A 72,089-nucleotide genomic window follows, 5' to 3' on the forward strand; every position below is an offset into this window, starting at 1 on the left:
ATATTTAGGAAGGTTGGAGTCACTGAGCATTGTTCTTGCGAGTTCCACCAAGGATCTATTCTTTCTCTCTACGACACCATTTTGTTGTAGTGTTCGTGGTGCGGAGAAGTTGTGGGAAATTCCGTGCTTTTCGCAAAAAATTTCAAAGAATGTGTTTTGAAATTCTCCCCCGTGGTCACTTCTTATGGAGGTTATTGAGAGAGACTTCTCATTCTGAATTTGTTTTGCATATTTTTTGAAAGCCTTGAAAGCATCGCTTTTCTGCACAAGAAATAAAGTCCACGTATATCTAGAGAAGTCATCAACAATTACTAAACCGTAAACATTACCTCCGAAGCTTTTCGTTCTTGATGGACCAAAGAGATCCATGTGCAAGAGTTGAAGTGGCCTCGACGAAGATACAACATTCTTGGATTTGAAAGTTGTCTTGGTTTGCTTTCCCTTTTGGCATGCGTCACAAAGCTTATCCTTGATGAACTTAATCTTTGGAAGACCAACAACTAGATCATGCTTTATTAATTTGTTCATGTGCTCCATGTGTATATGAGCGAATCTTTTATGCCATAGCCAAGCCTCGTTGTTGTTTGTCATTAAGCACTTTACCTTCAAGGAAGAGTCATCAAAAGAAGTCATAAAAATATTATTAACCCTTTTACCTTTTAGCAAAATGTCATGGGTGACTTCATGCTCTATCACACATTCATCTTTTGAGAAATTGATCCGGAACCCTTTGTCACACAATTGACTTATGCTAAGAAGGTTGTGCTTTAGGCCTTCAACATAAAGGACATCTTTGATGATGGTAGAAGGAGGTGCTCCAATGGTTCCTACTCCAAGGATCTTTCCTTTAGTGTCATCACCGTATGTAACATATCCCTTGGCCTTTAAAGATAGATGTGAAAATTTGTCGATGTCGCCCGTCATATGCTTTGAACAACCGCTATCAAGATACCACTGATTCGAGGTTGTCTTCAAGCATACCTACAAAACAAAATCATGTTTTGTTAGGTACCCAAATTGCTTTGGGTCCTTGGTAGTTAGTACCCTTTTTAACCCACACATAATGCCCTTTTGGAACGCTAAAGTTTCGCACATAACAAGCATTAGGTGTGTGCCCTTTGATTCCACAATAAAAGCAAGTAGGTTGAAAATCACTTCTATATCTAGGAACATAATTCTTCTTCTTAGCAATCATTTTATTTTTATGACTTTGATGCATATTTTTAGAATTGTTCACTTTTTCTTTAACAACTTGTTCACTTGCTTTAACAAAAATGGTCTTATTTGTGCTTGGTTTAGAAAACTTAGAATATCCTAATCCACTTTTATCATTAGAATACCTCTGGTGCTTAAGAATTTCTTCCAAGCCAATTTGACCTTTTTCATATCTTTCTAAAACTCTTTTAAGTTGAACAATTTGAAAAGATAAAGATTCACAATTCTTACATGCAAGACTTTGTTTTTCATCCATCAACTTTTGTTTTCCACTTTCAATATATTTTTCCAAAGCAATATTTTTTCCTTCTAAGGATGAAATTTGTTTCTTTTGGGATGAAATACTTTTATACAATGTCTTGCATTCTATTAAGAGTTCATTTATAACATCTTGTGCGTCATTGTCATAAACTGAAAAATTGCTACTAACCTCATCGATTTCTTCATCGGAGTGATGTGAAGCCATAAGAGCCATGTTCGCACATTCATCGCTTTCCGATTCCGAAGATGAACTGATCTCATTATCGTCCCAAGCGACGTAAGCCTTTTTGTTTTTGAATTCCTTCTTGCCTTTGAATCCTCCTTTCTTTGCAAGTTTTGGGCAATCCGGCTTTATGCGACCTTGCTGTCCACATTCATAACACGTGACGTCTTGCATTGATGTGGATGCTTCCTTTTTCCTAAAATGGTTATTCTTTTTAGGATAAGAGGAATTTTTATTTTTATTAAAAAACTTACCAAGCTTCTTTACAAGAAGCATAAAGTTCTCATCTTCGGACGTCTCATCATCTTTGTCCTTTTTTGAATCAACCTTCAAGGCAATTCCCTTGGATTTCTTTTCTTGACTTTCGTGCTTCTCGAGCCTTCCAAGTTCTAATTCGTGTTCTTGAAGTTTTCCAAATAGAGACGCGGATGTCATCGTTGAGAGGCTCTTCTTTTCCGAAATAGCGGTCACTTTCGGTTGCCATTCTCTTGTCAAAGATCTTAGGACTTTCAGGTTGAGATCATCATTAGTGAAAGTTTTACCAAGAGCAATCAAGTGATTTGTTAGATGGACGAATCTCTTTTGTAAGGCAACTATAGATTCACCGGGCTGCATGCGGAACATCTCATATTCTTGACTTAGAGTGTTTAGCCTCGATCTCTTCACTTCGGTGGTTCCTTCATGTGTTTCAACCAAGGTGTCCTAAATCTCCTTTGCCGATTTACATTGAGATATACGGAAGAACTCGTCCATACTAAGAGCGCTTTGGAGTATGTTGATTGCCTTCTTCTCATTCAGAATCCTTTTCTTATCATCTTCGTCATAAGTGTTTTTCAACTTTGGGGTACCAACTCCATTCACCACATTCACCGGTTTGTGTGGACCTTCTTCAACTGCTTCCCATATACCTTCCCCTTGGGCTTCAAGATGTGCCTTCATTCTGATTTTCCAGAAATCGAAATATTCTCCGGAGAAGAGTGGGGGCTTGTTGCTACTTCCACCGTCTTTGAAAACCGGATTTATGCTTGCGGAAGCCATGCTGGATCTCTAGGAACAAGTTACCTATAACTTGCTCTGATGCCAATTGTAAGTTGTAAATGCGCCTAAGAGGGGGGGGGGGGGGGGCGAATTAGGTGGTTAAAAACTCTTCGAACTTGTTTCCGGTTTTTGGTTATTTTATGTTTAAGTGCGGAAAGGTAAATTGCGGAAAGTAAAAAGACACCGAAGATTATAGTGGTTCCCTTCACAATCCGAAGGTACATCCACTCCCCTTTCGACACGAAAGAGATTTCACTATAGTTTAGAATTATGGTACAGCCTATTCACACCAACGGTGATGCCTACTATCTAACCTATAGGTAAACAAGTGTATGAAGAACAATCCTCTTCAACACCAACCCTTGTGTCCAACAATCCTGGATCACAAGTCAAACAGAAATAAATCTTTTTGATGATTTTAACAAAGTGTAGTATTATCAATCTTCTCTTGATTGATCTTCTCCTTAGATAAATAATTCACTCAATGAAAAATATACAAGTGTTCAACAACAATGGAATGAGATGAAAATTTGATTATGAACACTTTTATGAAATATTGAAGAAAATATGAAAGAGTGATTATCTTAAGTTTGTATGAAAATTCTTGGAGGTGAAAATTCATTTTGAAAATTCAAGAATTTATATTGCCAAAACACCTTTTCAAAGAGGTATAAATTTCTCATAAAAAATGACGAAAAGGTACAAGTTTCTGAAAAATATTTTTCACTGAAACGAACAGTGTTAACCGGTTAACCAAAAGGGTTAACCGGTTAACGCGTATTAACGTTAACAGATAATTTCAAAAACTGGGCTGTTAACCGGTTAACCCATATGGTTAACCGGTTAACACTGTTGAAATGCAGAAAAATACTTTAAGAAAAATGTGTCTCTCATTTCAACATGTTAACAAAAGGTTATTTAAAAGTGCAAATGCAGATCATGATTGTTGAACACACGTATACTAATCTAAGAATGAATTAGATATACCTTAGAAGTAAATCAACAATCTTGCAAACGGTTGACTTGAAAAAGAAGCTTGATCAAAATATTTCTCATGCATATGTGGCTTGATTACTTTGATGCTTGAATGATCTTTGAAGCTCTTCTCTTTTTGCATTGATACATGTTGTCTTCATCAAAATACTTTTTGGATTGAAGCTTGCTTCTACACGAGTGGCCGTAGTAGGCCATTGGTTATGGAGGTTATGTCTGCTACGGCAAATAGCATGCCACTCGTTCTTGAGGTTATGTCTGCTACGACCAATAGTAGGTGCTACGGGTGGTCGTAGCATACCACTGTTTTTGTACTTTTCCTTTGAAACAAGGGTTTCAACTGCTTCTCTGCTATGACCCGTAGCATGCACTACGGGTGACCGTAACAACCCATTGTTTCTTGGGCCATACTTTCTGATTCTTCGCGATTCGTCATAGTTTTTAGCCAAAATCCTTCTTGAGTATTTATTTGATCTTGAAAATAGTAAAAACACACAACCCAAGCATAAAATGCGGAAAATGGAAACAAAATGATGAAAAACATTGAAGAGATTAAATGACATTAACGGTAAAAGAAGGTGTAAAAAACCACTTAAACTATATGAAAAATGCAAATAACTTGCCTACTTTTACCTGTTAACATGATAATAACTATAGCACAAATAGAGACTGATCGGGTGTGCTTGGCGAGATCGGACCCGTGACACTGCTTGATCGAGGGCGACACAACACCGGGCCAACCCCAGAGTTGCGAGTTTGAATCTAAATTTGAAGGCGTCCGCCGACCGACTTTCCATTGCGTTTAAAGTTGATGCCCCCATTCAACATGGATGTTTTCTAATGGGATCTCGACCAGATGCTCCCGTTAGAGTCATTCTAAGATGGCTCATAATCAACGTAACTTCTTCTTCGATGTCAGATAGGAGCTCAGTGTATCCAAATGGCGCAGCTCTGAGATTTTGGCTTCGTGAAACTTTGATTTCTTTGTCGAAGATCTCTTCGGAGCTTAGATTTGAGGATCAAATGTGAAATCATGGAAATTGTAGGAATCAGAACTCGATTCTCACAAATGGCACCACTATTCTATTACGGAACCATAAATGGTGATGATTATATAAACTATAGTGAAAGAGATTCTGATGCACTACTCTGATACGACATTGTGGATCGAATGTTGCGATCATAGTGCTCCTTGAACCAGAGAGATCGATCTTGATGTGGTTTCGTTAATCAATGTTTATATTTCTGATATGGTGAACTCAGGAGGGGTACCTTCATGATTAACACTTAAATGCCCAAGTCAGTTTAGGGTTCAAGATAGTGGAAGTGAAATTAGAGATTAGAGATTGTGTACCTTAGAAACCATTATGAATATATTTATGCCTTGGGTTTGGAAGAGTGTGCTAGATAATGAGCCTCATGTTATTGGGCCATTGGCCGACACAGAGTAGTAAGGCTCGAGTCTTTGGCCGGTGCAGAGCAGAGGGTCTCGGGTCTTTGGCCAATACAAAACATGATGTATGAAATGTATGCACAAAAAGTTTATGTCAAAAAGTTATGAAAACATAGAAAAAATAGATGAATTGTTTAAAAAGTAAGATGGGAAAAGGTGATTTTAATCATGAAAAAATTTGTTATCTAAAGTTTTTAAGATACGTTTAGAAACAATCACAATGTTTAAAGAAATGTTCATAATCAATTTGCAATGATTTGGAAAAGGTATGATGAACATGTGCAGTGAATAGGTTTTGAACTCATTCAAAATTTTTCCAAAAATTACAAAGGTAAATCGATTTACCTGATGTGTCAATCAATTTCCTTTCCTTCAACGTTAAATTTTTTGAAAATTCACTAGGTAAATCAATTTACATAAGGAGGTTAATCGATTGACCTTTGTTTATTTTCAAATTTTTGTTTGGTAGAGAGAGTGCAAATAAATTTCCATAAGAAGGTTAATCGATTTGCAAAAATTTTCCTAAGTTAAAATGCAACTGAAACAATTCATGCAAAGATGTTAGAAATTATTTAGGTGAAAATCTTCGAGTACCTAAAATATGTACACAAATGAAATGCCATTGGTACCTCAATCTTCATGATTCAATCCTTTGACTTTTAAAACTTATGCAATCTTGATTTTTGTTTTTAATCTTTTTCTTCTTTGATATTTCTTCATAGATAAGCTTTTGTCTTCATCAAAACTTATTTTAAGATAGATGAAGAACATCTTATTTACAGTAAGGGTAAATATATATTGTTACACATGTTAATAACTTTTTTGCGAAGTTCTTTATCTTTAATCTCACGTATGAATTTTGTGCAAAGTGTCTTAAGAAAGAAACTACAAGTTACTTTTGTCTCCTCTTCTACTAATGTGAAAGCTATTAGGAAAATGTTGGTGTTCCCATCCCATGCCACAACCATTAACAAAGTCCTTATATACTTACCATAAAACCATGTTCCATCAACTTGCACAATAGGTTTACGGTATGCAAAATTATAAGTACATGGTTGAAACACCCAAAAAATACAATGGAAGATCCGATTGTCACTGAGTTGCATCCATCGTCTGAAAACACAAGCAAGGTTTGTAGTTTTAAAATAGTACCAGGAAGATATGCTTTCATGGCCAACAACCACTATGGAAGGTCATTGTAAGATATCTCCCAATTTTCATACAGAGATGCAATTGCCTTGATCTTTGCAATCCATGTATTTTGTACGAGATTATGTACTTGTATTTTTCAAAAATATGGGCGATAACGATCTTCACTTTGTGTGAAGCATCGCGTTTAACAAGCTCTCCAGTGTTGTGACTAATCATGTCTTAATCGAGCTCTCGATGATCTTGTGACATAGAACGTGAAATGCAAGTGTGGGGTCCATCGATAGTACCGATCACCCACTTTGAGTTCCTCTTTCTTAGTGAAACTCTACATTTGAATTTGCATTCTAAATTCTTACATTTAATTACATTATATACGGTATCATTTTTTACACCAAATAATCAAGATAATTTTTTATATGCCATTGTTGAATGGCAAGAACGCATTTTTCCTTGTTTTCAAACTCCATTTCCATCTCTAATTCCCCACCATTTGGGTTTGGTGTGCAGTTCTCAAAAATAGAGTTAGGTTCAACAACTTCCAAACATATATTTTGCATATGAGTCGATGGGGTTTACAGAATAATAGGTTGAGGGTTTAGAGCCCAGGTCGGAACGCGATGAGTTCATCATTTCCATCATCATCAGCGTCACCAAATAGATCCTCAAATCAGACTACATCATCCTTATTTTCTTCACAGACTTCCTCATTTGGAATGAAAGGTTCATTACTTTGTGTTGGTTCTTCATCATTATGTTGACTCATTCTATACAAGTGTGACTACAACGACTGAGTCAGATATACTTGTTGTGACGATTGTACCTCATCATGAAAATATACATGTGTTCAGATAAGTAAATGTTTTGTGACACCGAAATATTAATCTGACTTTGTTTTTGTCTTCAATCTTTTTTGTTATGTAAAATAAATTATCATCGTCTTCATTAACTAATAGATACCTATAAATAATTTTGAGAACAACAACGTTGCAATTTTTTTATTCGATCTTTCAAATGACAAAAGTAAAATTTGCAACAAATATTAAATAATTTGGTATTTGTATTGTGAAATGAAAACTCATCAGTAATATCAGTGAAAATTAATATGTTATAGTGAATGATAGTCACTATATTTATCTCAGCCATTGAAAAAATTGTAGTAGATGAAAATGTATAGGTTTATGAGTTAAAAATATATGTGTATGATATACATATAAACTCCTCACATCCCAATCCTTCAAACATTCTATACCACCTTGTTTCAACAACAAGAAGCATTATATACCACCTCGTTCAACCGCAAACGCCTCACGTTCAACCCCTCAAACAAACTACTACCACTATCAACAATCACAACAACATACCTCAATTCGACCACCCCTTCAATACACTTCAATTCCTCAATCAAACTTCGACTACTTAAACCCCTAACCCCAACAACACAACTTTAACACTTCATTCTCTCAATACACTCCAACATGCAACCCTGAAAACTTTCATGTCTCTCCAATTGAACAAACTGGACCAAACACCCACAAGTAACCAACATACTCCTAAAATGAAATTGAGTTCACAAATGATGCTATTTTGAATTTTCCACCCCTTTATCATAGTTGATTTTGATAATATGGATACATCGGGAAATACATCACATCAAGACCAAGATTTATCATCTGACACAACATTGTCTCCTCTAAGACGTCAAATTGAAGAATCAGGCAAAGAGAAACGTAAGCAAAAACTTACCCCATATAAAACAGACAGTCATTATAATCCTTAATATGTATTTCATCTATAAATATAAATTTTTCCATTATTATTATAAGTACTTTTAATCTATATTTAATTTTTAAAATTAATTTATATTAAATATTTTAATAATACTAAATTAAATAATTAGATTAATTATTTTAAAAAATATATAGTTTACAAAATTAATAACTTAAAAAATTGTTTTATTACTAAAATATTTCTTTTATTATTATACTAATTAAAATAATTAACTTTAAATAGTAAAATAATAGTTAAAAAAATGTATAATCATCCATTGGACAAGAATCCATTGTCAAAGACAACCTTCGTCTAAAAGTAGAGGATTTGGGAACTTTGTTTTTAAACTAAAGCATATTGAAAATTTATTTATAAAACTGGGGCAGACAATTCCCATAATACATTTTACTATCTTGTTGGATACATGAACCAATAGTGTTTGAGGTGTTGTTGCGTAAGGAAGTCAGCCAAGTAGGTAATAGTGACCAGATAATTGAATGATGCCTTAACAATCATATATGTATAATGTATGATTATGATGTTTTTAAATGTTCTTTTCTTTCTGCATAAATATATTTTAGACACAATAAAAATTTATTAAATAATTAATATATCTGATATATAATAATAATAATAAATATTTATTTATTTATTTAATGATTTTAAAAAAATAATTTTATTATTTATAATAATAATTAGAGGGTGTAGTATTTATTTGAGGCGTTCCTTACTTATGATTGGAAATTCAATTAAAACATTAAATAGTGACAGATAAAAAAGACCACTTTATATTGTTTGAAGACCTTGCTTAAGTAAATGAAAGTTTCTCAATCAATTTTTACATGCAGTTATAGAGATTAATTTTCAAATCGAGTAGGGTTATAATAGATAGTAAATATTTTTCTCAAAAAATTTAACAATATTTCATATTTAGATAAGATTCGAATCCAAAATCTATAGTTAAAAACCTCAGTCAATGTTATTGTTTTTTCAATTCATTTTCTAATGTGCTAAAATAAAATAAAACATTAATAATATATTTTGACAAATTTAAATTTATAAAAGTAAACTGAAAAATTATCCAAGAAGAAGGATGCTTACATTTGGGGGGTCTACTTCATAAAAGACCACTATATTTTCTTGATGGCCTTGTTTAAGTTAACTAAATATTTTAAAAATCAACTCGATCATTGATCCGATAAAGTCATGGAGAATTATACGATTGAATAGATAAAATCAAATACATCAATCACATAATTCAATTTTAATAATTAATAGGTACGTATTACTAAATCACATTGAATTGAATGATTTAATTTTTAAAATTTTTTAAAATATTATAATAACAAATATTAAATATATCATAGAATAAATTAATTTTCATTTTTCAAAAAGTTATAATAACAAATATCAAATATATCATAGACTAAATTGATTTTCATTTTTCAAAAAGTTTTTTTTTCCATTTATTCTATGAACAAAGATAAAGATATTGTTGGTGCAAAGGTAGAATAAATGATGAACGAAAATATTCTATTAAGAGAATGGCGGCTAAAAACATGATAAAAGTTACAATGATTCCCACCCTATTTATAAGCTAAAACTAGGGTTACTAGAATATGATAAAATACTAAAATACCCTCTAACAAACTTAGGGGCTAAGAAAATAGTACAACTAATAAATATGAATTACTTCTAATATCATCCCTTAATTCATATTCCATCAAAACTTGTAACACCAATTCCATCCCTTAATCTGAGAAATTGATCAGTCTTGATAGCTTTCGTCAGAACATCTGCCAACTGTTTCTGAGTGCTGCAGTGTACAACTTCTAACACTCCCCTCTGAACTTGATGTCTCAGAAAATGATACTTGGTCTCAATGTGCTTGCTTCTCCCATGCAATACTGGGTTTCTGGCAAGATTGATTGCAGACTTGTTGTCAATCATCAGCTTCAGAGGTTTGTTTACTTTAATCTTCAGATCCTGCAGTAGATTCAGAATCCACACAGCTTGGCATGCAGTAACAGCACCTGCAATGTATTCAGCTTCACAAGTTGACAACGCCACAACAGGTTGCTTCTTGGAACACCAAGAAATGGGACCTCCCAGAAATCTGAATAAGTACCCAGACGTACTTCTTCTGTCAACTCTGTCTCCACACCAATCAAAATCTGAATAACTCAGAAGTTCTGACTCATCCTTTCTTCCAGAAGGAAATAATACTCCATACTTCAGAGTTCCCTTGATATACCTCAGAATCCTGACAGCAGCTTGGTAATGGGACCACTTAGGTTTACTCATGAACCTACTAACCATCCCAACTGAATAGCAAATATCAGGTCTGGTATTGCACAAATACCTCAGAGAACCAACCAACTGTTTGAAGGTTGTAGCGTCCACATCCTTTCCATCAGAGTCAGAATCCAGTTTCTGATTTGTATCAGAAGGTGTGACAGCAATCTTACAATTTTTCAGATTAAATCTCTTCAGAAGTTCTAATTCATACTTGAGCTGATGCAAAATAATACCTTTCTCAGAGTATCTAAACTCCATCCCTAGAAAGTATGTCATTTTGCCTAGATCAGTCATTTCGAATTCATTCATCAGAACTTTCTTGAACTTGGCAATCTCCTGTTCAGAACTTCTAGTCAGCAGTATATCATCAACATATAAACATACCAGAGTCATATTTCCTTCAGAAGTATGCTGAACATAGACACCGTACTCCATCTCACATTTCTGAAAGCCTTGCTTCTTGAAAAATGAATCAATTTTCTGATTCCAAGCTCTGGGCGCTTGTTTCAATCCATATAGAGCTTTGTATAATTTGTACACCATCCCTTCCTGATTCTTTTTCACAAATCCAGGAGGTTGTGACACGTAAACTTTTTCTTCTAATGGACCGTTCAGAAATGCAGATTTTACATCTAAATGCATCAGAGGCCAATTCCTGTTAGCAGCTATTGCAATCACCATTCTGATTGTTTCATGTCTTGCTACAGGTGCAAACACTTCAGAGTAATCCAGCCCAGGTTTCTGTAGAAATCCTCTGGCTACCAACCTTGCTTTATGTTTGCCAATTGAACCATCTGGCTTTAACTTCTGCTTGAAAACCCATCTGACGCTGATGACTTTCTTGTCTTTTGGAAGTTCTGTCAGCTTCCAAGTCTTGTTTCTCTCTATAGCATCAAGTTCTTTTTTCATGGCCTTCAGCCAGAGCTTCTGCTTAAGAGTCTCTTCTGTACTTATGGGTTCAGAGTCTACTAACATGACACACTGAATAACTTCTCCTTCAGAGTCTACTTCAGTGTCTTGCAGCATGTCAAATTATGCATATCTTCTGGGGATGTTTCTGATTCTTTGTGGTCTCTGAACTTGTTCAGAGTCTTGAGCTTCAGAGTTTCTAGCTTCAGATGGTTGACTTCCTCCAGAGCTTTGACCATCTTTAGGGGCTGGCATATTTCCAGAGTCTGAATTGCCACCAGAATCTGGATTACCATCAGAGTCTGGGTCATCAGAGTCTGGATCATCAGAGTCACCTTCATCTTCTGAGTCTTCTCCAGAGTCAGAATCACTATCAGAATCAGAATCAACGTCAGAGTTTACTCCAACTTCAGAAATTCTTAACTCTGACCTTTCTTCAGAAGTTCTAACATCAGAGTCAGATTGAGACTTATCCCAATTCCAAAATTCTGATTCCTTCACAATCACATCTCTGCTGAATTCAATTTTGTTGGTTTCTGGACAATAGAGCTTGTATGCACCTGTACTGTGGTACCCTATCAGAATCATCACTTTGCTTCTATCATCCAGCTTCTGTCTTCTGGCTTCTGGAACATGTTTATAGCAAACAGAACCAAACACCTTCAGATGACTAACACTTTGCTTATCTCCAGTCCACTTCTGTATTGGAACTATTTCCTTCAACTTCTTCGTAGGACATCGGTTAAGTACATACGTCGTAGTGGCAACAGCTTCTCCCCAGAGCTTCTGAGGAAGTTTCTTCTCCTTTAGCATGCTTCTCACCATATCAAGCAAAGTGCGGTTTCTTCTTTCAGCAAGACCATTGTGTTGAGGGGTATAAGGAGCAGTAACCTCATGCTCAATTCCATTCTCCTCACATAACTTCTGGAACTCTTTGGAGTTATACTCACCTCCACCGTCAGTTCTAAGAATCTTCAACTTCTGACCACTTTGATTCTCAGCCTTCATTCTGAACTTCTTGAATTCATCAAACACCTCGTGTTTAAACTTAATAAGGGATACCCATGTCATTCTTGTGAATTCATCAACAAATAACACAAAGTATTTATTCCCTCCAATCGATGCTACTGGAAATGGACCACACACATCAGAATGTACAACTCCCAAGACATGTTTTGCTCTTGGAGCAGTTTCTGACGCAAATGGCAATCATGGTTGTTTTCCTTCCATGCAAACTTTGCATGACTTTTTAGGCTTCTTAATTGCAGGAATTCCATGTACCAACTTTTTTTAATTCAGATGTTTTAAGCTTCTGAAATTCAAATGACCAAATCTTCTGTGCCACAACTCACTCTCCTTCTCAGCACTTGTTGCACTAAGACATTCTGAGTCTGCAATTCTGACATTCACCTTGAATGTTCTATTCCTTCCCTGTTCTGACTCCATAATCAACTTCTGATTGCAGTCATACAGCTTCAGAAGATTGTCCTTCATGGTAACTGAAAAACCTTTCTCAATTAATTGTCCCACACTCATCAGATTGCTTCTGATGCCAGGTACATACCACACGTTCTGAATCAATGCTGTTTTCCCATTGTTCAGAATCACTCTGACATTTCCCATACCTTCTGCATTAAGATATTTGTCATCAGCACATCTGATCTTTGTCCTCTTTTCAGAGTCAAAGTCAACCAACCATTTCTTGTTTCCAGTAAGATGATTTGAACAGCCAGTGTCCATATACCACCAGTCTATCAGATCCATATCATCAGATTCAGAGGCCATCAATAGCACAGATTCGTCATCAGAACTTCTGGCTATATTTGCTTCTTCTGATTTTCTCTCCTTGTTTGACCAACAGTCTCTAGCAACGTGATCAAACTTCTTACAACAGTAACATTGGATCTTCCTTTTGTCATACTTCTCTTTTCCCTTCTGAGCATTCTTTTGTCTATCAGAGGTTGAGCTTTCTGACTTCTGACCACCATCAGATCTTCTTCTAGCTTCTGACTGCTTCTGATACCTCCTATCAGAAGTTGCTTTCAGAGCCTGCTGCTCTACTTCCCTTTCAGAAGTTCTTTCAGTCAAACGCAACTCTTGCGCTTCTAGACTGCTCTGCAGCTCTTCAATTCTCATGGTGCTCAAATCTTTGGAATGTTCTATTGCTACCACAATGTAATCAAATTGAGAGGTAAAGGATCTCAATACCTTCTCCATGATTGTTTCTTCAGAAAGAGTTTCTCCACACGCTTTCATCTCATTAGTGATCAGAATCACTCTGGAGATGTATTCAGAAACTTTCTCATTATTCTTCATGTTGAGATTCTCATATTGCTTTCTCAAGCACTGAAGCTTCACCTTCTTCACTGATGCGTCACCACCATAACATCTAACTAGTGTGTCCCACGCAGCCTTTGCTGTCGTTGAATCTGCAATCTTCTCAAACACATTTACATCAACACATTGATGAATGAAGAACAATGCTTTCTGATCCTTCTTCCTTACTTCCTTCTGCGCGTTTTTCTGTTCATCCGTCGCATCTGCTGCTACCGGAACATAACCATCAGTGACAAGATCTAGAACATCTTGAGCACCGAACAATACACGCATTTGGATCATCCAACGATTCCAGTTTTTACCGTCAAATACTGGAAGTTTGGTGTTCATGTTGCCGTTTCCGTTCATCTTTCTACCTTGCACAGTACACTCAGATTTCTCACAGTGTTTCCCAACCCACAGAATTAAAATTCTGATCAGATTTTGTTCAAGATTCAACACGAATCTAAGAATCAAAATCAAACACACAAGACCTCACGTTCACTCGTGTTTCCCGTGTTTCCCAATGAATCCGAACCGGGGCTCTAGATACCAATTGTTGGTGCAAAGGTAGAATAAATGATGAACGGAAATATTCTATTAAGAGAATGACGGCTAAAAACATGATAAAAGTTACAATGATTCTCACCCTATTTATAAGCTAAAACTAGGGTTACTAGAATAGGATAAAATACTAAAATACCCTCTAACAAACTTAGGGGCTAAGAAAATAATACAACTAATAAATATGAATTACTTCTAATAGATATTACTCATAAAATTTCTCTCCTACTATTTTTTAATTTTAATTTTAATCTTAAAATTTTATTAGTACTTTTTAAATAATAAATAACTATAAAACATGGTTGTGCTGTCTTTCACCAATTTTATTACATGAATCATTCATTAATTTGTTAGCATCGATTAACCTCGAAATAATCCTTTTAATAAGATTCTTGAAGTAAACCTTATATATATATATATATATATATATATATATATATATATATATATATATATATATATATATATATATATATATATATATATATATATATATATATATATATATATATATATATATATATATTATATATATATATATATATATATATATATATATATATATATATATATATATATATATATATATATATATATATATATATATATATATATATATTATATATATATATATATATATATATATATATATATATATATATTGCAATGCAGAAACTAGAGGCAGACAAGGGTGGCTTTCTTTGTTCTAATTGACATTGTGGATATATTTAGTTAAAACTTATCCAAACTGACTCGTAATTCATAGTCCGAACCACACAAAAAATGAGAAAAGCATTGATTGGGCTATCTACTTCAATGACTGGCTCCACATATTAATGGCGTTACATCTACATATCCCTAAGTCTAACCACATCGTTATCCTAAAATAATGGTAGATATCTAAAATATAATTTGGTTTAAATTGTATATGCATTTAAACTTCATTTTTTTTTAATAAGATTATATAACATAAAAGATGCTGATATAAACAAGAGAGATAACCAAACCAAAACCCTTTCGAGGAGAAATGAACATAAAGAATGGTAAAACAAGACTATTCTTTAAAATATCAGTCCTAAAAAAATATGGGATCGAAGTGTAGTTAGTGAAATTAGTAACCATAAAACTTATGTTAGCAAGCGAATCCGCACAATTATTCCCTTCTCGGAAGATATGAGAAACCACAAAGGACAGGTTTGTATTGATATTTACACAATTAATCCATCTTGTATGGATTTGTCAAGGAACTTTAAAAGGGGTTTGAAAGCTTACACCATCGCCATAGAATCTGATTCTAACCAAGTTTTCTTCCAACCCTTCTCATGAGCGAACTCAATTGCTAACATAACACCAGAGAGTTCGGAAATGAGAGAATTAGAAACTCCAAGAAAATTAGCAAAGGCACCAAGAAACCTGCCATCAAACTTTATAACAACACCTCCACAAGCCGAAGCCCGAATTTTCTAAAGAAGCACCATCACAATTAATCTTGATCCAATCCCACAGAGACAGCTTCCAAATAACTTATAGAATCTTGTGATTGGAAGGAGGATGAATAGTGACTTTGAAATTCTTCAACAACTCAAAACCATGGATATTGATAAAAGAAGGAGTTTTGATATTGTTTCCAGCCATCCCACAGTCCGACATAAAACCAGAAATAGAAGAAGAAATATAAATTGTCTTGTCTTTAAATCTGACATTGTTCATAACAAAGCAAACAACATTCAACCAATGAATAACATCAATATTAAAAATTAACTTACATTGATCCGATCAATTCCAGTTGTAGATACTCCAAATACCATCCCTGTAATATCCCATATCCCCTTAAATGCTCAATTAGTTATCAGTTGAGATCAATTGAGTTCTTATGTACTCTATATTTTGTCAGTTGGAACAATTGGAGCTCGTATGTGTTCTAAATGTTGTCAGTTGGGACCAAAATAGTAACTAGAGAACTCTGGAGAGATCAATTATTAATAAAAGAGACAGACCAATATTAATAAGTACAATAGATGATATTTTGGTAACATTAATAATTGGTTAATTAGTACTAAAAGACAAAATATCAATTGAGATATTTTGTATTACTACTTAATATTATATTATATATATGTTATATGTATTTATGTGGTGAGAAAGAAAGAAGAAGTGGATAAGAATGAAAGAAAGAAAGAAATAGTATGTAAGAGAGAAAGAGAGTTATTAGAAAGAAAGAAAAGAAAGAAAATAGGAAGAGGAGAGAAAAGAGAAAGGAAGAGAAGGAATGAGAAGAAGAAGAAGAAGAAACTCATGGAGGAACAAGAAGATTGGTATCATCTTCATCATCACCACCATCATCTCATCTTCGTCATTACCTACTATCTTCTTCACCAACTTCATCATCCTCTCCATAGAAGGTGAGTTCTTAGATAGAAATTAGCTTTTGGAGATATAATCTATGTTTTGGGAGTTAGGATTGGTGTGAATCTATGGTGAAATTATTGATGTTCATACTTCTCCTTGATTCTATATTTTGATACTATATTGTGTTGTTGATGTTGCTCCTATGTTATTCTTGTTGTCTTTGATTCCCATGGTGACATATGTATGTTATTCTTGAATCATACTTCATAATCACTTAATTTGTGTGGTTTTATGTTAATCTATGGTTTGGAATGGTTTAGAATGGTAAGGGATAGAAGAAGACATGTTTAGAAATGTGATTTTTGGAAAAGTTTCAGGTGTCAATCGATTGACACTAGGGACCAATCGATTGGTCCCTTCCATTTTAGTGAAAAATCGTGGCAGAATGTTGATCCAATCAATTGGGCCATGACATCAATTGATTGGTTCCCCTGTTTTCACTCTAAAATGAGTTTCGTAACTCGGAATGAAGCTCGATTAGATGCGTTGGAAAGCTAGTTCAATGCTCTGTTGCTTGGTAAGATAGAATCATGATTATTAGTGAATTATAACTTAATTGTTGGTATTACACTATTATGTGTGTTTACAAACTATTTCCCTGTATCCACCATAAAACGGGAATGGTAATTGCGATAAACGTGAGGTCGAACACATTGGGAAGGTAGTCCAATGCTTCATCAATTGATGATAAGAAAAGTATGTTTGTACTACATTTATTGTCTATGTTTTGGTAATGAAGTTATTATGTGTATTCATGAACTATGTTTTGAAATTGTTGTATGTTGATTGTGTAAGTATAAGATTAAAACTTATGAGTAAGGTAAACCTAGGTGAATACTAGGTAAATGACTTAGAAAGATAACTTAAGTCATGAAATAAGTTAGATAGTGATGCTTGGATGTAATCGTACCGTGGTATGTACAACTGACAAGTAGTCATAGGAATGATACATTAACCTGCTTTGTATGGAACATGTGTGATTTATGTATGAGAATGGATCATGTTATGATGCCATGAGAATTGATACGATATCATGAGAATTATTTGACATTTGGTGAGGAACATTTGTTCCAAAAGTCTTATTTTGGTGAGGAGCCTTGCTCAAAAAGTCATATTTGATGTTTAGAATTAATCATGTATTCATAATTAGTTATGTTTGTGCACATACCACTTCAAGGGCTTAGGTAAAACGGTAAGTGGGGATGTGGCTCCAATGATTCATGCCTCAATGGGGTTTGAGTCCCAACCATGACGAACATGGGGGAAATATAGACACCTAAGTGGGTTAGAGTCCCATATGGTGAAAGATACTCAAAGTGGGTTCGAGTCCCATACCAATGATGGTTCTTAAAAGTGGGTCCGAGTCCCATAGGTGAATCTGATATCCATCGTGAAAGTCGAATCATACGGGCATGCGTGAACCAAGCTTTGGCCTAGACATAAGTCCGGTTGGGGATCGATGTTGCGTGAATCCGAATAGTGATTTATTGAGTTATGTGAACTCAAGTGACATGTTTCCATACATTGTGAATTGTGAATATCCCTGAGTTGCTCAAGTCCTAGTTACAAGGTGCGAGTGATGCACAAGTAACAAAAGGTGAATACTTGAGTTAGACTTGATTATAAATCCTGTAAAGCCGAGTGGATCCATAGGGTAGGAGAACTCACTAAGATTATTATCTCATCCCGTTATTGTTGTTATTTTTCAGGCATTCCTTACAGGTTGAATTCAAGAGAAGCTGTCTATTGATGTTTCAAGGGATGCAGTTATTGTGATCTTCCACTGTGGATTTTGTACAATTGTAGATATTGTACATAGTTCTTAGATTTTATTAATAGGCTTTATTATATGACATGTCTTATTGATGTTTTTTTTAGTTTAGACATGTGTATATAATGATTCCTATAGGCTCTTATGTTGTATCACTACCAAATAATAACACTTGTATGATATTATTCTAGATATATATTATACGGGTTGTTACAGTTGGTATCAGAGCAGGTCGATTCTCGACCTAGCCTTGAAACATCATAAGTAAATCTATTCCTACCTCATATGTGTGTTTGGCCAACATGATTCTTAATATCACTGTATGCAGTATTGGTCCTGGTCAACCTAATGCTATGTGCGTGGTAGGTAGGATTATGGTTGAGCGACCACGAGGACTCCGAAGTGTGGGTGGAACTTGTGCTCTGAGGGTAGACTTAAGCCAAGAGTTAGAAAGTAAGGAGAACCGGGTAGCTCAGTTGAAGTTTCAGCAGGAGTTGTTATTTAGGTAATGTAGAATTGAAGAGTAGTGTATGGTTCAAGCAATCCTGTAGTGCTGAAGGAGCCGGAAAGTGGGGATTTCTGATGGATGAATTTTCAGAGTTTGAGGAATATGTGAATATGCTAGTAGAATAAGATTGACCCACTGATATGGAATAAGTATTGTAAGTAATTCCATGTAGTGAAGGAGAAAGGATGATTATGTTGCACATATGCCATAAGATTTGGAAGTGAGGTAGTGTATTGGTTTTTCAACTTCTAAGGCCACTAAAACATTTTGGAAGAACGAGAGTACTTTATGGAGTATATTTGGAATGGTACCTTCCAAGTGATTGAGATCTTGAAATTTTTTGTTGGGAAGCCTAAGGTAGTGGTGAAGTCTAATGAGAAACTCGAGGATATGACTGCCTATTCCAAGTGAATCAGGTATGCACCAAATGAAGGCTAGAAGATAAATCAAGTATATTCGGTCTTAGAAGGGAGAGAGGATTCAGGATAGCTCGTCATAGGTTTAATGTTAGTAAGAAACTGTTATGGAATATTGAGTTACCAAGGATCAGTTAAAAGAGGCGTGTGTCGAAGAGAGAATAAGCATTATATAATAATGGAGGCTCTAGTATGATTGGTTGAAGGATATTGGTGTTGAAGAAAAGATCAAGTAATTTGGATTCGAGGAATTCTAGTATAATGGTTCTATTATTGGAGTTAATAGGCTAGCTGTAGAAAAGAAGTTGACATAGAAGTTGGGAGCAATGTAAACCTTGCATTACAATCATCGTAATGGAATGCACTTCAGATAAGGAAACTATGGAGTCATAAGGATTTTATTGAGGCTAAGATAGGGGTGTGTGGTTGATAATCATTCACATGTGGAGATTTATAGAGAAAGGAGTGTAGTGTAAAAAGTTAAACCTTGGTATTAAGAGAATTATGTGATGGCGGAATTATGGTCACAAGTGTGTGTAATGGATTCCTAGTCTTAAGATGGATGCGAAGTAACACACACTTTGTTGAGTAGTGAGTCTTGTATTCTGAGAAATTGAGTTTATGATAGACAATGAAAGACAAGCTAAGCTGGAGCATGTGGATTAAGTATAGGATGTGAATTATGTTATGTTGTAAGAGCTTATGGGGAGACAATGAGGATTGTTCGTAACAAGTCATCTAGACAAGTAACCCTAATATGATGACGTGTGTAGTAGGTATTGGTTTAGAATAAAGTTCTAGTCATTAGTGTGTGGCAATGTTAAGGTTCATCTTAAGTGCATCTTATTTGAATTGCAAGAGTAATAATGGCTTATTGGAAGTCTGGTTGTTATTTACCTTCTTGAATAGTGTTTGGTTGGTTGATCACGGAGTATAAACATTCACACCTTGTTGGAGCTAAGGCTATCCTAAATATCATAAGTGTACCGTTGTGAATGTACAGATTGAGGATGGAGTTACAAGTCACCACAAGTCAGATTGATAGTTTTAAAATTGGGAATTTTGAAGGTGTAATGCGTAGTTGGTCATCTGTAGAGATATCATGAAAGTCAGATGTTTGGGAAACGAACCTGGTGAACCATGCTCAGTTTAAGTAAGTCTTGGAAGTACCATTTTATGACTATAAATAACTATAAGGAACAAAGTTGGAAGAGACTTATCGAGTGGTGATCTTGAGGAGGTTAGTTGTGTATTTTACATATGCGTTAGTAAGGTTTAAATGGGTTAGTCAGATTATGGCATTCGATAATTTCTTGGATTCGTGGCTTAGAATGTGGACCCCTAGGAGAGTAGTATTTTTGTATACAACGATACTCTACCCTATTGGAAAGATTCATGAGTTATACTTCCGAGGAGGAACGTGAATCAGATGTTCCTGAAGTTAACCATGTAACTCAGGCTGTATATTAGTAAGAGCTTAAGCTAAGATTCTTGAAGATGGATCAGGACGTTAAGATGAAGGGTTCTAGATAAGAAGTGAAATGTTATTTCTAAAGGTGTGAAGCGTTGTGTGACTCAGAGACTAGTATGGAAACTCACAGTTACATTGTAGACTGCTTAAGGCTTCTTGGGAGTGGTGTCTCGTGGATGACTCGAAGTTCCTTGACGGTGTTATTTTGTTATTGGTCGAGATCCTGTGTCAGCAGAAACCTTGAAGGATTCGGAAGCCTATAAGAGGATTTGATATGCAATATAGTAACAAGAATTAGATATTGTCAAACTAATTTGGATAAGTTCATTCGAGCACAAGATAAATCTGAATGACGTACACCTTTATGGTTGTAGTTATGAGACTCCTGCATATCTATCTTATGGAGGGTGTTGGTCATATTCTAAACCTTTGTGTGTCAGCAAGAAACTTATTCTACTAGTGAATGTCAGTGAGGTCCTAGTACGATTTTGGGTGGTGGACACTCTGGAGGATAGGCATGATCCTCTATGTAGACTATTAGCTAACTAGTAGTGCCTAGGAATCCCGGGTGTTCCACTGTTGGAATTAGAGTAGCGCAGTGAAAGGTGATGGATGAAAGAGCTCAATCAAGATTATGGGGATCAGAGAGATAGTTACTCATAAGAATGAGAGTAAGACAATCTCGTGTTAATGGTGATATCTTATTGGAGTAGTACGAGAGAAGTGAAACAGTAGGAGTAAAGGATTGCAACATATAGTATCAAATCAAGTGAAGTTGATGAGATTATCAATAGATGGATTACAAAGTTGTCGCATTTGTTGAAGGAAAAATTAGAGAAAAGTAGTCAATATTGTGTGTAGTCAAAGAATTAATAAGTTTTATTATGAAGATTTAATGAGTATTAATCATCAAAATCAAGATAAGATGTCGTGGGTGTGTTTTATGTGACTCAGTACAAAAAGGGTAGTCGTGGTTTCCGAAAGGAAAGTGACCAAATGATTTAGAGCGGTATATAAGATGAATAAAGTGGGAGAAAAGTTAAACGTTAATCAAATATTAGAATGAGAATATGGTTAAGACCATGAAGTATAAGGAGTTCACACGAGAAAGAAGTTTTCCAATGAAGAAAAGTTGGAAGAATGAATATGTTAGAGGTTTGAAATCGAAGAGAAGTCAAGTGTCGTTCTAAGATGTTGATGCAAGAAGTGTTTATTTGTTGAGTGGAGGAAATTCGGGGGCGAATTTCAATTTAAGGGGGGGGGGAATGTAATATCCCATATCCCCTTAAATGCTCAATTAGTTGTCAGTTGAGACCAATTGAGTTCTTATGTACTCTGTCTTTTGTCAGTTGGAACAATTTGAGCTCTTATGTGCTGTAAATGTTGTCAGTTGGGACCAATAGAGTAACCAGTGAACTCTGAAGAGAATAATTACTCCCTCCGTTTTTAATTACATGTCGTTTTGGAAAAAAAATTGTGCCAAAATATAAGTCGTTTTGTAATTTCTATGTAGAATTAATTTTTCTCTTCCTAAAATACCCCTAATTCATCTCTTTTTTCTATAATTTTCATAATTCAGTGAACCTTGTATTCCAATGCAGAGTGACATTATGAATATTGTTTTTCAATGCATTAGTCCAACTTTTTATAGAAAAAGTCTTCCTCTCATAAAACTCTATATTAATTTGTGATTTTTTCAAAATTCCAAATACGTTGTACTGTGCGTATATTAACTGAAAATAGAGAAGACACTAATTTGGTCACCCCTTTTTTTAATTTTCCATCAACACTTTTCTCTAATAAAGCCTCATATATAATCCTTCTCTTAGAATTCGACAACATCCTTCTCTGTGTGATTACTTCCGAATCTGTACATATGAGAAAACTAACATATTAATTACATTGATTAAAAAGAATAAATTTAAAAATATTAAAAGAGAAATTATGATACCAAATTCAGATTCAATGTTGACATGAATGTTATTTTCCACATCATTTTCTTCATTTTGTACGTTGTTGTTTTCCACGTCATCATCATCAACATTTTGTAGGTTGTTGTTTTCTATAATAACACAGAGAAAAAAAAATTTAAGGGTAAAAAAACACACAAAACTCACATGATAAGTAAGGAAAAAATAAACCAATTAAATTCTAGAGATTTTTTTAAGGGTCATGAAGAAACAAACAAATAAGGTATAAAGAGCGTGATAATTTTGTTACTTACCAATTGGGTCCTGAGTATCTTCTTCCAAAGATATCTGAGATATGTGCATATTTGGAATGATGTTAAGATCAATACTTTCTCCAATATTGATATTTAAATCGGGTAGATTAGGCACTATATTTGCATTTTGTTGATGAACATATTCTTCCTCTTCCATTGGAATAATATTGAGATCAATGTGATTTAAAGCCATTTTAATATCATAATACAGGGTGAGTTAGTCTAAATTTATAGAAAATGAATAATAAAAAAAAAGTACAATGAAATATTTAGAGGGAAATTTGAAAAAAAAATAATGAAGAGCCATAAGAATTTGGAGGGAAAATTTTAGCAAAAAAAACATTTCTTAATTTTTTCTCCCAGAGTGCTTTAGCGTATCCTTTTGGTGAGTGATGGAAAAATGATGGATTTTAGTTTGGGAGGGAGAAAAATAAGGAATTAGTGTAGGATAGAAAAAGACACGTATAAATTTAATTAATTTAATGTTTTATTCATGGAAAACATTGGAATAAATGCAATCTAGATATTCCATCAACAAATCATAATGATTAATCTGGTATATTTTGAAAGAAGAGATTTTGAGTGTTTTTAAAAAGGATAATATTGGAATATCCTATAATATATTTACAAAATTAGCAAAAGTTAATAATTTCATTGGTATCTGTAAAAAGTCTAAAACGACTTATAAAAAAAAACAGAGGGAGTATTAATAAAAGAGACAGACCAATATTAATAAGTACAAGAGATGACATTTTGGTAACATTAATAATTGGTCAATTGATACTAGAAGATAAAATATCAATTGAGATATTTTGTATTACTATTTAATATTATATATATGTTACATGTATTTATGTGGTGAGAAAGAAAGAAGAAGCGGATAAGAATGAAAGAAAGAAAGAAATAGTAGGTAAGAGAGAAAGAGAGTTATCAGAAAGAAAGAAAGAAAAGAAAGAAAATAGGAAGAGGAGAGAAAAGAGAAAGGAAGAGAAACTCATGGAGGAACAAGAAGATTGGTATCATCACCACCATCATCTCATCTTCATCATTACCCACCATCTTCTTCACCAACTTCATCATCCTCTCCAAAGGAGGTGAGTTATTAGATAGAAATCAGCTTTTGGGGGATATAATCTATGTTTTGGGAGTTAGGATTTGTCATACCCCAAAAATTACCCATCATTTTTCCTAAAAAAAAAAAAAAAATAAAAAAAAAAAAATAAAAACGAAAAAAAAAAGAAAAAAAAAGAAAAAAAAAAGAGAATTTTTTTTTTAATTAATTAATTAATTAATTAATTAAATAATTAAAATAAATAAATAAATAAAATATAACAAATTATTTTGGACTTGGGTCTCCCTCATTCCAAGCCCATTACCCACGAAATTAGTCTATAAATACTGAAGTTTCAGTAGGGGGAGTTAGACTTGGAGTTTACACTGGGAGATTCACTGGAGAAAGAAGGAAGAGAAGCAAAACACTCTGAGGTTTCCTTGGAACAAAACCTTGAGGAAAAAGAAAGAAAGAGAACAGAGAAGGACGGATAGAAACTTTGGCATAGGAACCCTGCCTACCCGGAGAATTCAGAGTAAAGAAACCCTGAAGGCAGCCCATCTGCACCGAAGCCATCGCCGTCCAATTCCCGCTGCCTAACTTATTCCGATACTACAAGTGGTCAATCCCTTCAACCTTGAATTGGCAAACAGGTTTGCGTATCTCTATTGTTTATACTTTCAATTGGCCATATCTACATATATAATGCATCATGATTAAATGTTGATATATAATTTGCTTTCGTATGGGAATTTAAATATGCCTGAATACCCTGAATGTTTGATCATGTTATTCCTGTGATAAAATGCCATAAAATTCAAAGTTTCTAACGTGGGGCTGTTTTCAAATTCAAAATCCGTGGCCGCTCGCTAGCACCTCGCTAGGCGAGCCTGGGGCGAGTATTCGCCTGGCCTTCGCTAGGCGAGGCAGAGGCGAACGAGACAGTAGCTGACTTTTCTATTCTGTTTTTTTTTTATGTTTTATCATAGCCATGCATTATTCATCCTATCCTATTTATTGTTGTGATATTTCTCCGGTGTAATCTTCGATTGCACCCTGATTTGGTGTTCTGACATGTTTCTTTTTTTTTTTTGAGTTTCGTAAAGGTTCACATATCCCAGGAAAAGGTTATTGGCTAGGTATTCCACTTTATTTGTGGGATACCCTTGTGGAGTTTCACCCTAAATTAATTTTTAATGTATTAATTTCTAATGTATTAATTTTTTAATATATTATTTTTAATAATTTTAATGTGGAGTTTCATCCTAATTATATAATTAATTGTAAAACTTTGCCTTTGAATAAGTGATCTTGGACCTCTCTTTGTTGCCTTACGATTACGATATTACGGTCATGTCCCGCGAACGTGGGGATACCCTTAGCAAAGACCCTTCGGTTAAATCATCATAAAATAAATTATAGTCCCTCGGATGTTGCCTTCGAATATACAACTTTGTCCCTCGATGACCCTCCGATGTTGCCTACGGTTAAAAGATGATAGTCCCTTCGAATGCTAAGATATCCTCGTAACTGTTGCCTTCAATGACCTATCGATGACCCTACGATGACCCTTAAACATCCAAAGGATAAAACTACTTATTTCTCAATAATAAGGACAGTTTTACCCTCATAAGGATAGGAAATACTCATAAAGACCTTGGGTCGGTATAACTCTTAATTACTGGCTCACAACCTAAAACATTTTTTCACACCTCACACCTTTCAAAATACCTTCAGAAAATCACCACTTGGTATACATTCATACTAGAATCATTACCGAGTTATATTTTTCTAAACAATTTTCGAAACTAAACGAGATAACCACTTTGTATACATTCATACAAGAATCATTACAAAGTTAAATTCTCTTTTCAAAACAATTTTCCAAACAATTCACAAACACTTTTTTAGACAAAAATAATATAAGTGATCGAGCAATTAAGAGCCCATGGATAACCATGGATACAAAGGGTGCTAACACCTTCCCTTTGTATAATGTACCTCCCGAACCCAAAATCTAAATTAAGGTCTTTCCTGTTCTTTTCCACCTTTCCTTATTGGATAAAAGAAAAGTCGGTGGCGACTCTTGCTAACCGCGACATTGCGATTAAAACCACAAAAAAGTCCAGTTCACCGTATGACAGAACTGGCGACTCTGCTGGGGACCCTAAATATTTAAAAAGAGAGGTTACCTTAAAAACAAGATCACTTATTCAATTTGTCTGATTTATTTTTAAGGGATTGCTTGGGTATGTTATGCTTGAGTGAAAGATCCTACACCCGGATCTAGTGTACCTTAGGTAAGTAGCAAGAGATCATCGCGACTGTCCGGCGTATACTGGAATGGTCAAAATGATGGCTACGGTTAATGTGGCACTTTGGATGTCCTGATGTTCCTCATGTTAGTTGAGGAAATATTTGGCATTCGCGTGGTGTCATAAAAGCATTAACCAGACCTTTAGAACCCTAATTGACTCATCCTGGCCATTAGAAAGTAGTGAGATAACTGGCTTCGGTTCCGACTGGAGTTGGTTGAGACTCGATACTACACTCTTTGAGATTGGACTTTAGGGAAGCTTCGGTCAACCACTTGGTGTTGCACTGAAGTGGACTTAAGGAAAGGTCAATGATTTGAGATCCTTCTAGAACCCGGTTACTATTCTAAGACAGGTTGAACCAACCAAACTTCAGTGGGGAGGGTATTTACCTACGGAACTCACGCAAGCCTTAAAACCTAGGAATGATTGTTGTGTGACTTGCTTGTGCTTGTTATTTATCTAACAACATGACATCATAACAACATAACATCATAACATCATGGCATTGTACTAACCATTTCAAGGATTTAGGGATTTAACTCTGCTAAAAAAAAAAACAGAAAAAACAAAAACAAAAGCAAAAACAAAAGAGAAAAGAAAAAAAAAGCTCTTTTGTTAGTTTATGCAAAGTTAAATCCCGAAAGTCCTTGAAAACATTTCATACATTGCATTGCATCGCATAACAGGTATTCTAAAGGATCAGTGTTCTCACGATTTTCCTATCAAACAGATTCCAGCAGATTCAAACAGATTGAACAATGGCTCTCGAACAAACTGTCAAAGATCTCCAGGCCCAGAATGCTCAATTCCAGGAAATGATGCTGAGCTTATCTAAGGGGCAGGAAGAACTGAAAGCTCTTTTGATGGAGAAGAAGAAGGACCAGAAACCTGTGGGTTACATCAACCCGGGGAGAAGGCTTAAGGGACAGGTTACAGGAGTCAAGATTAGAATTCCGAAGGATTCAGAAGAAGAGACCGAGAATGATTCGGAAGATGAGAATCCTAATCTCGTCAATTCTGAGGACGACGATGAAGATTATGAACATGAACAGTACTCTCCGAAGGATGATAAGTACAAGTTGCTGGAAGAACGTATGCTAGCTATGGAGGGGCAGAAAGTGCCCGGTCTGGATTTCGAAAACTTGGGTCTGGTCTCTGATGTGGTCATTCCCCGCAAATTCAAGGTTCCCATTTTCACTAAGTATGATGGTGCCTCTTGTCCTCAGATGCATCTAAGGGCTTATGTGAGAAAGATTCAGCCGCACACTACTGATAAGAAACTGTGGATCCATTTCTTCCAAGAGAGTCTGTCTGGCACACAGTTAGAGTGGTATTATCAGCTTGAGAGCTCTAACATCCGCACATGGACTGATTTAGCAAAAGCTTTCTACAAGCACTACCAGTATAATTCTGAGTTAGCGCCTACTCGGCTACAGCTACAAAATATGACTATGGGCTCTAAAGAAAGTTTCAAAGAATATGCTCAAAAGTGGAGAGATTTGGCTGGCAGAGTCAAACCCCCTATGACTGACCGAGAGTTAGTGGACATGTTCATGGGTACACTGACTGGCCCATTCTACAGCCATCTACTGGGAAGTTCCTCGTCAGGTTTCACTGAACTTATCTTGACAGGTGAACGGGTTGAAAGCGGCATTCGAAGTGGAAAGATACAGGCAGCTACTTCTGCAAGCACCACAAAGTCCTATCAGGGAAAGAGTGAATCAAATGCTGTGTACAGTGAGAGGAAGCATAACAAGAAGAATCGTGACCATACTGTTGGGGCAGTTACAATTGCCGCACCGCCATCTCAGAACTTCCAACACAGACAAGACAGGTCGAGAAGACAGTTTACCAAGATCAATATGACTTTAACCCAAGCACTGCAGAGTATGTTAAAGGCCAATTTGATTACCCTCAGAGGCCCTCCTGCAAATCCCAACACTACTTCTCCTCGTTATAATCCCAACGCCAGGTGTGCCTATCACTCCGATAGCCCCGGGCATGATACGAATGATTGCTGGTTGTTGAAGAACAAGATTCAGGATATGATCGACGCTGGAGAAATTGAATTTGATCTTCCGGCGACCCCCAATGTCATCACAGCACCTATGCCTAATCATGACCAGAATGTTAATGTTGTGGACGACAATTCTCACGTTACTGACGTTGCTGATTTAGCATCTCCTCTCCTGATCGTTAAGAAGAATTTATTGCAAGCTGGTTTATTTCCAGGTTGTGCTGAAGATTGCGATCTCTGTGTACTCCGACCCAATGATTGTTTGAAGTTGAAGAACGGCATTCAACGGCTGATGGATGATCGTACAATTCTATTTGAAAGGGTTCCTAAGGTGGACAACTCTATTGAAGAGGTATCTGTGATTGCTAGGTCCAAAGCTCCAGTGAAGATTACCGCTACTAGAGTGCCTGTGAAGATTACCGCTGAGCCCAAAGTGGCTCCCCTGATTATTACCGCACCTGGCCCCGTGCCATATTCCTCCAGCAAAGCTATTCCGTGGAACTATGGAGGCGACGTTTACATCCATGGCATAAAGCAGGTTGGTAGTTCTGCTAATCCTAATGATATTGTGGGGACTAGTAAAGTTACTCGAAGTGGAAGGATCTACTCCCCAGAAATCTCACCTCCCGCTCCCGAAATTCGAGGAAAAAGACCAGTCAATCCTCCTCAGTCAGAGACATCGGTCGAAGTTACTTCTGAAGATGTTGCCAAACAGGAAATGGAAGAGATGCTGAAAATCATCCGTAAGAGCGATTTTGATGTAGTGGAACAATTGGGGCATACTCCGTCTAAAATCTCAATGTTGTCCTTGTTATTATCCTCTGAATCCCATGCCAATGCATTGATGAAATTCTTGAAGACCGCTCATGTGCCTCAAGAAACATCCGTCGATCAATTCGAACATTATGTTGCTAATTTGACTGTTGACAATGGCCTAGGCTTTTCCGATGCTGACCTGACGCCAGCAGGAAAGAATCACAATAAAGCTCTGCATATCTCCATCGAGTGTGAGGGGATCACCCTGGCTCACGTGTTGATCGACAACGGCTCTTCCTTGAATGTGCTCCCGAAAGCTGTACTCGATAAATTTGACTACAAAGGCATTGAACTGAAACCTAGTGATGTTGTGGTGCGTGCTTACGATGGTGCGAAGAGTGTTGTCTATGGTGAAGTGGTTCTCCCTATCAAGATAGGACCTCAAGTCTTCAACACTACCTTTCACGTGATGGACATTCGTCCCGCCTACTCCTGCTTGTTGGGGCGCCCTTGGATCCATGGGGCAGGTGCGGTAGCTTCGTCACTTCATCAAAAGCTGAAGTATCCAATAGCAGGCATGGTTGTCACTGTATGTGGAGAAGAAGAGTATATTGTCAGTAGTGTGCAAGCCTTCAAATACGTCGAGATGGATGGTGAATTCTTTGAGACTCCTTCTCAGTCATTTGAAGTGGTTCCTCCACCCAGTCCTGTCCTTAAGCCAACTCCCCTTGTGCCCAAGGTTGTTCGTGCTCCCCCTGTCATGATCTCTCTGAAAGATGCTCAAGCCGCGATTGAAAATGGTGATCGTGCTGGTTGGGGTCAACTGATCAATGTACCGTACAAGTCTGATAAAGCTGGCCTGGGTTTAACTCTGGAAAGATAGTCAAAAATCAGATTAATGCTATGGAAGATGCTGATAGTGATTGCGACTTGGATAGCTGGATTTTCCCAACAATTGGTGACGGACTCAACAATTGGAAGACTGAAGACATTATCCCGATTTCCTTTAGTCAGGAGTAATTGTTATTGTTTATTCTAGAATTGCAAATTTTAATTTTCTTTTACAATCAAACTTCTTAAAGCATTGTGTCTATGCCCGAGGCACAATGGCTAATTTGTTAGGGGTTTGTCATTTTCATAAGCATATTCATATTCAATAGATCAATGGACTTTTTGCATTCAAATATTGCGCTCTTTATCTTTCCTGTCATTTTTCAAACAAGCTATGTTTCTTGCACACACTCACGTAACAATTTGCCGATCCATATCCACTCTGGATCCTGTTGGTAATGACTCTGCTACTGTTCATTATGACTTTGAAAATCCGATCTACCAAGCCGAGGATGGAAGCGAGGGAGATTGTGAAGTCCCTGGAGAACTTGCCCGACTACTGCGAGAAGAAAAGACTATACAGCCGCATGAGGAATCAATTGAAATTGTAAATCTGGGTACTGAAATAAACAAGAAAGAAGTCAGAGGTTTCTTGGGGCACTCGAATTACATTGCCCGATTCATTCCACACTTGACTGCTACCTGCAAACCCATCTTCAAATTACTGAGACAAAATCAAGAGATGGTATGGAATGATGAATGCCAAGAAGCTTATGACAAAATCAGGAAATATCGCCAAGAACCTCCAGTTCCGATGCCACCAGTTGAAGGAAGACCTTTATTACGTATTTGACCGTGTTAGAAAACTCAATGGGGTGCGTGTTGGGACAACATGACGAGTCCGGTCGAAAAGAGTATGCCATATACTACCTTAGCAAAAGTTTACCGACTGTGAAACAAGATACTCACTGCTCGAGAAAACTTGCTGTGCTTTGGCCTGGGCTGCTCGCCGACTAAGACAGTATATGTTGAATCACACCACTTTGTTGATTTCTAAGATGGATCCTATCAAATACATATTTGAGAAACCGCCCTCTCCGGAAGAATAGCAAGATGGCAGATGATTTTAACAGAGTATGATATCCAGTATACCACCCAAAAAGCAATCAAAGGAAGCGTGCTAGCTGATCATTTGGCTCATCAGGCCGTGAATGATTATCAGTCCATGATTTTGAGTTCCCAGATGAGGATGTCATGCTTGTTACTGATTATGAAGAACCTGGACCGAATGAAGGACCCGAAGTGGGATCCCGATGGACTATGGTTTTTGATGGATCGTCTAACGCATTGGGCAACGGTATTGGCGTCGTGATCATTTCCCCCAAGGGTGGCCATACGCCTTTCACCGCTAGACTATGTTTTGAATGCACCAACAATATGGCTGAGTATGAAGCGTGTATTTTGGGACTCAGAGCTGCTATAGACCTAAGAATCAAGTTCTTGAGGGTGTATGGAGACTCAGCCTTAGTAATCAGTCAGGTCAAAGGAGAATGGGACACTAAACATCCGAACCTCATCCCCTATCGAGAGCAAGTGTTGACATTAATCCCATACTTTGAAGAGATCACATTCGAACATATTCCCCGAGAGGAGAACCAGTTGGCAGACGCATTGGCTACCATGTCATCTATGTTCAGAGTCAGATGGGACAATGAAGCTCCCCGGATTACCATTGAACGACTAGACGAACCAGCATATTGTTATGAACTTAACGCTGATGAAGTAGAAGAGAAGCCTTGGTTCCACGAGATAAAAAGATATTTAGAAGCTCAGGAATACCCTGAAGGGACATCCATCAATGACAGGAAACTTCTGACGAAGTTCTCCGCTAAATTCTTTTTGAGTAATGGAATATTGTACAAACGTAACCATGATTCGACTTTGCTTCGCTGTGTGGATAGAAAGGAATCAGAGAAGATTATGGAAGACATGCACGACGGTATCTTTGGGACTCATTCTAGTGGACATACAATGGCCAAGAAGATTCTGAGGTCAGGGTATTATTGGTCTACCATGGAAACTGATTGCCACCATCACTCCAGAACTTGTCATAAGTGCCAGATCTATGCGGATAAAGTACATGTGCCTCCTGCTCCATTAAACGTGTTGACCGCGCCGTGGCCCTTTGCAATGTGGGGCATTGATATGATTGGCGAGATTAAACCTACCGCCTCTAATGGACATTGTTTCATCCTTGTTGCTATTGATAACTTCACAAAGTGGGTGGAGGCAGCCTCATTTGCTTCTGTTACTAAGAATGTGGTGGCACGATTCATCAAGAACAACCTCATCTGCCGATACGGCGTCCCTGAGAGGATTATCACTGACAATGGCACTAATTTGAACAACAAGATGATTACTGAACTCTGCACGCAGTTCAAAATAAAACACCATAACTCTTCTCCGTACCGGCCAAAGATGAACGGCGCTGTAGAAGCGGCTAATAAGAATATTAAGAAGATTATACAAAAGATGACGATAACATACAAAGACTGGCATGAGATGTTACCATTTGCTCTTCATGGTTATCGTACTTCGGTACGAACTTCGACAGGGGCAACTCCTTTCTCTTTAGTCTACGGAATGGAAGCCGTTTTACCAGTAGAGTTCAGATTCCCTCTCTAAGGATCATGAAAGAGGCGGGCTTAGACGAAGACGAATGGATTCAGACTCGACTCTCGATCAGATAAATTTGATGGATGAGAAGAGACTTGCGGCTGTATGTCACGGGCAGATATATCAGAAGCGCATGACCAGGGCATTCAACAAAAAGGTCAAGAGACAAGTGTATCAAATTGGCGACTTGGTAATCAAACGTATCATTCTACCACAAACTGATCCCAGAGGCAAATGGACTCCCACATACGAAGGGCCATTTGTGGTTAAGAAGGTATTCTCAGGTGGAGCCATGATACTCGCTACAATGGATGGTGAAGACTTCCCACATCCCGTGAACGCGGACATAGTTAAAAAATACTACGCATAAAAGAGACCCGCTAGATCGACGTATCTAGGCAAAAGTAAGGGCATCCCGGCGAACCAAAAGGGTTCGGGCAAAAATTAGGGATATATAAAAAAAAATGTACACCCGGCAAGTCGAAAACCTGAAAAGGCGGCTTGGGCAAAAAAGGGTATCCTGGTGGACTGAAAACCTGAAAAGGCGGTCCAGGCAAAAATTAGGGATTAATGGATGACTATATACGGTCTCACGTACGACCAAGTGTTGCACCCATGTCTTCAAATTGGCCTAATATACGGCGCGATCTGAAGCTTTCGTCATCAAACCTCCCGGATGGCATCTTTAAGCCCATCTCCATCAAGACCAACTGTCGATTCTCAAGTGCAAATTTTTGGGGCATTCTAGTGTTCAATAATCTTCCACCTCCAGACCACGAATGGCATACACGCCATCCTAACTCTCTCGATTCAAGAATATTGAACAGGGGCAGCTGTCATACCCCAAAATTACCCATCATTTTCTAAAAAAAAAAAAAAAAAAAAAAAAAAAAAAAAAACGAAAAAAAAAAAAAAAAAAAAAAAGAATTTTTTTTTTAATTAATTAATTAATTAATTAATTAATTAAATAATAAAATAAATAAATAAATAAAATATAACAAATTATTTTGGACTTGGGTCTCCCTCATTCCAAGCCCATTACCCACGAAATTAGTCTATAAATACTGAAGTTTCAGTAGGGGAGTTAGACTTGGAGTTTACACTGGGAGATTCACTGGAGAAAGAAGGAAGAGAAGCAAAACACTCTGAGGTTTCCTTGGAACAAAACCTTGAGGAAAAAGAAAGAAAGAGAACAGAGAAGGACGGATAGAAACTTTGGCATAGGAACCCTGCCTACCCGGAGAATTCAGAGTAAAGAAACCCTGAAGGCAGCCCATCTGCACCGAAGCCATCGCCGTCCAATTCCCGCTGCCTAACTTATTCCGATACTACAAGTGGTCAATCCCTTCAACCTTGAATTGGCAAACAGGTTTGCGTATCTCTATTGTTTATACTTTCAATTGGCCATATCTACATATATAATGCATCATGATTAAATGTTGATATATAATTTGCTTTCGTATGGGAATTTAAATATGCCTGAATACCCTGAATGTTTGATCATGTTATTCCTGTGATAAAATGCCATAAAATTCAAAGTTCCTAACGTGGGGCTGTTTTCAAATTCAAAATCCGTGGCCGCTCGCTAGCACCTCGCTAGGCGAGCCTGGGGCGAGTATTCGCCTGGCCTTCGCTAGGCGAGGCAGAGGCGAACGAGACAGTAGCTGACTTTTCTATTCTGTTTTTTTTTATGTTTTATCATAGCCATGCATTATTCATCCTATCCTATTTATTGTTGTGATATTTCTCCGGTGTAATCTTCGATTGCACCCTGATTTGGTGTTCTGACATGTTTTTTTTTTTTGAGTTTCGTAAAGGTTCACATATCCCAGGAAAAGGTTATTGGCTAGGTATTCCACTTTATTTGTGGGATACCCTTGTGGAGTTTCACCCTAAATTAATTTTTAATGTATTAATTTCTAATGTATTAATTTTTTAATATATTATTTTTAATAATTTTAATGTGGAGTTTCATCCTAATTATATAATTAATTGTAAAACTTTGCCTTTGAATAAGTGATCTTGGACCTCTCTTTGTTGCCTTACGATTACGATATTACGGTCATGTCCCGCGAACGTGGGGATACCCTTAGCAAAGACCCTTCGGTTAAATCATCATAAAATAAATTATAGTCCCTCGGATGTTGCCTTCGAATATACAACTTTGTCCCTCGATGACCCTCCGATGTTGCCTACGGTTAAAAGATGATAGTCCCTTCGAATGCTAAGATATCCTCGTAACTGTTGCCTTCAATGACCTATCGATGACCCTACGATGACCCTTAAACATCCAAAGGATAAAACTACTTATTTCTCAATAATAAGGACAGTTTTACCCTCATAAGGATAGGAAATACTCATAAAGACCTTGGGTCGGTATAACTCTTAATTGCTGGCTCACAACCTAAAACATTTTTTCACACCTCACACCTTTCAAAATACCTTCAGAAAATCACCACTTGGTATACATTCATACTAGAATCATTACCGAGTTATATTTTTCTAAACAATTTTCGAAACTAAACGAGATAACCACTTTGTATACATTCATACAAGAATCATTACAAAGTTAAATTCTCTTTTCAAAACAATTTTCCAAACAATTCACAAACACTTTTTAGACAAAAATAATATAAGTGATCGAGCAATTAAGAGCCCATGGATAACCATGGATACAAAGGGTGCTAACACCTTCCCTTTGTATAATGTACCTCCCGAACCCAAAATCTAAATTAAGGTCTTTCCTGTTCTTTTCCACCTTTCCTTATTGGATAAAAGAAAAGTCGGTGGCGACTCTTGCTAACCGCGACATTGCGATTAAAACCACAAAAAAGTCCAGTTCACCGTATGACAGAACTGGCGACTCTGCTGGGGACCCTAAATATTTAAAAGAGAGGTTACCTTAAAAACAAGATCACTTATTCAATTTGTCTGATTTATTTTTAAGGGATTGCTTGGGTATGTTATGCTTGAGTGAAAGATCCTACACCCGGATCTAGTGTACCTTAGGTAAGTAGCAAGAGATCATCGCGACTGTCCGGCGTATACTGGAATGGTCAAAATGATGGCTACGGTTAATGTGGCACTTTGGATGTCCTGATGTTCCTCATGTTAGTTGAGGAAATATTTGGCATTCGCGTGGTGTCATAAAAGCATTAACCAGACCTTTAGAACCCTAATTGACTCATCCTGGCCATTAGAAAGTAGTGAGATAACTGGCTTCGGTTCCGACTGGAGTTGGTTGAGACTCGATACTACACTCTTTGAGATTGGACTTTAGGGAAGCTTCGGTCAACCACTTGGTGTTGCACTGAAGTGGACTTAAGGAAAGGTCAATGATTTGAGATCCTTCTAGAACCCGGTTACTATTCTAAGACAGGTTGAACCAACCAAACTTCAGTGGGGAGGGTATTTACCTACGGAACTCACGCAAGCCTTAAAACCTAGGAATGATTGTTGTGTGACTTGCTTGTGCTTGTTATTTATCTAACAACATGACATCATAACAACATAACATCATAACATCATGGCATTGTACTAACCATTTCAAGGATTTAGGGATTTAACTCTGCTAAAAAAAAAAACAGAAAAAACAAAAACAAAAGCAAAAACAAAAGAGAAAAGAAAAAAAAGCTCTTTTTGTTAGTTTATGCAAAGTTAAATCCCGAAAGTCCTTGAAAACATTTCATACATTGCATTGCATCGCATAACAGGTATTCTAAAGGATCAGTGTTCTCACGATTTTCCTATCAAACAGATTCCAGCAGATTCAAACAGATTGAACAATGGCTCTCGAACAAACTGTCAAAGATCTCCAGGCCCAGAATGCTCAATTCCAGGAAATGATGCTGAGCTTATCTAAGGGGCAGGAAGAACTGAAAGCTCTTTTGATGGAGAAGAAGAAGGACCAGAAACCTGTGGGTTACATCAACCCGGGGAGAAGGCTTAAGGGACAGGTTACAGGAGTCAAGATTAGAATTCCGAAGGATTCAGAAGAAGAGACCGAGAATGATTCGGAAGATGAGAATCCTAATCTCGTCAATTCTGAGGACGACGATGAAGATTATGAACATGAACAGTACTCTCCGAAGGATGATAAGTACAAGTTGCTGGAAGAACGTATGCTAGCTATGGAGGGGCAGAAAGTGCCCGGTCTGGATTTCGAAAACTTGGGTCTGGTCTCTGATGTGGTCATTCCCCGCAAATTCAAGGTTCCCATTTTCACTAAGTATGATGGTGCCTCTTGTCCTCAGATGCATCTAAGGGCTTATGTGAGAAAGATTCAGCCGCACACTACTGATAAGAAACTGTGGATCCATTTCTTCCAAGAGAGTCTGTCTGGCACACAGTTAGAGTGGTATTATCAGCTTGAGAGCTCTAACATCCGCACATGGACTGATTTAGCAAAAGCTTTCTACAAGCACTACCAGTATAATTCTGAGTTAGCGCCTACTCGGCTACAGCTACAAAATATGACTATGGGCTCTAAAGAAAGTTTCAAAGAATATGCTCAAAAGTGGAGAGATTTGGCTGGCAGAGTCAAACCCCCTATGACTGACCGAGAGTTAGTGGACATGTTCATGGGTACACTGACTGGCCCATTCTACAGCCATCTACTGGGAAGTTCCTCGTCAGGTTTCACTGAACTTATCTTGACAGGTGAACGGGTTGAAAGCGGCATTCGAAGTGGAAAGATACAGGCAGCTACTTCTGCAAGCACCACAAAGTCCTATCAGGGAAAGAGTGAATCAAATGCTGTGTACAGTGAGAGGAAGCATAACAAGAAGAATCGTGACCATACTGTTGGGGCAGTTACAATTGCCGCACCGCCATCTCAGAACTTCCAACACAGACAAGACAGGTCGAGAAGACAGTTTACCAAGATCAATATGACTTTAACCCAAGCACTGCAGAGTATGTTAAAGGCCAATTTGATTACCCTCAGAGGCCCTCCTGCAAATCCCAACACTACTTCTCCTCGTTATAATCCCAACGCCAGGTGTGCCTATCACTCCGATAGCCCCGGGCATGATACGAATGATTGCTGGTTGTTGAAGAACAAGATTCAGGATATGATCAACGCTGGAGAAATTGAATTTGATCTTCCGGCGACCCCCAATGTCATCACAGCACCTATGCCTAATCATGACCAGAATGTTAATGTTGTGGACGACAATTCTCACGTTACTGACGTTGCTGATTTAGCATCTCCTCTCCTGATCGTTAAGAAGAATTTATTGCAAGCTGGTTTATTTCCAGGTTGTGCTGAAGATTGCGATCTCTGTGTACTCCGACCCAATGATTGTTTGAAGTTGAAGAACGGCATTCAACGGCTGATGGATGATCGTACAATTCTATTTGAAAGGGTTCCTAAGGTGGACAACTCTATTGAAGAGGTATCTGTGATTGCTAGGTCCAAAGCTCCAGTGAAGATTACCGCTACTAGAGTGCCTGTGAAGATTACCGCTGAGCCCAAAGTGGCTCCCCTGATTATTACCGCACCTGGCCCCGTGCCATATTCCTCCAACAAAGCTATTCCGTGGAACTATGGAGGCGACGTTTACATCCATGGCATAAAGCAGGTTGGTAGTTCTGCTAATCCTAATGATATTGTGGGGACTAGTAAAGTTACTCGAAGTGGAAGGATCTACTCCCCAGAAATCTCACCTCCCGCTCCCGAAATTCGAGGAAAAAGACCAGTCAATCCTCCTCAGTCAGAGACATCGGTCGAAGTTACTTCTGAAGATGTTGCCAAACAGGAAATGGAAGAGATGCTGAAAATCATCCGTAAGAGCGATTTTGATGTAGTGGAACAATTGGGGCATACTCCGTCTAAAATCTCAATGTTGTCCTTGTTATTATCCTCTGAATCCCATGCCAATGCATTGATGAAATTCTTGAAGACCGCTCATGTGCCTCAAGAAACATCCGTCGATCAATTCGAACATTATGTTGCTAATTTGACTGTTGACAATGGCCTAGGCTTTTCCGATGCTGACCTGACGCCAGCAGGAAAGAATCACAATAAAGCTCTGCATATCTCCATCGAATGTGAGGGGATCACCCTGGCTCACGTGTTGATCGACAACGGCTCTTCCTTGAATGTGCTCCCGAAAGCTGTACTCGATAAATTTGACTACAAAGGCATTGAACTGAAACCTAGTGATGTTGTGGTGCGTGCTTACGATGGTGCGAAGAGTGTTGTCTATGGTGAAGTGGTTCTCCCTATCAAGATAGGACCTCAAGTCTTCAACACTACCTTTCACGTGATGGACATTCGTCCCGCCTACTCCTGCTTGTTGGGGCGCCCTTGGATCCATGGGGCAGGTGCGGTAGCTTCGTCACTTCATCAAAAGCTGAAGTATCCAATAGCAGGCATGGTTGTCACTGTATGTGGAGAAGAAGAGTATATTGTCAGTAGTGTGCAAGCCTTCAAATACGTCGAGATGGATGGTGAATTCTTTGAGACTCCTTCTCAGTCATTTGAAGTGGTTCCTCCACCCAGTCCTGTCCTTAAGCCAACTCCCCTTGTGCCCAAGGTTGTTCGTGCTCCCCCTGTCATGATCTCTCTGAAAGATGCTCAAGCCGCGATTGAAAATGGTGATCGTGCTGGTTGGGGTCAACTGATCAATGTACCGTACAAGTCTGATAAAGCTGGCCTGGGGTTTAACTCTGGAAAGATAGTCAAAAATCAGATTAATGCTATGGAAGATGCTGATAGTGATTGCGACTTGGATAGCTGGATTTTCCCAACAATTGGTGACGGACTCAACAATTGGAAGACTGAAGACATTATCCCGATTTCCTTTAGTCAGGAGTAATTGTTATTGTTTATTCTAGAATTGCAAATTTTAATTTTCTTTTACAATCAAACTTCTTAAAGCATTGTGTCTATGCCCGAGGCACAATGGCTAATTTGTTAGGGGTTTGTCATTTTCATAAGCATATTCATATTCAATAGATCAATGGACTTTTGCATTCAAATATTGCGCTCTTTATCTTTCCTGTCATTTTTCAAACAAGCTATGTTTCTTGCACACACTCACGTAACAATTTGCCGATCCATATCCACTCTGGATCCTGTTGGTAATGACTCTGCTACTGTTCATTATGACTTTGAAAATCCGATCTACCAAGCCGAGGATGGAAGCGAGGGAGATTGTGAAGTCCCTGGAGAACTTGCCCGACTACTGCGAGAAGAAAAGACTATACAGCCGCATGAGGAATCAATTGAAATTGTAAATCTGGGTACTGAAATAAACAAGAAAGAAGTCAGAGGTTTCTTGGGGCACTCGAATTACATTGCCCGATTCATTCCACACTTGACTGCTACCTGCAAACCCATCTTCAAATTACTGAGACAAAATCAAGAGATGGTATGGAATGATGAATGCCAAGAAGCTTATGACAAAATCAGGAAATATCGCCAAGAACCTCCAGTTCCGATGCCACCAGTTGAAGGAAGACCTTTAATTACGTATTTGACCGTGTTAGAAAACTCAATGGGGTGCGTGTTGGGACAACATGACGAGTCCGGTCGAAAAGAGTATGCCATATACTACCTTAGCAAAAAGTTTACCGACTGTGAAACAAGATACTCACTGCTCGAGAAAACTTGCTGTGCTTTGGCCTGGGCTGCTCGCCGACTAAGACAGTATATGTTGAATCACACCACTTTGTTGATTTCTAAGATGGATCCTATCAAATACATATTTGAGAAACCCGCCCTCTCCGGAAGAATAGCAAGATGGCAGATGATTTTAACAGAGTATGATATCCAGTATACCACCCAAAAAGCAATCAAAGGAAGCGTGCTAGCTGATCATTTGGCTCATCAGGCCGTGAATGATTATCAGTCCATGAATTTTGAGTTCCCAGATGAGGATGTCATGCTTGTTACTGATTATGAAGAACCTGGACCGAATGAAGGACCCGAAGTGGGATCCCGATGGACTATGGTTTTTGATGGATCGTCTAACGCATTGGGCAACGGTATTGGCGTCGTGATCATTTCCCCCAAGGGTGGCCATACGCCTTTCACCGCTAGACTATGTTTTGAATGCACCAACAATATGGCTGAGTATGAAGCGTGTATTTTGGGACTCAGAGCTGCTATAGACCTAAGAATCAAGTTCTTGAGGGTGTATGGAGACTCAGCCTTAGTAATCAGTCAGGTCAAAGGAGAATGGGACACTAAACATCCGAACCTCATCCCCTATCGAGAGCAAGTGTTGACATTAATCCCATACTTTGAAGAGATCACATTCGAACATATTCCCCGAGAGGAGAACCAGTTGGCAGACGCATTGGCTACCATGTCATCTATGTTCAGAGTCAGATGGGACAATGAAGCTCCCCGGATTACCATTGAACGACTAGACGAACCAGCATATTGTTATGAACTTAACGCTGATGAAGTAGAAGAGAAGCCTTGGTTCCACGAGATAAAAAGATATTTAGAAGCTCAGGAATACCCTGAAGGGACATCCATCAATGACAGGAAACTTCTGAGGAAGTTCTCCGCTAAATTCTTTTTGAGTAATGGAATATTGTACAAACGTAACCATGATTCGACTTTGCTTCGCTGTGTGGATAGAAAGGAATCAGAGAAGATTATGGAAGACATGCACGACGGTATCTTTGGGACTCATTCTAGTGGACATACAATGGCCAAGAAGATTCTGAGGTCAGGGTATTATTGGTCTACCATGGAAACTGATTGCCACCATCACTCCAGAACTTGTCATAAGTGCCAGATCTATGCGGATAAAGTACATGTGCCTCCTGCTCCATTAAACGTGTTGACCGCGCCGTGGCCCTTTGCAATGTGGGGCATTGATATGATTGGCGAGATTAAACCTACCGCCTCTAATGGACATCGTTTCATCCTTGTTGCTATTGATTACTTCACAAAGTGGGTGGAGGCAGCCTCATTTGCTTCTGTTACTAAGAATGTGGTGGCACGATTCATCAAGAACAGCCTCATCTGCCGATACGGCGTCCCTGAGAGGATTATCACTGACAATGGCACTAATTTGAACAACAAGATGATTACTGAACTCTGCACGCAGTTCAAAATAAAACACCATAACTCTTCTCCGTACCGGCCAAAGATGAACGGCGCTGTAGAAGCGGCTAATAAGAATATTAAGAAGATTATACAAAAGATGACGATAACATACAAAGACTGGCATGAGATGTTACCATTTGCTCTTCATGGTTATCGTACTTCGGTACGAACTTCGACAGGGGCAACTCCTTTCTCTTTAGTCTACGGAATGGAAGCCGTTTTACCAGTAGAGGTTCAGATTCCCTCTCTAAGGATCATGAAAGAGGAGGGCTTAGACGAAGACGAATGGATTCAGACTCGACTCGATCAGATAAATTTGATGGATGAGAAGAGACTTGCGGCTGTATGTCACGGGCAGATATATCAGAAGCGCATGACCAGGGCATTCAACAAAAAGGTCAAGAGACAAGTGTATCAAATTGGCGACTTGGTAATCAAACGTATCATTCTACCACAAACTGATCCCAGAGGCAAATGGACTCCCACATACGAAGGGCCATTTGTGGTTAAGAAGGTATTCTCAGGTGGAGCCATGATACTCGCTACAATGGATGGTGAAGACTTCCCACATCCCGTGAACGCGGACATAGTTAAAAAATACTACGCATAAAAGAGACCCGCTAGATCGACGTATCTAGGCAAAAGTAAGGGCATCCCGGCGAACCAAAAGGGTTCGGGCAAAAATTAGGGATATATAAAAAAAATGTACACCCGGCAAGTCGAAAACCTGAAAAGGCGGCTTGGGCAAAAAAGGGTATCCTGGTGGACTGAAAACCTGAAAAGGCGGTCCAGGCAAAAATTAGAGATTAAAGCGTATGACTATGTCCCGTTCTCAGTCAACTTTCATCCAAGTTTGAGGGACTGACCAAGCCAATCACTTCTATCCGACAGCAAGGGATGAGATGCTCGAAGACATAATGACAGTAGTAGGCTTAAAATCAATAGGACTTCTTCCACATAGCTTTCTCTTTGTTTTCGACAATTTCCTCTTACTAGGATTTCTGTCTCCTTGTACACAAATTGCCTGTTCATAGGCCTCCTTTCAAATTCAATACAACCCTCTTTCAAAAAAAAGATACTTTTGTTTTTACTTTTCTGTTTTGGTTGCGTAAATGTCCATTGATTTAATTTGAATTAATATGTGCATTTGAATATGACTGATGTTTACCAAAAATACATGCATAGAATAGCAATAGCAATTACTACCCGACTTCAGGATCAAGGAAAAGGTCTAATCATGCTTCCACTGAATCCGCTACCAATTCTCTTCCCCAGCAAGCTTTTTTTTTCCTCAGAAAATGGCAGTATCCCCAGGCACAGCCAGTTACTCCCCAACAGAGGTCGGCGTCACCAGACAGATTGATCATCTCATCCATCCCCAGCCAGGCTCTGTTGAATATTTCCACCATCAGACAGAAATCAAGCATCCCCAGCCGAGAAAGGGTCATCGACACAAATGTCTCAAATCAGTAGATGGGGATTTATTTTCCCCAGTAGAGTCCCCAAGCAGAACTTCTCATACGCATAACTCATTCATTACATCCTTTCACAGCATACGCATGCATACAACATTCACATTTATTTTAGCATAACACGAAACATCTCATGCATCATGACATAGCATGAAGCTAACTTTTCTTTGCAGGTTATTTATCCTCCTGATATAGTCAAAATAAAAGGTTCATTCATACAGACACCTTTATCAATCACATTCAAGATTCAGATACATATTTCAAATACAGTTCATGGGAACATTCATTCTGACAACACTTCGATATCCTCCTAATGATGGCATCTTTAAGCCCATCCCAGACATTTATTGCAAGTACAACATATACAGGTTATCAGATACAGCCTAACGTACGGTTCATTCTGATTCAGCCCAACATATGACTTCTTCAGCAACTCCAATGCGGTCTAACGTACGACCCATTTGGACCTTCAAATCCTCGGATACTGCCTAGCGTACGGTACGTTCAGGGGTGTAGTCTAGCGTACGACTACTTTCTTCTTCGGATACAGCCTAACGTACGACTCATTCTGCAACTCAGATACGATCTAGCGTACGATCCATTCTGAACTCCAGCAACTCCAACGCGGTCTAACGTACGACCCGTTTGGATCTTACAACCCTCAGATGCTACCTAACGTACGGTACATTTCTGAAGTGTAGTCTGGCGTACGACTACCGCTTTCATCATCAGATGCGGCCTAACAGACGACTCATTCTGCGACGGTCTAACGTACGACCCGTTCGGATGTCCATCCCCTCAGATGCTACCTAACATACGGTACATTTCTGAAGTGTAGTCTAACGTACGACTACCCCTTTCGTCATCAGATTCAGCCTAACGTACGGCTCATTCTGCAACTCAGATACGATCTAGCGTATGGTCCATTCTGACCCTTTATCCCCAACAGCATATGACACACTCCGACTCCCCAGCGAAGTCGGCAGCCTAATGGATGACTCATTATACGGTCTAACGTACGACCCAGTGTGGCACCCATGTCTTCAAATTGGCCAAATAATATACGGCGCGATCTGAAGCTTTCGTCATCAAACCTCCCGGATGGCATCTTTAAGCCCATCTCCATCAAGACCAACTGTCGATTCTCAAGTGCAAATTTTTGGGGCATTCTAGTGTTCAATAATCTTCCACCTCCAGACCACGAATGGCATACACGCCATCCTAACTCTCTCGGTTCAAGAATATTGAACAGGGGCAGCTGTCATACCCCAAAAATTACCCATCATTTTTCCTAAAAAAAAAAAAAAAAAAAAAAAAAAAAAAAAAAACGAAAAAAAAAAACGAAAAAAAAAAAAAAAAGAGAAATTTTTTTTTTTAATTAATTAATTAATTAATTAATTAATTAAATAATTAAAATAAATAAATAAATAAAATATAACAAATTATTTTGGACTTGGGTCTCCCTCATTCCAAGCCCATTACCCACGAAATTAGTCTATAAATACTGAAGTTTCAGTAGGGGGAGTTAGACTTGGAGTTTACACTGGGAGATTCACTGGAGAAAGAAGGAAGAGAAGCAAAACACTCTGAGGTTTCCTTGGAACAAAACCTTGAGGAAAAAGAAAGAAAGAGAACAGAGAAGGACGGATAGAAACTTTGGCATAGGAACCCTGCCTACCCGGAGAATTCAGAGTAAAGAAACCCTGAAGGCAGCCCATCTGCACCGAAGCCATCGCCGTCCAATTCCCGCTGCCTAACTTATTCCGATACTACAAGTGGTCAATCCCTTCAACCTTGAATTGGCAAACAGGTTTGCGTATCTCTATTGTTTATACTTTCAATTGGCCATATCTACATATATAATGCATCATGATTAAATGTTGATATATAATTTGCTTTCGTATGGGAATTTAAATATGCCTGAATACCCTGAATGTTTGATCATGTTATTCCTGTGATAAAATGCCATAAAATTCAAAGTTCCTAACGTGGGGCTGTTTTCAAATTCAAAATCCGTGGCCGCTCGCTAGCACCTTGCTAGGCGAGCCTGGGGCGAGTATTCGCCTGGCCTTCGCTAGGCGAGGCAGAGGCGAACGAGACAGTAGCTGACTTTTCTATTCTGTTTTTTTTTATGTTTTATCATAGCCATGCATTATTCATCCTATCCTATTTATTGTTGTGATATTTCTCCGGTGTAATCTTCGATTGCACCCTGATTTGGTGTTCTGACATGTTTCTTTTTTTTTTTGAGTTTCGTAAAGGTTCACATATCCCAGGAAAAGGTTATTGGCTAGGTATTCCACTTTATTTGTGGGATACCCTTGTGGAGTTTCACCCTAAAGTAATTTTTAATGTATTAATTTCTAATGTATTAATTTTTTAATATATTATTTTTAATAATTTTAATGTGGAGTTTCATCCTAATTATATAATTAATTGTAAAACTTTGCCTTTGAATAAGTGATCTTGGACCTCTCTTTGTTGCCTTACGATTACGATATTACGGTCATGTCCCGCGAACGTGGGGATACCCTTAGCAAAGACCCTTCGGTTAAATCATCATAAAATAAATTATAGTCCCTCGGATGTTGCCTTCGAATATACAACTTTGTCCCTCGATGACCCTCCGATGTTGCCTACGGTTAAAAGATGATAGTCCCTTCGAATGCTAAGATATCCTCGTAACTGTTGCCTTCAATGACCTATCGATGACCCTACGATGACCCTTAAACATCCAAAGGATAAAACTACTTATTTCTCAATAATAAGGACAGTTTTACCCTCATAAGGATAGGAAATACTCATAAAGACCTTGGGTCGGTATAACTCTTAATTGCTGGCTCACAACCTAAAACATTTTTTCACACCTCACACCTTTCAAAATACCTTCAGAAAATCACCACTTGGTATACATTCATACTAGAATCATTACCGAGTTATATTTTTCTAAACAATTTTCGAAACTAAACGAGATAACCACTTTGTATACATTCATACAAGAATCATTACAAAGTTAAATTCTCTTTTCAAAACAATTTTCCAAACAATTCACAAACACTTTTTTAGACAAAAATAATATAAGTGATCGAGCAATTAAGAGCCCATGGATAACCATGGATACAAAGGGTGCTAACACCTTCCCTTTGTATAATGTACCTCCCGAACCCAAAATCTAAATTAAGGTCTTTCCTGTTCTTTTCCACCTTTCCTTATTGGATAAAAGAAAAGTCGGTGGCGACTCTTGCTAACCGCGACATTGCGATTAAAACCACAAAAAAGTCCAGTTCACCGTATGACAGGATTGGTGTGAATCTATGATGAAATTATTGGAGTGAATCTATGATGAAATTATTGTTGTTCATACTTCTCCTTGATTCTATATGTTGGTACTATATTGTGTTGTTGATGTTGCTCCTATGTTGTTCTTGTTGTCTTTGATTCCCATGGTGGCATATTTATGTTGTTCTTGAATCATACTTCAAAATCACTTAATTCGTGTGAGTTTATGTTAGTCTATGGTTTGGAATGGTTTAGAATGGTAAGGGATGGAAGAAGACATGTTAAGAAATGTGATTTTTGGAAAAGTTTCAGGTGTCAATCGATTGACACCATGGACAAATCGATTGGTCCCTTCCATTTTAGTGAAAAATCATGGCAGAATGTTGATCCAATCGACTGGGCCATGACAACAATCGATTGGTTCCCCTGTTTTTACTCTAAAATGAGTTTCGTAACTCGGAATGAGGCCCAACCGGATGTATTTGAAAGCTAGTTCAATGATCTATTGCTTGGTAAGATAGAATCATGATTATAAGTTAATTATAACTTGATTGTAGGTATTATACTATTATGTGTGTTTACAAATTATTTCCCTGTATCCACCATAAAACGGGAATGGTAACTACGATAAACGTGACGTCGAACACATTGGAAAGGTAATCTAATGATTTATCAATTGACGATAAGAAAAATATGTTTGTACTACATTTATTGTCTATTTTTTGGTTATGAAATTATTATGTGTATTCATGAACTATGTTGTGAAATTGTTGTATGTTGATTGTGTAAGTATAAGATTAAAACTTATGAGTGAGGTGAACCTAGGTGAATACTAGGTAAATGACTTAGAAAGATAAATTAAGTCATGAAATGAGTTAGATAGTGATGCTTGGATGTAATTGTACCGTGGTGTGTACAACTAACAAGTAGTCACAGGAATGATACATTAACCTGCTTTGTATGGAACATGTGTGATTTATGTATGAGAATGGATCATGTTATGATACCATAAGAATTGATATGATATCATGAGAATTGTTTGACATTTGGTGAGGAACATTTGTTTTAAAAGTCCTATTTTGGTGAGGAGCCTTGCTCCAAAAGTCCTATTTGATGTTTAGAATTAATCACGTATTCGAAATTAGTTATGTTTGTGCACATACCACTTCAAGGGCTTAGGTAAAATGACAAGTGGGGATGTGGCACCAATGATTTGTGCCACAATGGGGTTTGAGTCTCAACCATGGCGTACATGGGGAAAGGTGGACACCTAAGTGGGTTAGAGTCCCATATGGTGAAAGATACTCAAAGTGGGTTCGAGTCCCATACTAGCGATGGTTCTTAAAAGTGGGTTCGAGTCCCATAGGGAAACCTGATATCCATCGTGAAAGTCGAATCATACGGGCATGCGTGAACCAAGCCTTGGCCTAGACGTAGGTCTGGTTGGGGATCGATGTTGCGTGAATCCGAATAGTGATTTATTGAGTTATGTGAACTCAAGTGACATGTTTCCATACATTGTGAATATCTCTTAGTTGCTCAAGTCCTAGTTACAAGGTGCGAGTGATGCACAAGTAACGAAAGGCAAATACTTGAGTTGGAATTGATTAGAATCCCTGTAGAGTCGAGTGGACCCATAGGTTAGGAGAACTCACTGAGATTATTATCTCATCCCATTATTGTTGTTATTTTTCAGGCATTCCTTACAGGTTGAATTCAAGAGAAGTTGTCTACTGATGTTTCAAAGGATGCGGTTATTGTGATATTCCACTGAGGATTTTGTATAATTGTAGATATTCTACATAGTTCTTAGATTTTATTAATAGGTTTTATTATATGACATATCTCATTGATGTTTTTTTTAGTTTGGACATGTGTATATAATGATGCCTCTAGGCTCTTATGTTGTATTAGTACCAAAGAATATCACTTGTATGATATTATTCTAGATATATATTATACGGGTTGTTACAATCCCACTTCTTAATCAGCAAACTAATATTGAGAGCTTTGGACAACCAATACCAAAGATGAGAACAATAAGAGCACCTAAAAATAGGTGATCAATAGATTCTTCTTCATTGCATCTAGAAGAAAAAGAAAAATTCCTATGCTTCAGTTGATCATCCTTGGAAAGTTTAGACTTCAATAGTCTCCAAACCATAAAAGACTTAGAAGGCGAGATAGACTTAGCCCAAACCCACCTCCACCAAACAGAATGGACACCAGGCAAGTAAACGCTTAAAATCATAAGCATCTTTGAGATTAAGCTCCCCTGAAGAAGAATGCTTCCAAATACTTTTATCCGAACAAAGATCAAAAGGAATAAAACTGTTTTGAATGTTTTTCCTGAATCGAAGCTGGAATGATAATATTAGCATTCAAAAAGTTCTATCTACGGTCAAATAATGAAGGAGCTAAGAAGCAAATCATTTGGCACCGACATCGATCCCATCTCCAAGTGAAAGGGATCACCACACCAATTATCAAACCAAAATCTAATAGATCTACCGATTCCAAGAATCCAAGATGAATTATCACAGATTAGCGGAAACACAGATTTTATGCTTGTCTAAATAGAGGAGATAAACATGACGATGAATGAATGATTATTCTTCAAAACTCGACTTCTGATAAGAGAAGCCCAGTGATCCTCATAATTTAAAAAATCCCAACCAAGCTTAACATTAGAGGCCTCGTTCAAAGTAACTGAAGATCTAAGCCCAAGACCACCTTCCGAAACCGGTTTACAAATATTTTTCTAGGCCACGTAACAATTTTAATTTTTGAAACATCCCCAATCCAAATGAAATTACGAGCAACTCTCTCAATACGCCTAGCCAAAGAAACTGGCCATGCATAAATAGACATGGAATGGATAAGCATACCTTGAATTAAAGTCTTGACCAACTCGACCCGACCCGTAAAAGAGAGAAGGGAGCCTTTCCAAGAAGCAATTTTAAGAATAATTTTATCTACAATCGGTTGAAGATGTTTAGCCTTAGTTCTCCTTTAAAAATTAGCACTCCGAGATAAATAAAACAATCGGAACCAATGCAAAATCCAGTGAGAAACGGAAAAATATTGAGACGGGAAGAAGACATAGCACCTCCAAAAAATAGAGGAATTCCCACAATTAACAAACTGTCTAGAAACCTCACTATGTTCCTTGAAAACAGTAGTAAGATTCTTAATGTTAGAAACACTGCCTTTGTAGAATATAAGGACGTCGTCCACATAGAAAGTATGAGAGGGAATCATAATATTCCTAGGCCCCTTCATCACATTCAGAGAACCGAAATCAACCAATAAACCGAGATTTCTGCTAAGCACTTCTTCCGCGAGGCAAAAAAGGAGAGGACATAACGGATCCCCTTGAAGGACCCCTTTGGTACAATTAAAGAAGCCATGAAGCGACCCGTTGACGGAGATAGAAACCCAGGAAGAATTCATAATGCTCATAATCCAATTGCAGAAAGTAACATTAAAACCAAATTGTTGTAGAACTTTAGGAAGAAATTTCCAATAAGCGTGTAGAAAGCCTTGGGGATATCCACCTTGAACGCCACATTCCCACACTAAGATTTAGAATCAAGTAATTAAAAGCTTCTGAAGCCAAAGCAATGAAATCTTTAATATTTTTACCTTGGATGAATCCCCGTTGTACATGAGAGACCAAATGATCCATAAGAGGCGCAGATCTCACCGCAATAATTTTAGAAATAGCCTTGAAATTAAAATTGGAGAGAGAAATAGGGCGAAATTGATCCAAAGAATCCGCACCAGAACATTTGGGAATGAGCACTAAATAGTAAGAATTAAATCCATGGAGAATCTACCCTGAAGAAAATAATTGGATGACATTATTAGTTATGTGTCTTTATGATTGACAACAATTTTATTAAAACTTGTTGGAAGACATCTTTGCATGTTTTGTTTGACTTCTTGGAAGAATTATTTTATTATGAGATATCAGAAGATTTAGCTATCATATCTGACTGTCCAAGAAGGTTTATTTTAGGAACTCTTGTTTCTTTCCAGCTGTGCACTTGTTTCATAAAAAGGAATGTTGAGACATTTTAAGGAAACATTATATCATATTTGATTTGATTATGCAGAAGATTTTGCAGACTGGATGTCAAAACATTTAAGGAAACATTTGATTTTATTCTGCAAAAGATTATGCAGACTAGACGTCAAAACATTTATGGAGACATCATATTTGATTATGCAGAACAGATGTCAAAACATTTAAAGAAACATCATATTTGATTTTGCATAATGGATGTCAAAACATTTAAGGAGACATCAGATTTTATTTGATATTATGCAAAACAAATGTCAAAACATTTAATGAGACGTCATATTTGATTTGATATTATGCAGAACAAATGTCAAAACATTTAAGGAGACATCATATTTGATTTGATCAGATTTGATTTGATTTGATTTGGATCTGCTGATTTTTTAGCCTGAAGCCCGTGCTATTTTGGGGCTATTTAAAGGTTGATTCTAAACCTAAGAAAACAAGGAAGCTACGCTGGAAATTGTCATAGTTATGGTTTATTTGTCTTTTGTTATTTGTGAGCCATTATAGTATCTCTTTGATACTTGAGTTGGACTGAGTTTATTGAGTTGTAATTGTGAATCACTCATGAGCTTTTAAGCAAGAGTGCATTATGTTTCATTGGAAGTGTGTCTTCTGTTCTTTGATTGTTTTTTAGTTTTTATCATTGTTGTGTGATTGAAGGGAAGTGAGAAGGGCCTCATATCTAAGAGAGTCTTAGATAGAAATTTCACGGGTAGTGATTAGGTAAGAAGTTTATAAAACTAGAGGTTTTTTAAAACTTCAAACTAATACTGTTATAGTGGATTTCCTTCCTGGCTTGGATTCCTCTAGATGTAGGTGACATTGCACCGAATTGGGTTAACAACTGGCCTGTGTTATTTTCTTCCTGCCTTTTACACTGTTATTGTTTCTGGTGTGACATGTCCTGAACCTGGTGTCGTGACATCGTATACAACATTTGTTATCTGCATAAAATTATTGGTATGTGAAGTCTTGATATTAGTGTCGTGACATCATATATGACATCTGATATTTGCGTACCATAATTTTCAATTAGTATTAAAGCAGGCACCCTACTCTGTTTTTGGGTGAGATCCGAGGAAGATACTTTCTGGTACCATGGAAAGAGGATTTGTTAATAGACCACCCATCTTAGATGGAACCAACTATGACTATTAGAAGGCATGTATGGTTGCATTCCTAAAATCTATGGATAGCAAGACTTGGAAAGCTATCATCAAAGATTGGGAACATCCTGTTGTGAAGGATAAAGATGGGAAGGCTACAACTGACTTGAAGCCTAAAGAGGATTGGTCTAAGGAAGAAGATGAAATGGCTCTTGGAAACTCCAAAGCTTTGGATGCTCTATTAAATGGAGTTGACAAAAACATATTTAGGTTAATAAACACATATACTGTGGCCAAAGATGCATGAGAAATTCTAAGAACCACCCATGAAGGCACATCTAAAGTGAAAATATCTAGACTTCAGCTTCTCACTACCATATTTGAGAATCTAAATATGAAAGATGATGAGAGTATTCATGATTTTCACATGAATGTTCTTGAAATTGCAAATTCATCTAGTGTCTTGGGAGAGAAGATGTTAGAAGAAAAGCTAGTTAGAAAAATTCTCAAGTCCCTTCATAAGAAATTTGACATAAAGGTCACAACCATTGAAGAAGCCCAAGACATCAGCAACATGAGAGTATATGAACTTGTTGGGTCACTCCAAACTTTTGGATTTGGTATTAGTGACAGATATGAAAAAGAAGAATAAGAGCATAACTTTTGTATCCAACACTGAAGATGAAGATGACCAATGTGACTTGGAACCTAATGAGGGAATGTATAATGCTATTGTACTTCTTAAGAGACCATTCAACAAGGTGTTGAAGGTAATGGACAGGAACTCAAGACCAAATGTCAAGAATATCTCATATGACATCAGCAAGAATAGTGATTCCCAGAGAAAAGCAAGAACAAAAGAAAAGCCCAATCAAGGAAAAGGTATTCAATATCATGAATGTGAGGGGTTTTGTCACATTAGATCATAATGTCCCACATATCTCAAGAAACAAAAGAAAGGCTTGTTTGTTTCTTCGTCTGATGATTCTGAAGGTGAGACTGCTAAACATGTTACAGATTTCACTGGTAGATATGAATTTGATGAAGATTCTTGTGATGAGGATGTCTCTAATCTTTTACCTACTGTCACTAATCTTGAAAATGAGGTAACTCTATTGTCTTCTAAACTTGAAAACATGACCAAATCCATAAGAATGTTGAGCAATGGATCAGACATGCTAGATGAAATTCTTCAAGTTAGAAAAGAGGACGGAAACTTAAAAGGTATAGGTTTTAATTACTAATATCAAAATAAACAAGGAAAAACCCATGTGATAAAATTTATTCCTCCAAAAAGGAAGTATAAGCCCATGGTGTCCGACCAAATGTTACAACATCCCGCCAGACATCAGGAAACTCAAACTAAAGTCATGTTTTTTCCTTGGAAATGTAATTATTGAGGTAAATATGGACATATAAAGCCTTTTTGCTACAGACAACATGGTTATCCAAAACATCTAACACATCCTTGGGCTAATCATGTAATGATTAAAACTAGAAAGGAGTGGAAACCTAAGGTTGTTCCACATGAAAATACTTGTTCTTCCACATGCCTAATGTCCAAGGAAGATGAAGTCAAGTTGTGGCACCAGAAGCTTGGACATATGAATCTCAAAGGGATATCTCTTGGTTACTCTACAAATAGTAGATCTTAGAGGGTATTTAACTCTAGAACCAAGGGCATGATGGAATCAATTAATGTTATGGTTAATGATTCTATTATTGTAAAAGGGACTTATCTTGATGAAGATGTTGGAACATTATCTTAGCAGATTGATGCTTCAGAAAATATGGAAGACATTGGGTCAAACATTGAGCCAACAAGGAATGAGTCAGATGCTTCAGCTGACATTCGAGCTATTTGGTTTTCTGTTTGAATTTGTATGTTTCTTGTGGGACTTTGCACTAAATATTAAACCTCTATTTGCCATGGTATATACCTATAATTCACATGTTCTGCTTCTGATTTTCTCTATTGTTTTGTTGCCATTGATGAATGTTTGCTTGGTTTGTCATGTTCTGGCTAAAAAGAGGGAGTAGATAGTGAAAGTTCTGCTGGTTGTGCTCTTGATTTATTTTATTCTCTATGTGAAGGTTGTTTATTTGGGGGGGAGTATGTTTCATGTGTGACATGGGGAGTTATGTATGTGTTGCTGATCATGACATTCAGGGGGAGTTTGATTTGTTCGTACCAAGGTTGTTGTGTACTTGCTGTGATGTTAGATAAAATGTCTTGACATTTTGTTTCAGAGACTTCTATTTGTGCTTAGGCTGTTGTGTACTTGTTGTGATGTCAGACATAATGTACTAACATTTTGTTTCAAAGAATTATGTTTGTGTGTAGGCTGTTGTGTGCTTGATGTGATGTCAGACATAATGTCTTGACAATTTGTTTATGAAGGAGGCTTGAAATGTGAGAGTTTATTTCTCTCTATGTCTTTTCTGTGAGGTTCGATTTCTACTACTTATTTTTGCTTCGTATGCCTCTGATATGTCTTGGTGTTATACTAAGTGTTTGGTTTTTGTGGTTGTGATTATTGTTGTTGTTTTATCTTTTCTCCATCTATATGATGCAAAGGTTGTTTTAGCCAAAATTTGCCAAAAGGGGGACATTGTTAGTTTTGTGTTTTTATGATTGACATCAATTTTGTTAAAACTTGTATCACAACAAGAAGTTGAGCAAGATATCGTGACATGTTGGTCAGACATATTTGCATGTTTTGTTTGATATCTTGGAAGACTTATTTTATCATGCGATATCTGAAGATTCTCTGAATATTTAGCTATCATATCTGACTATTCAAGAAGGTTTATTTTAGGAACTCTTGTATCGTTTCCAGCTGTGCACTTGTTTCATAAAAAGGAATGTTGAGACATTTTAAGGAAACATTAGATCAGATTTGATTTAATTCTGCAGAAGATTTTGCAGACTGGATGTTGAAACATTTGGTTTTATTCTGTAGAAGACTGTGCAGACTGGATGTCGAAACATTTATGGAGACATCATATTTGATTATGCAGAACAAATGTCAAATCATTTTAGGAAACATCAGATTTGATTCTGCATAATGAATGTCAAAACATTTAAGGAGAGATCAAATTTAATTTGATATTATGCATAACAAATGTCAAAACATTTAATGAGACATCAGATTTGATTTGATATTATGTAGAACAGATGTCAAAACGTTTAAGGAGACATCATATTTGATTTTATTTGATTTGATTTGCATCTGATGATTTTTTAGCCCGAAGCCCATGCTATTCTAGGGTTATTTAAAGGGTGATTCTAAACCTAAGAAACAAGGAAGCTACGCTGGAAATTGTCATTGTTAGGGTTTAGTTGTATTTGGTTATTTGTGAGCTATTCTAGTATCTCTTTGATACTTAATTTGGAATGAGTTTATTGAGTTGTAATTGTGAATCACTCATGAGCTTTTAAGCAAGAGTGCATTTTGTTTCATTGGAAGTGTGTCTTCTATTCTTTGATTGCTTTTCAATTGTTATCACTGTTGTGTGATTGAAGAGAAATGAGAAAGGTCTCATATCTAGAAGAGTCTTAGATAAAAATTCTACGGGTAATGATTAGGTGAGAAATTTGTAACACCTGAGTTTGTTTAGAAATTCAAACTAATATTGTTATATTGGATTTCCTTCCTGGCTTGGATGCCCCCAGATGTAGGTGATGTTGCACCGAACTGGGTTAACAATTGATTTGTGTTATTTTCTTCCTACTTTTTACACTGTTATTGTTTCTGGTGTGACATATTCTGAACCTGGTGTCGTGACATCGTATACAACATTTGTTATCTGCATAATATTATTGTTGTGTGAAGTTTTGATATTAGTGTCATGACATCGCATAAGACATCTGATATCTACGTACCAGAATTTTCAGACAGCAGCCAAGACATCCTTTTTAAGAAGATCCAAAAAACTTTGATAAAAAAACGCACCAATTCCATCTGGGCCAGGCGCGCTTTCCGAGTTACGGGAGAATACCACAACTTTGATCTCGTCCAAGGAAGGAAGAAAAGTAAGCAAGGCATTCATGTCATTATCCTCCAATGTAGGAATGAATTTTTATACCAAAAGAAAACCCTGCAAAATAGAAATGTTAGAAGCAAACAAGTTTTGATAGTAATTCACAACATGAGAAGCAATGTGCTCCGGCGTCAAAAAAATATCGTCTCCATGCTTGAGAATAGAAATAGGCTTGAGAGAGTTCCAGATTTTGAAACCTGATGGAAAAAGGCAGTGTTTCGGTCTCCCTTAAGGTGCCATTTAAGCCTAGATTTTTCGTTCCAAAAATATTCCTCCATATTCAAAGCTAAAATGAGATTGTCTCGGGCATCTAATTCTTGCCTAAATAAGTTAGCATCCATCCCCGAGATTTGTGTCTGAGCCTTAATCCTATCCAACTTATCTTCCACCATTAAAACATTATGAGTAACATTCACAAAGGTGGAGTTATTCAAGCTTTTAAGAGTTCTTTTAAGCAATTGAAGCATCCTACAAAGAACCAACATATGACAACTAACTACCTTTTCATTCAAACAAGATTCAATAATCTTACTGCAATCCTTGTGCAAAATCCAAGTTTTCAAAAACCATAATTGATTCACTAGCATAATAGGATTAATATGAAATTCGAGAAGGATACGGAAGCAATCTGAATGCAACTTGGTAAGGGTGCAGATATAAGTGTTGGCATAAGAACTCAACCAGGATAAGTTAACAATACTCCAGTCGAGACGTCTTTTGATAAAATAAGGATGAGCCCTTTTATTATTCAAAGTGAAAAGAAATCCTTGAGTGGGAAGGTGCAAGATCTGATTCAAATTCGTCCAAGCCTGAAAATCAATAATAGGACCCTTTGTAGGAGCATTGTGACCCCAATGTTCACAAGCCCCCATTATAGCATTGAAATCACCAATGAAGTTCCAAGGGAGAGGATGCTGAATTTGGAGCTCAGAAAGATCCTTCCATAGCTCTTTCCTCTTATACAAACATATAAAGGCATAAACCGCAACAGTAGCCAAGGTCTTATGGTCCAAACCAAAAGAAAACACCACAAATTGGTTAGGAGAATCAATAATAGTTGGGCCAATATCTGTCTTGCAAAAACACCACAGAGATAGAATAATAGGATTATTGAAAGCAAAAAACTTAAAACCAAGCTTATGGAACCAATTGCCCGAAATTTTGTCAAAAGAAGTTTTCGGTTTAACAATGAGCAGAAAATTAGGTTTGTGAACTTTTAACAATCTCTTAAGAGCTAATCTTGAGGGGGGTTTAGCAATTCCCCTTATATTCCAATAAAGATTCTTCATAAGGAAGGATTTTTGAGTCCAACTTGAGACCTTGAACCATATTTCTGTTTTGGATTCGAATGTATTTGCTTCTTCTTCAGATTGGAAATGGCGGTAGAAAATGCCCATTTGCCATTATTATGCGTAACAGACTAAGAAACCCATGTGTCATCCTCAAGAGCAGCCCATGAATTCCTTAGGAAGTTCTTAGCATTCAACACCACAGTATCAACAACATCAACAATTTGGATAATTAGCTGGTCTTCAACCATCACAGCCACACAGTCTGAGGAGGAGTCTGAGCCCATAGAAGGTTGAGACACAAAATTGGAAGGAGCGTGAGGTTCCAGGGGAGCAACCTCTGAAAGAACAAGATGAGCCATATCCGAACCAATAACAGGTTTAGCAACCTTATCAGCAATAATGATGTCATTGACCACAACGTCATTCCTTTTATCAAAATTAGGTTTCTGCACAAAAGTAGTGTTATGTAGAGGTTTATTTAAAACTTTGCAATCCTGCACACTATGCCTCACTTTCCTGCAATGCAAACCGAATTCCGACAAATTTTCATTTCAACATCCGCAAAAAATGCAAACCCTCTCTCTCAACAAGCACATTGTAGTTGAGGGGTTGTGCAAGATCCATATCAACTAAAACTCTAACGAATTTCCCAAAGGCGCGGTCAACCCTAGGGTTAGAAACAAAGACATCGATACAAATAAGGGTACAAACACTACTAGCAATGGCGAAAAGAGTCCTTGGTCTCTAATACTCCTGCGAAAGCCTAAAGAATCTGACCCAAACTTATGCAGAGGTATTATTCTTTGAAGAGGGATTGAAATCCTTGGACCAGGCAAACAACTTCAAAGAGCCAGTGTTAAGATTCAGAGTACCTGAAGCCCTTGCTCTTCTCATGTCTTCCACGCTAGCAAATGTGAATTCGTAATAACCTTAACCAAGCAAGAGAACTTCCCGGTTTTTCACTTCAGTCCAAATTGCATCAAGCTTAGAGGGAAGCACATAAACAATAAGAGGTGTAGCACCCTTAGGCCAAAGAATCCTATCATGAAGATTGTTTTTGCAATATTGTAACCCTGCTTTGTATTCTTCTTCAAGAATAGTTATCGAGAGCCTATCACCCTTGATGATAGCTTGCAGAAGCTAAGATGAGGACATATCACACACCTCATTGAGAGCTTGGATGAATGACTTCTTCTTAATCACATCTGGGATTTTCTGGGTTGAAATCTTTGGTTGTTCATGGAAAGCAACAATCCCGAAGAAGAGTGAAGAAGGATCCATGGGAGATTAGAGGAACATGATCGAAAATAATCAATAATAAATAAAAATATTAATCTACATTTTGTAAACTTCTCTTTGATAATAATTTAATTTTTTAACTTATGTAGAATATCTCTATCTAAAACAAGAAGGAAAAAATATTTTCAATTTTAAGTTTCAAATATTTTTATTAAACTTTTTATTTTTATTTTTGGTCTTTATTACAATTAATAACTTCTCCTTTATAATTTTAAATCTTACTTGACATTTAGTGCAACACCATTTACTATATAATTGTATATGGTTTTGCATCCTTCACCCATAAGTACCTAGAACATCTAGAGTCGTTTAACACGATTATTTTTGTTAGGAATGATATTTTGGCCTTAGTTTTAATATTTATACCGTATTATAATATTCATAAAATATGGTGAATATTAATGTATTTACTAATTAAAAAATATTATTTTATTATAAAATATAATTTTAAATTATTTAAAATAATTATTATATAATACAAATATAAAATTATGTTTTTAATCAATTTCATCATCTTATTAATTATAAAAATGTAAGTTTTTTATCACTAATTTTAGTTATAATTTAATATTCACTTTTACTACTTTAATAACCAACAAAACAGTGAACATTAACCATTATAGGAAATTAAATTGTAAATTTAATTAATTAATATTTATAATTTATTAATCAAATTTACTTTTAATACTCAAGTTTTTTAAAATATTTGAACACTTATTAATCAAATTATAAATTGTATTAACTATTAGTTAATTTACTATGTAAGACTTATACCTGGTGTCAAAGGATCCTTATTCATATAAATTTTCACTTCATATCCGCATAACGAAATTCACAATTGGATTAAAATGTACTGTCATATATATCATCTCTATAAAATTTAACATCAATTGAAAATTATTTGATATGGTAAATATAATGATCAAAATTAACGTAAATCATAGTCTTTTAAATTGAATTTAATATAATGATTAATTATCATTTTTACTTAATTAACCATTAGATTATATTCAATTTAAAAACTATAATTTGGAGTAAGATAAAACAATTTACTCTTGGAGTAAGTTGATCTCCAATTTTATATATATATATATATATATATATATATATATATATATATATATATATATATATATATATATATATATATATATATATATATATATATATATATATATATATATATATATATATATATATATATATATTGGGTTCTCGCGAATCCGAATCAAACTCACCCACAAACACCCCTATTTAATTGGTTAAACTTACGGTTGAACCATTTTTAAAAATAAATTAATAATATTTAGTTAAATTTCATAAATAAAAAAATGAAGAAATATGAAATCACATCGAGCAAATGTGAGTTGAATGACAATTGATAAACTAAAGTTGAACGAAAATGACCAATATTGAGTTGGACCATCGTAACTATGTTGAAATAGACGACATGATGATTGTTTCGAAAATTGCTCAACTTTAAGTACATATTATTTAATAATGAATTGTCTCCAACCAACATGAAAAAAAGTATTAAATCATAGCTTTTGATTCAAATATTCAGAAGATTAAAATCCAATACTATATTTCCAAAAATACACATAACTACAATTATAACATAATCACATTTTTTGCCAAGTTATGTACTCAAACATCACCAAATTCAATTACCATATCTCATACACACATCACAATCACAACAATGCATACACTCAATTATCACATAACTCTAATGTGACTCAATGCAAGACATGTGACTCTATGCATGTGGTACCTCAATGTGAACCCAACGTTTCACCGCTTTCCGATTTAATATTTAGAATCCAAGCCACGCTTCCGATCCGGACAAGATCAAAGTCTACTACGCCTATTTCCAATTAAGGATCAACGTATGCTACGTCTATTTCCAATTAAGGATCACCGTCTACTACTACGCCTATTTCCAATTAAGGATCAACGTATGCTACGTCTATTTCCAATTAAGGATCACCGTCTACTACTACGCCTATTTCCAATTAAGGATCAACGTATGCTACCATGTGAACCCACAGTTTCACCGCTTCCACCATGAAGCCGACCATGCCATGAATGAATGTACAAATACCAACACATTTGCAATTAAGATCATCTCTACCATCTTAACATTCCACATATCACCATAATTCAACTCTATGAATTATCCATCAATGGTACATATACACATTCATAACAATATATCATTCACAAATATGCCATTAAGATCATCTCTACTATCTTAACATTCCACATATCACCATATATAAACTAATTATCAAGTACGCACAATTAGATTTTATTCCAAGATGATTACAACTTTTAAAATCTCAATTTTTCATTTTTCACAGCAAGTAACCGGTTAACGCTCGGTGGGTAACCGGTTAACATAAAACAGAATTAATTTCCTGCGCAGATTTTCAAGCAAGTAACCAGTTAACGCTCGGTGGGTAACTGGTTAACACAAAACATAATCAACAGATTTTTAAGCAAGTAACCGGTTAACGCTCGGTGGATAACCGGTTAACATAAAACAGAATCAACAGATTTTTAAGCAAGTAACCGGTTAACGCTCGGTGGGTAACCGGTTAATATAAAACAGAATGCAGAATTTTCTGCATTTTTCATCGTTGGAGGACTTTCGGACCTCCGATTTCGATTCCGTAAAAAGCCAAACGTTCAGAAAATTATGACTCATACAATACTCTAAGTATATAATATTAATTTACAGTTTTAACACAATCAAATCACCACAAATCGAGAATATTCATCAACCTAACAATTTCAAACAACCATACAAAATTAGGGATTTTAACCTAAACATACATCTACCCATTGACCCGATCATACTAACCCATAATAACAAGGATTCCCCCCTTACCTCTTCAATTTTCTGGAAACCCTAGCTCCTCTCTTGTTCTTTCCCTCTTCTCCTTACTTTTCCTCTTCTCTTTCTCTATTGTTGTCAAATGATCAAATGAATCCTAATTCTCACTCTCCTCCCCTCTTATATACTAGTATTCTATTTGGGCTTAAGCATGATACCTTTAATTTAATTAATAGGCCCAATAAGACCTAATATTTAAATATCTCTAATTAGTTCAATTAAATTAAACTAACCCAATATACACACCAAGTTAATTAATTCAATTATTCATTATATCTCATATCAACTAAATAATTAATTAACACACCAAATTAATTAATATAATCAATTATTATACTACCTAACAACCAATTAATTAATTAACACTCTAAATAAATCAAATAAAATATAGTAATAATAATATAAGAAATAATTACTAAAATTGGGTTGTTACATTCATCGTCGAGGATATGTACCTATACGACCCACGCCAGGAAACTTACACACAAGAAAGTTCAACATCTAACCCCCAATAACATTGTCAAGCCGGTTACTCACAAACCCCTTGTAGCACCTCAAATTTTCCCTCCTCATTCATGCATTCATTTTAGGTCATTTAAAATTTCATATTGCATTTCATCATGTCAATCAGAATTAGTTCCAAGAGTTTATCTTCCAAGAAGTTTGGATATCACCCAAATCACTTTGTGGGTTCTATCTGAATGATCAGTCAACACAAGGGAAATTGTGCATCAACTAGGGTTTTTCTCAACACTCAAGGAAGTTTGTATTCATCTGGGTATCAAGGGTGCATCACCATCTTCATGATCTTTCTTTCCTCAAATTTTCATTTCTTATCAGCAAAGTTCATCTGAATTAGGGTTTGACCTTTGGTCAACTTTGGTCTACTGAAGTAGTCAAAGTAGGGTTCCTCAAGGATTAAGATGCATTCTTGGTTTGAAGGTCTTATGGATGTTGTGTAGAGCTCTTGGGAGCTAGGGTTTCATTTTCAGAGGTTTTCTTCAAAGGATCAAGCTTAATGGGCTCAGTACAGTTCAAAATTCAACTGTGAAGTCAAAAGTCAATTGTTGGTCAACTGAGGGTCAAATGGCTAGGGAATGACTTGAGATACTTCCAACATGTTCAAACGGGGTCTATTCATCATTCAAAACATTAATCTTGAAGGAACAAAGGTCCAGTGCACAGGTTACCAAATTTGGAAAGATGACATGTATTGTGAAGTTTCCAAATTTGGAAGGATTTTGACCTAGCTTCAACTTGATTTTTCATCACCAAGGAAGCTCCAAATGAATTTTTTCTCAGGCACGAAAGTTGTAGATATTTGTCTTCCCTTTCCAAAAAGTCCTATTTCAAGGCCATATGATGAATGGTTGAAGAGTTATGGTTCTTGAATGACGAAGTGTGCATGAAGGCTTTAAAAAGGCATAACTTGAGGTTGAGAAGTCAAATTGGTGTGGCTCTTTTTGCTATGGTTTTGTTTTGAGAAGTACTTCAAAATGGCATGCAAAATGACCTATAATTTTGCATGGTTCATCAATGGTGCAAGTCATTTTTCAAGCTTTCTTTCATGAAAAGTCAAAAGGACACAAGATGATATCATGGAATATTCTCACATGCCAATCAAAATTGGGAATTTATTCAGCATGGTTTTTTGGGCCAAATCCACCTTGGAATTTGAGCCCATGCATTCCCACATGTGTGGAAAAGTCATACATGCACAAAAATTACACATTTGTAAAATTGTCATTAAACATCATTTTGTGTTATTTCTTTCATATAATCATGACTAATCAAGTCTCAAGAGAGGATTAATGTATTAAACAAGGTTGTTCATGTGCAAATAAGGGGGGCATTTCCAAAAATAACCAAAATAATCATGGACTTGAAACTCCTTCATTTGAGCCCACCAAGCCACAAAAATCAGAGTATAAACTCTAAAAATATCATTGAGCAAAACCCTAATTCGTGCAACCTCCATACACACTAAAAATCTCACTTTCCAAAAATAATATCATACTTTATTCTCATCAAATCTCTCCATACATCCATGGAAAATGAAAACCAATAGTATATTCTTGATCTACACACTCTAAGGATCACAAACCACCCACGGTTTGAGCCATTCCAAGCAGTTTCTAAACAGAGCTTTAATGGAGGTTGCTTCTTGAATCTCAAGATCTGGACCGTTTCAAGCACAACCAAAAGTAGCAAACATTCATAGAAGTTCAAGGGAGGTATTCTAGAGCTTATCTCATCACCATACTGAAGTTTCAGAAGGTGTCATTTTTGGTAACTCAAATTTCGACTCTCTTATTTTGCTCATTTTTTATGCCTAAATGAAACTACATGCTATGGTGATGATGTAGATGTGTTTACTTTTTAAAATGATGCAATATTGAGTGAGAAATCTTGATTTAAAGTTTTGATATTCAAACTTGTTGTTTGTGATTTGAGAGATTGGTGAAGATTCATGAAAAACTAATATGATTTTTGAGTTCCTAGCATGTGGTTTAGGGGGGGTAGCCCCATTTTCGTGGAGGTTTGGCCGCGCGTGGGAAGTGGCCGCCGCCGTGGGTGGCCGGAGCCATACTGGCGTCACTGTTCATAACCGGATTGTCTTGAGGAAGAAGACAATCCCATGGTCGTTGGATTGCTTTGACTTTATTTGAAATGGATGCTCAAGATTTATCCATGTGTTTTCTTGCTTGGACCAATCTCATCCATCCATTACATGTTTGACTTGTTGACTTTTTTTTGATCCAAAAGCCCATATATTTTCTGATTTTCGTTTTTATTTATTTTTATTAGTCACTTAAGTGACTTGTGTGACCAATTGATATTGTTACATATGTGTCACATGTCATGTACATATTTTACCCTGTTTTATTTTATTTTTTAAAAATATAAAAAATACTTAAACAAATCTGAAATTTTTTGTGAGTGATCTCTGTTGAGTCCTTGATTTTTTGGTACCATTGCCCAATTATTTCATGACACGTGGAATTTAACATGAATTTCTGATTCATTTATGTGCATTTTTGACCATTTGCATTCAAACCTTCATGAAATCCCATATTTTAATCATTCTGACCCAAGCCTTTTCACACACCATCCTCATATATGATACTAAGATGTGGTAACTGGTTTGGTTATTTTCTATGTCATTTTGCTAGGTTTTGACACATGAATTTAAAATGTTGCATTTTAGGACATGTTTTTGCATTCTCAATTTCTCGATTTTTGTTTTCATATCAAATGAATCTGGATGCTCCTGATTTTTTGCATGATGTTTATATATGCTTAGTGGAACCTTGTGTTAAATTCCCATGAATTTAGGATGCATTTTCAATTTGATTTAAATTTTTGAAGTTGATGTTTGCATTTTAGTCCCTATTTTGATGCTTGCTTAGCATGAGGCACTTGTGCCACTTCCTTTGAATGTTGAAACTAATCCTTTTGTACATGTTTTAGTATATATGTCATGTCTTGATGTGTGGAGCCTTGCCCCCTGAATTTGAGTTTTGATACCCTTTTGATGCATTTGTTTGACAAGAGGTTTAGGTCTCCTATCCTTGGTTGTTTTTGTGAACTTTTGTGAACTTCAATAGCATGGTTCATGTGGTTACACTTTGATTCTGGTTTGGTGCCTTTGCACATGTGTTCTCCCCTGTTCTATGATGCTTCTATCAAGTCTTTGTGCATTTATTCATAATGATCTCCTTTTTGAATTCATTTGAGCATGAAAGACGCATTAGGGTTTCATGATACACTTTGTTTGATTTTGATCCAAAAGTGATTCTATGCTTATGATATGAACTTGGAGGTTTGCATATTGATTACATAGCTCATTTGACATGCTTATGATGTGCATACCTTGCTTCCATGTTCATTTCATCTTGACACATAATTGCATGAACTTGTCTATAATGTTTTTGTTGCATTTTGAGGTGCTTTGGACATGATTGACTTTCACTTTGCTAAGTTGGATTTAAATGACTTTTAATTGATATTTTAGGAGTCATTTTGTTCTGTTTGTGTGCTTGATTGTCTAATCCTTGACCCTTGCCTCATGCCTTTACCTTTTATGACTCATTGTTGAAGTTGAAGCACTTTGAACTTGTATGTTGACTTGTTTGACTTTGATGCATCTTTGGATGTTTAGTGCTTTTGCTTTGATCTTGTTGAGTTGAGTTCTTGAGACACTTATTGAATTGATGTCACTTCTGACTTGGTGCTATTATATCCTCCTTTCATAATTCATGTTTTGTGGTGACATGTTTTCTATTGCATCCGTGCACTGTTTACCTGACACTGTTGTTGCTATGATTCTTTTGTTTGGTGCAACTCTTGATTGCACCCCATCTTGTTATTCTAACTTGTTTGTTGAGTTTTTTGTGAGGGATCACATGACTCTTGAAGAGATAGCTTGCTTGGTATTCCATTTTATTTGTGGGATACGATTTGGAGATTTATTCTGATTACTTTGCTGACTTGCTTTCTTTGATGGTGCTAGCTTGAGAGATCTCTGGGTTTCTTGTTTCTTTAGTTGTTATTACTTTGGATCTTTATCCGTGTGGTAGATCTCTTGATCCCTTTTACATCTTTCCAGCATTTTTACCGCTTTCTTAGCTGGAAGACCTCGATAGGAGGCAATGTTTTTGTGTGTTTACTTTTGTGCCCAAAGACCTCCAAGAGGAGGCACCAGTGCTAAAGACCTCCATGAAGAGGCAATTAACGGATAAAAGGGATTAGTAGTCAATCCCCCGTTATTCAGTGTGTCGTTCTTTATGCTCACACTACGTGTCGATGCTTCAGAACAAAAGCCCAAGATCTTTTGTCCGGTCAGTCAGTGGAGAGGGTTCCATCTTTCTGAACCCCCACGCTTTGTCATGAGCTCACCCTGTCCAGGGTTAAGAGCTATGAGGTCTTATCCTCATTACCCTTTTGATCTGCTCACCCTGACGTTCAATGTCAGTGGTTAAGAGCCCATTTGATTACCTTTCCATGGCTTGCTTGTCGAGGTTGATATGACCCCTCTTGACTAAAGCCCTACCCAGGTATGTTTGAGCCCCCTTGTTGGTGTGTTTACTTTATGCTATATGTTTTTGTGCGGTGTGATCGTCTCCCCATAAAACTGCTAGGCTTCGTATCGTCTCTCGTTTGCATGTCAATTTAGGTAGCATGGTTCCTTCGTCTAGGGCTTCCTTTTTGCATGAGCATTCCTAAAACACAAACAAACTCTTTGATTTTCTTTTCTTAAGAACACGTTAACTCCTTCTACTACAGGTGAGTAAGTCTCCAAAGGTCGAGCATTCGGTAGATTACGTAGTAACGTCGTTCATCTAAAAAACACAAAACAAACAAAAATAGGTTAGCCGAGCTACGGTGCTCTGATTCTCAATCCTTCTTGAGATACGTATGCAGCAGGGTAGGGCCTGTGCGAGCAATAACTCTTTCCTTTCCCTACTTTGATTTTCTCTCTTTCGCATCGCATATAGGACTTTTTATACACACACTTTAGACATAAATAGCAAGCGTGGATCCTGTGGAGTACCACAGACGTGAAGGGGTGTGATAACCTTCCCTTCACGTAACCGGCCCCCTTACTCGGTTTTCTTTGGTTCGAGACTTTGTTTTATCCATTCCCTCTTGGTTATGCAGTACTACCTTTCTCTCCTCTTGGGATAAAAGTACATAGCTGGCGACTCTACTCTTTTTTCCGCGCCACTCTTTTCGCATTTGTACTCGGATTCGGGAAATCCGGGGAGCGACAGCTGGCGACTCTGCTGGGGACTTATTTTCCTTAGTGGGCCTTTCCTAGCGTTTGTTTGTTTATTGTCCATTGTGTGTTATTTATTTATTGCTTTGCATACTTCTCTACTTGCATTGCATCCTATGTGCGCTTTACTGTTTCATGCATACTGTGCTGGCTGTGTATCTGTTTCGCTGTTGGGTGGGAGTCACAAGAGGTAAAAGGCCTAATACACAAGCTATGAGTGAACTTTAGGACACCTAGGAATAGAGTGATTCATGGGAAGCGGGTGGTATGGCGCCACTTAGCGGAACATGGTATCATGAGCAGTTCAGATTCTGATGGAGTATTATCGTTGCATACACCTGGTGTGCATATGATGATATTCTTGAAAGGATTGGTTATCCTGCGTTTCTCTTGACCTTACCCTGGCATAGATTACAACCATGAGTGGTGCGGGAATGAATCATTTACAGGTACTGATGGTGACTTGTTCTGTTGGTGACCGTGTCCTGTTGGTGACTTTTGTTTGGTTCTTGTTGGTGACCGTTGGTTCTGAAGTATGGGTTCTAAGTTGATGACTGTGTTCTATGGTTCCCGGTTCCGAATTCATGCTGAAGTTCTGATCCTGTGCCTTGTGATACACAGCCAACCAGCCATTGTTTCATCATTTTGCATCATGGCATGTTTATTTTAAAAAAAAAATAATGCATAAAAAAAAAGAAAAAAAAGTTAACCCGCATATGCATATAATTTTTTAGGTTTATTCAGGAGTCTGTTCACACTGAGAGATGGCTGCCATTCCAGAGTTGAAGAGGAAGACTTGCACCTACAACTTTTACCGTGAGCCGTTGACATCTTTGGAAGAATTGGGTAATCTCGTGACCGACCGTAATCAGAAAGTTTTTGATGATCAGTATGGGGATATCTTGGCATTGTTGAAGATGGTGGTTGATCCGGTACCTCTGCAGACTCTCTTACAGTTCTATGATCCGGAGCTTCATTGCTTTACTTTTCAGGACTACCAACTAGCTCCCACTCTTGAAGAGTATTCCATCCTTATGAATGTCCGAATCAAAAATCGAGTACCTTTCCTAGATGTGCCAAAGGAGGTGGATTTCAAAGTTGTCGCTAAGGCTCTTTACTTGAGCATTAAGGAAGTGAGCATTAATTGGAAACCAAGCGTTGATGTTGTGGGCTTATCCTTGAAGTTCTTGGTAAGTATGGCTAAGGAAGAAGCAAAGAAATGAAATTGGGTAGCTTTCAACGCTCAGTTGGCTGTCATGATTTATGGAGTTATTCTGCTCCCTAGTATGCCTAGTTTCGTGGACCTGGCAACAATCACAATTTTCATTGGAGGAAACCCGGTGCCTACCTTGTTAGCTGACACCTATTATGCGATACACAGCAGGCATGGTAAGTGTGGAGCTATCAGGTGTTGTCTCCCGTTGCTACTCAAGTGGTTCTTGTCTTTTCTACCAACTAATGGACCGTTTGTGGATACTCAGAATACTCACAAATGGACTCAGAGGATCATGTCGCTCACATCTTATGATATCAAGTGGCAAGCTTATAGGAATAATGTGCGCAACGTCATTATGAGTTGTGGAGAGTTTCACAATATTCCACTCAAAGGAACTAGGGGTTGCATCAACTACAACCCGGTTCTTTCTCTCCGTCAGTTGGGTTTTGTCATGAAGGAAAGGCCGCAAGATGTCGAGATAGCTGAAAATGTGTACTTTGAGAAACGGAGCGATCCAACAAGATTGGAGCAAGTGGGAAAAGCTTGGGAGAATATTGGTATAAAAGATGGATCTGTTTTAGGGAGGAAGTTTGCAATTGCTATGCCTGCTTACACTGAGTGGGTCAAGGAAAGAGTTGGGACTTTGTTGCTACCATATGACCGGATGGAACCATTACAGGAGCAACCGCGTTTGATCCTTTCTGAGAGTGTGCCTGCTGAGTATTACAAACAAGTCTTAATGGAGAATCGCCGGTTGAAAGAAAATGAACAAGAGATCCAAATGGAGTTTTACAAAGCAAAAGCTGATAGGCTGAATTTGGCTCATAAACTCAAAGGAGTGCAAGGTGAAAGTTCTAGTAGATCAAGAAACAAAAAGAGGTCCTATGATGAGATAGAAACAATGTTGGATGAAGAACACCATGAACGCTTGAGATTACAAAAAGCGGAAGCCAATAACAAAAAGAAGATACGAGACTTGGAAAGACAGCTTAAGGACAAAGATACTCAGTTGAAGAAAGAGGTAGATCTGAGGCATGCAGCAGAGAGCCAGCTCAGAGGAAGTGACATCCGTGCATCTCATTTCCGAGAGGAAGTTGTTGAACTCAGGGTGCAACTGAAAGAGAAGCTCACCCCTCTACCTGAGTGTTCAGAGTGTGACCGATTGATGGATCAGTGCCAGTATTTGAAGACTTTCATTCCTGAAGGACGACTTCCCTAGTTTGTCCAGTTGTTTATTTTGAGAATCACCTCCATGATTGTTGGATGGGATTCCTTGTTCTACACTGATGAACTAAATCTTTGCTTGAACTATGTTTGTATGAACCTTATTTCTTATGTCTATGGATGAGATTATTGATGTTTCATTGTTGCTTGCCGTCCAGTGTATGTTGCTTCTTTGTTGTTTATGTTCCGCTTACGGGTGCAGGTTGCCATTTTTCAAAGGTGGACGAGACTCTTGAATACATGAGAAATGATAAAAACATAGCATATGCATCATACACATATCATTCTGGCATCATTACAGGTGTTATTGAAGAGGATTTCTCATTCTTGTTCCCGTTTCAGGCAGGATTGCTGAGTATCGTCCGCACCGTTACGCAACAAGGCAGAATCAACAGAAGATCATGGATCAAGTTCAAGCAGATCTAGCAGAGATGAGGATCAACATGGCCCAGTTCATGAGTATGATGCAAGGGGTAGTGCAAGGGCAAGAGGAACTCCGAGCCTTGGCCCAGAGACAAGAAACTGTGATTCCCTCTGTCGGTCAGAATCCGCCAGAAGGAACCCCTGTCAATGACACCGCTGCTGCTAGCAGCCCTATCAACAACTATGTTACTGGTGACGAATTGCGTGGTATTAAAATCAATGGACAACCCATCATTACAGAGGCTGCTAGTGCTCGAGCGACACGTGCTCCAGTTCACCATCCTTCTCATTTGGTTGACAAGCAAGAAGATATGTTCACTATTCTCAGTGATGATGATGAATTTGGAAAGGTGGAAGAGAGAGATAGAAAGGTTGACGCCCTTGCTGAAAAGATTCGCGCCATGGAGTGCCAGAATTCTTTGGGCTTTGATGTTAATAACATGGGTTTAGTTGATGGGTTGAGGATCCCGTACAAGTTCAAAGCGCCATCTTTCGACAAGTACAATGACACTTCTTGTCCCCAAACTCATGTGCAAGCTTACTACCGGAAGATATCCGCTTATACTGATGATGAAAAAATATGGATGTACTTTTTCCAAGACAGCTTGTCTGGAGCCTCTTTGGATTGGTACATGGACTTGAAAAAATAATTTGTCAGAAGCTGGAGAGAGTTAGGTGAAGCTTTTCTGAGGCAGTACAAGTATAACATGGACATGGCTCTGAGCAGAACCCAGTTGTAGAGTTTGTTTCAAAAGACCGGTGAGAGTTTCAAGGAATATGCCCAGAGGTTGTGTGAACTAGCTGCGAGAGTACAACCTTCGATGTTGGAGAGAGAATTGACTGATATGTTCATTGGAACCCTGCAAGGTGTATTCATGGATCGTATGGGAAGTTGCCCATTTGGTAGTTTTTCGGATGTTGTGATTTGCGGAGAAAGAACTGAAAGTCTTATCAAAGCAGGAAAAATCCAAGACCCTGGTTCTTCAAGTTCTTCAAGTGCTAAGAAACCATTTTCAGGGGCACCCAGAAGGAGAGAGGGTGAGACAAATGCTATATATAATCAGAGAAATGGAAACAGAGAACAACAATACCGTCAAGTTGCTGTTGTGACTATTCCAGCAACCCAACCTCAACAACAACTAAGAGGACAACCACAACAACAACAACGCCAATTCCAACCAAGACAAAGAATGCCAGATCGTCATTTTGATCTGTTGCCAATGACTTATGCTGAATTACTCCCTGAACTGCTCAGGTTAAAGTTTGTTTAACTTCGCACTATGGCTCCATTAACAAGGATTCCCGCTGGTTATGATGCTAATGTCCGTTGTGATTTTCATTCTGGTGCGCCAGGGCACCACATCGAGAATTGTCGGGCTTTTCACCATAAAGTTCAAGATTTCATTGATGCCAAGACGATTAACTTTGCTCCTACTCCGAATGTGGTGAATAATTCTATGCCTCAGCATGGAGGGCCCAGAGTAAATGGTGTGGAAGATGGGGAAAATTTGAACTTGGTAGTCAATATTAATGATGTTTAGACGTCGTTGTTTGTAGTAAAGGAACGTCTGCTTAGAGGGGGAGTATTCCCGGGATGTGATAAGAATTGTTCAGATTGTGGTAATCATGGAAACGGCTGTGTGAAATTGAAAGAAGGTATCCAAGAATTGATGAATGAAGGTTGTTTACAGTTTGATCGAGTAGTGAAAGACCGTGAAGAGGTATTGCCTATTACCATTTACTTTACACAATCAGAAGGTCCTGTACGTGCTCCAAGAACTATTAGTGCGCCTGTGACTATTGCTACTCCTGTGACCGTAGCTGCACCCGTGACCATATCTGCTTCGGTGATGTCATACGGTGAACTGACTTTATGTGTTTTTGCTTTGGAAAGCAAATGTCGCGGATAGCAAGAGTCGCCACCGACTTTTCTTTTATCCAATAAGGAAAGATGGAAAAGAACAGGAAATACCTTAATTAGATTTTGGGTTCGGGAGGTACATTATACAAAGGGAAGGTGTTAGCACCCTTTGTATCCATGGTTATCCATGGGCTCTTAATTGCTTGATCACTTATGTTTGTCTGGAACAAGTGGTTGTGAATTGTTTAGAAAATGTTTTGAAAAGAGAATTTAACTTTGTAATGATTCTTGTATGAATGTATACAAAATGGTTATCTCGTTTAGTTTTGAAAGTTGTTTAGAAAAATATAACTCGGTAATGATTCTAGTATGAATGTATACCAAGTGGTGATTTTCTA

The 72,089-nt window shown here is 37.2% G+C and overlaps 1 protein-coding gene and 1 long non-coding RNA gene across 2 annotated transcripts; one reads left to right on the forward strand and one right to left on the reverse strand.

Moving 5' to 3' along the window:
* The first annotated feature begins 16,329 nt into the window (after positions 1 to 16,329).
* LOC127136585 (uncharacterized) lies at positions 16,330 to 18,559 on the forward strand. Its single transcript, XR_007808676.1, has 2 exons — positions 16,330 to 16,591; positions 18,308 to 18,559. It is a non-coding gene; the product is annotated as an uncharacterized LOC127136585 (long non-coding RNA).
* Positions 18,560 to 55,829: 37,270 nt separating this feature from the next.
* Positions 55,830 to 57,210, reverse strand: LOC127106981 (uncharacterized). Its single transcript, XM_051044273.1, has one exon. It carries the CDS (start codon positions 57,093 to 57,095, stop codon positions 55,830 to 55,832), a length of 1,266 nt encoding a protein of 421 aa, XP_050900230.1. The 5' UTR covers positions 57,096 to 57,210.
* Positions 57,211 to 72,089: the final 14,879 nt, after the last annotated feature.

This window comes from Lathyrus oleraceus, chromosome 1, assembly GCF_024323335.1.
Source record: "Lathyrus oleraceus cultivar Zhongwan6 chromosome 1, CAAS_Psat_ZW6_1.0, whole genome shotgun sequence".
In the NCBI taxonomy this organism is placed as follows: domain Eukaryota; kingdom Viridiplantae; phylum Streptophyta; class Magnoliopsida; order Fabales; family Fabaceae; genus Lathyrus; species Lathyrus oleraceus.

Bases quoted from the DNA above. Each gene is read 5' to 3' on its own strand.
- LOC127106981 (XM_051044273.1), bottom strand. From the start codon at position 57,095: ATGGGCATTTTCTACCGCCATTTCCAATCTGAAGAAGAAGCAAATACA.